The sequence below is a fragment of the Citrus clementina genome, unplaced genomic scaffold (genome assembly GCF_000493195.1).
Source record: "Citrus clementina cultivar Clemenules unplaced genomic scaffold, Citrus_clementina_v1.0 scaffold_7, whole genome shotgun sequence".
Lineage (NCBI taxonomy): Eukaryota > Viridiplantae > Streptophyta > Magnoliopsida > Sapindales > Rutaceae > Citrus > Citrus x clementina.
In genome coordinates, this window is record NW_006262075.1 from 19,766,474 (window position 1) to 19,838,562 (window position 72,089).

General features: G+C 35.2%; 3 protein-coding genes, 1 long non-coding RNA gene and 1 other non-coding gene across 5 annotated transcripts in view; 1 reads left to right on the forward strand and 4 right to left on the reverse strand.

The window, feature by feature from the left end:
* LOC112097025 (chaperonin CPN60-1, mitochondrial-like) overlaps positions 1-283 on the reverse strand; it is a 2,978-nt gene extending 2,695 nt beyond the window's left edge. Inside the window, exons 1-2 of the mRNA XM_024181286.1 lie at positions 221-283; positions 31-114 (exon numbers count right to left, since the gene is read on the reverse strand). Of these exons, the coding sequence (XP_024037054.1) occupies positions 31-114; positions 221-283 (147 nt within the window). The remainder of the gene's footprint in view (positions 1-30; positions 115-220) is intronic.
* Positions 284-13,246: 12,963 nt separating this feature from the next.
* Positions 13,247-13,353, forward strand: LOC112097103. Its single transcript, XR_002904760.1, has one exon. It is a non-coding gene; the product is annotated as a small nucleolar RNA R71 (small nucleolar RNA).
* Positions 13,354-37,716: 24,363 nt separating this feature from the next.
* Positions 37,717-39,885, reverse strand: LOC18036883 (cytochrome P450 82C4). Its single transcript, XM_024181007.1, is given in 3 exon segments — positions 37,717-38,299; positions 38,809-38,846; positions 38,944-39,885. Coding segments are annotated over 3 exon segments (1,563 nt in total).
* An 8,315-nt stretch (positions 39,886-48,200) lies between these two features.
* LOC112096806 lies at positions 48,201-49,824 on the reverse strand. The gene is made up of 3 exons (XR_002904630.1): positions 49,771-49,824; positions 49,267-49,335; positions 48,201-48,386 (listed from the first exon to the last, which is right to left on the reverse strand). It is a non-coding gene; the product is annotated as an uncharacterized LOC112096806 (long non-coding RNA).
* A 12-nt stretch (positions 49,825-49,836) lies between these two features.
* On the reverse strand, positions 49,837-58,727 carry LOC112097026 (chaperonin CPN60-2, mitochondrial-like). The gene is made up of 12 exons (XM_024181287.1): positions 58,572-58,727; positions 58,376-58,471; positions 57,904-58,008; positions 57,717-57,800; positions 57,513-57,602; positions 57,347-57,427; positions 56,701-56,778; positions 56,502-56,597; positions 56,311-56,410; positions 56,102-56,205; positions 55,887-55,992; positions 49,837-50,189 (listed from the first exon to the last, which is right to left on the reverse strand). Exons 1-12 carry the CDS (start codon positions 58,725-58,727, stop codon positions 49,837-49,839), a joined length of 1,449 nt encoding a protein of 482 aa, XP_024037055.1.
* Between the last annotated feature and the right edge of the window lie 13,362 nt (positions 58,728-72,089).

A 72,089-nucleotide genomic window follows, 5' to 3' on the forward strand; every position in this document is an offset into this window, starting at 1 on the left:
TATACGATTTGTATATACAGACCCTCTTACATAGCTAGTTGATGCAATTGCTCGACAAATGTCCTCATTTGAGATTTCACCCTTATATATTAATATGAATGGATTTTTCAACACCTGAAAAAAAAAAATGAAACAATTACTTATTGTCTTAATAACACAATAATCTAATTGATTACTAGTGTATCAAAGTTTAGGGATTTATATATATTGCAATGCTTACACATGTTTCCGTCTTCTTATTGGTGATGAAGTATGGGGATATAAGACCCCAATCTAGCTTCATTCTTTTAACAAACAAAGGGGAAATGATTGAAACCCTCTCTTGTTCAATTTAAAAAGTAATCGACACTACTAGAAAAATGGTCTTTACTAACACTTGTCTTGTGACACTTTATTAAAAAGTATCAGTAATTATATATATATTTGGGTCATTTTTGTGTTTAATAGATAAGTATCACAAATTACTGATTTTATGGTGTCAGTAGATTAAACATAAGACGTTATTGACACTAAAGTATTAGTAATTGAAAAAAAAATCAATTTTTGTTGTCATTACTACTCGAACCCAAGGCATGAAAACCATGACTTTTAATGTCAAGCAACAAACCATCAAGCCAAACAAATTGTTTATTATTTGATTAAAATATTATATTAAATTAATATATAAAAACAACAATATAAAAGCAAAAAGAAACCTTAACATCAACATAAACCTAAAATCTCTAACTTGTAATTTTAGGGTTAGCCGCCTCATCTCTTAACCATCTCTTTCTTCTTCATACATCTAGAAAATCTCTCATTCGACTCTCAAATGCAAGATGCCATATGAAACCCTAACACCATTGCTCAAATTCTAAGACTCATACCATACGAAACCCTAATAAGCTACATCGTGTTATAGAATATCCACTATGTTGCTACGCCAAAAGCTCCGAAAACTCTCTTTAGATCTCCACCTTTTGCTCTAATGACCACCGTGCGCGAGTGTACACATCTCATCGCACTTCAGTTTCTGAATTTCTTGGCAGGTAAACTTTCATCTTATTCCATTAATTCAATCTTCGACTGCCATAAATCTAACAAATTAAAAGGATTACGGTTATATCATTTAAATTCACCGACTTGGCAACTCGTTCTTTCTTTCTAATCTTTTCTCTATTGGAAATTTGTTGCATTGTTCACTCCTCGTTAGAGAGAGAAAGAGGAGAGGGAGGGGTTGTGATTGTGGTTGTAGTTGTGGCTTTGGGAACTGTAAGTTGCGAACTGTTGGGGATCATCTCATCTAATAAGAGAAAGAGGAAAATTTTAAAAAATTTAAAATAATGGATGAGGTGACTACAGTTGGAGATGCAACGTTGTTGAGGAGTGGTCAAGCAACGTCGTTCTTGGATTCTCCTCCATCATTGCTGTGGCTATTCTTCCCTAAAAACCTCCCTCTGATCTTTACTTTTCTCGCCTTTGCTCTTGCTTAGTTCCTCAAGATCTTCATCTCGTCCATTTAATTGTCTCCATTTTTATTGTAATTTTTTCCAGCATTTCTCTTTATTTGATTGGTTACATATTGCAAATTTTGTTGACTTGATATTTTCTCTGCATAAAAAATTAAATTTTTTAATAAAAAATTAGATTGACCTTTTCATTAGGGGTTGGCGCTACAAAATGCCCTCTTTTTCATTGTGATTAATCTCTAATTCAAAGAATTATAGATGTATGATATAATAAATGTTAATTGAATAGAAATTTAGTGTAGGCTAATGTAATTAAGGAGTTGTTCTTTTGAAATAATAATATCTCAGTTATTTTTTTTGAAATAATAATATCTCAATTATTTTTTATGTTTATTCTATATGTTTTTGCTAGATGCTCAGGTATAAAGAAAAGAGATGGGATTCTAAAAGGATGCTTGATTTGGGTGGAATGCCTTGGTCGCATTTTGCTACTGTGTCGGCTCTAACAGTAGCTATTTGTATGGATGTGTGTGTGTGAGTGGGTGAGTGTATATATGATCATCAATTTCAATAAAACATGCATGATATATGATAATTTTTCAGCTTATTGAATAATTACTTCTTATTCTTGACTTCCTTTCTCTATTTTTTTTCCTTTTTCTTTTCAGAAAAATATACACATTATCGTAGATTCCTCTGCCATGTGCAGACTAAGACAGCCCAACACGAGGTTAAAGCATTAACTTGTGATTTTTATTTATGAATATAGTGATATTTTTGGTAAAAAGGTATTAAGATTAATGATATAAGGCCTTTGTTTGTAAAGTCTAGGTTTGTGAAACTCAAAGGGGGTGGAACTATATGAATTAAAGATTGCCTTAGAAAGATAAAGAATATGCAAAGCTTTAAGAGGTACATCTCTTAATTGCCTTGAACTCTATATTTCTTGTGAATATTCTAAATTAGTAGCTGCATCAATATAATACCTAAAATGTTTTATTATTTTAGTAGAGTATTTTGGAATGAGTTGACACTAATTGCATTATGCAAAAAGTGTGTAATTATCAAGAGTTAAATGTTTTACTCTCACACTTAGGCTTGGTGGCTAAAAGACATAATTGCAAGCCTTTTTTTGAAAAAAAAATACTATGTTGTATTAGATATTAAATTTTGTTATGAATTTGTTTTAGCTAGAAAATCATTGTTTTTTATATAATGAGAAATAAACACACTTTCTTGAAATTAGATGTTATATTGAAAACTTGAATGCTATAATTTGCTCTCTCACTCTCTCTTATTCATATATATAAGAAAATGAATTCATCATCACATTTTTTTTTTAAATTTATATCTATAGTTAAATATATTTTACCTTATTTCTAATCAAATGAGCTACAACATTCTTGTTCTCTAATTTTCCTTTAAGATAATTGAGTTTATATGTTCATAGCTTATGAATATTTTTACTTTCAAACAAAATATGTTTATTTCTATCAAGTTTTGTCTCTATATTGCTTGTTAATTTATTTTCCAACTGTTCGAATTTGGCAACCAATTTCTTTGCCTTTTTCTTTTATTTGTTTGCATATATGGTTAACATGTTTAAAGTGTTTCTTCTTCAACCTATATCCCTAACCCATCAAATTCATCGACTGAAGAAGTTGTCATTGAATGAAGAAGTTGTTCGTGATAATGCATGATTGCAGTACTTATGCTCATGGAGTGAAAAAATAATAATCCTTCTAAATTTAGCTTTTAGATTTGGTAAATTTAGCCCTTAAATTCAGCTACGAGTAGAATGAATTTGATTGGATAATTGTTGGTTATTTTTCTTATAAGCAATTACTACCAATGACAATGTGTAAGTATACACAACAAGTAATAAAGTGATAAGTATTCAAGATCGTCTCCACAGGGATTGATGTTACTCAAAGTGTTAAAGCAATCACAATAGTACAAATCAACTTAGAACCAAAGCAAACAAGTGTAAAGTGATTTCTAAAGTAATTGAGGATTGTGAAAGAATTAAATAAAATAATACCTTAACGAAATAAACTAGGTTAAATGTATTTGAGATTCAATTGAGATTATAGTAGTTGAATGATCAAACTCTACTTATGATGTGACTGTTGTTTATCAAATTAGCATCAGTTGTTATAGGAGATGCTGCAGCACTGGGCAGAATAAATCTGCATCCTCAGCTATCGCATATTGGAAGTCTCATATCCATAAATCTATTAACAATGACCAGTTGTTGATATACTTATGGTACGGCAATATAACTTTTAATCTCTCCACCCTACAAGGTGATCACTTATGTCTAGTGTGTCACAAATCTTAACTTCAAGTATTGCCCTTATGGGATTCAAGATAACCTAATCCGGGAAACTCAATGTAAGATCAAGTAGTACTCTAATAATATCCGCTAAGACATGCCCTTTTGCTGCTCTATCTTAATTGAAACTATTAAATAGGTGGTCGACTGAAATAACAGTTATATTTATACAAAACTATTAGAGTAAAATGCTACAGCAGTGCCATAACAACATATAAGAACAGTCAAGAATCCATTGGATTATTTGTCACTCAACTACAGGTAAATTTAGTTCATAATGTAAATGAGACAAATAAACATAAATATATTGATCTCGGAATACATCAAAACAATTAAAGGAAGAAGATAAATATAAGTTTAGCACGATGAAAGACAAATCCAAATAATTCTGCACGATTCTCCAATGTTGCCGAAACAACACCCTTTAATTTTGATCTTCTTCTTCTTTCCTTTGTAATTATTCTACTGATAATTCCTTGCCGCATTTCCATGCGTTGCACGTCCCCCTATTATATTGCAAATTAGGAAACAAAAGCCCACGAACGTGCATGCGTTAAATTAGGAAACATGCGTTGACCCGCGCCTAAGTTTTCTCCCGCATTGCTCCCAGATTACTACAACACGAGTTGCTCTAAGCTCTGCAACATCACTGCGTTATTCCCGGTTGTGCTTTTCTTCTTTTGTGGCCATCTTGTTTCCTCATCTCGCTCATCTAATATCTCAGCATCCCCTCATGAATTAATAGTTTCTGAGAACCTACAGTTATGCACTTGTTTTTAGCACAATTACTTTGATTTAAGCAAAACTTATTAAGACTCAACTAAAATGAATGTTTATGCAAACTGTAACCAAAATGTAATAAAAACACCTTATTTGTTCTGTAAGTGATCTTGATTCAAGTCTTGAATTGATGTAATAACTCTCATTTCTTAGAGTTATCACACCCCCAAACTTAAACCATTACTTGCCCTCAAGTGATGACACATACTAACACTTCCCACAAACAATCATGCACACAACTTTAGCTCTTTTATCAAATTTGTAAGGATTCTTTCACCTTCAGATCACAATCCCAATCATACAAAATGACCATAGTAAATCAGTTCTAGACTTAAACTTCTTTCTGTCCATAGTGTGTGTGTGTGTGTGTGTGCTTCATTTGATTGAATTTTAGATATGTTGTAACATTACCAAGGGACTGCATGAATGTCAGCAGTGATAACACTTCATTCATAGATGGGGTAGCATAAATTTCATATACTCAAACTGTGATGTTTTTAACATTGATAAACTGGGGAGTAATCAACCTCCTCACTGTAACATATGTGAATGTCAATCACTTGTAATGATAACACCCAATTACTCAAACCATGCCCAAATCAAAGTTGTTACAGTAATATTCGCAGTATAATCTTATCTAGAGGTATCTTTTACTCAAAGCTAAACATGAGGCTCATGAACAGACCTGGCTATTCAATGCTTTAGATAGAGGATTTTTTTTTTTTTTGGAGATTTGTTTCCTGCAGCATTGCTTATAACTCTCGCTATTTTTTACCTCAATTCTGCATATAGGGTACATACTCAGATCTGGTTACTCAACAACTTGAGTCATTGGAGAAGAGTTTATTTCGTAGATATCACAGTCAATCAACTTGCTTCTTCTTCCAAACTGAAGATATGTTCTATTCTTTTGGCTTTGCTCTAGTAGTCTCATACAATTCAACCAAAGTCTAAGTGTTGGGACAAAATTTCACTTCTATCTATAACTATCTCTACTTGGCATTCTCATAAATACTGAGTAACACTCAATTTATCTTCATTAAGTTTTCAAATCCATACACAAATATTAGATAACAGAGCTTCACACAACACAAACATAAATACATGCATTCGGAAACACAACCCCCCCAAACTTGAGAGTTGATGTGTCCTCACAAGTATACATAACAAAGGCACACGAACCGATAAGGATATGGAAGAACTTAGAAAATACCACACACATGAACAACAGAAAAAAAATTTTAAGAACAAAACTAGTAAGGAAAAAGTACTCCCCTGTGGTGGTGACTGCAGCACATGACGGGATGCTATCAACGCTTCTTGGATGCACTGCGCAACTTATCCTTTGGTGAAACTTGTGGGGAAGTAGCTGCCAATGTCTTTGTCTTTTTCGTCGCGAGGCTGGTGAGAGGAGTTGTGGCTGAGGTTGCTGTAGCAATACCTTTAGACATACTGCCTTTTCGTTTACTGGATTGTCTCGGACTGGTGCGAATAGGCTGGCTAGGAGTTTGTTGTGGAGGAATTTGAATTGATGCATCAGCTGCTTGGCCCTCAGCTGTAATGGCAGCAATGACCACAAGTAGTTGCTTGGTTTGCTCATGTGTAGGCATAGCTCTGGCTGCTGCAGCAGCCAGGTCGGCATCGACTTGCTCCATTTCATCATCAGAGGCTGGAGGTGTTGCCATTTTTGCTTTACCATTGTCCTTTCTCTTTCCCGCAATGACTGGAATAGACAGCTCCTCTTCAAGGTCTTCCTCCTCATCTTCTTGAATAATGTGTTTTTTCCTGGTTTTGGGCTGGGTTGGGATAGTTGGTTCCTCACGTTCTTTCTCTGAATTATCCTCTGCCTCTGTGGGTGAGTTGTCAGTTTCAGACTTGTCACCGTCTTCCTTAGGTGGGTCAGATGGTTCAGCATCTTCTGATTCTACCTCTGCTTGTGGTTCGACTGCAGCTTTATCTGCTGGTTCATCTGTGGCAGTGGCTTCTTCACTGGCTTCTGCTAGAGCACCTGTGGTGTTGGTGTCAAAATTGTACTGTTGAAACAGTGAATCAGGCAAGTTCCGATGAGTACGTTTCACGTACAGAGCAAATTGTCATAGTTGGTTGTCCAGGTGCTGTAGAAAACTCCAAAACTGATCGTTTTCTCTCTGCTGAGCTTTCACACATTGAGTTATACTTGCGCTGAGTGCCTGGATGGTCTATTCTCAGCCAATAGCTCGTCTTGCTCCTGTTACAACAGCTGGTTCAGTGGTTGTTCCAGCACTCTCACCAACAACTCTCTCAATGGTACGTGCCGTAAAGGCACCATCATTCTTGACATGGTCATCTCTAGCATCAAAACGAACACCGAAAACTACACATATACTGGTGATGAGTGAAATAAATAGCAAGGTAGCAGTCCGGTGAGTCTTGACTGCACAATCCCGAATTTCTTTGGTGATGATGCTACCCATATATATGGGAAGCCCTCAAACAATGACATATAACAAGACCAACCTCTCTTGTGAAACCGTAGTAGTGTGAGTGGTGGGCATAAGCCTAGATTTCAGAAATTTAACCCACACCTTAGCAATAGGTTTCAAATATATCCTATTAACTACACGCCCTTTTTCGTTAGCCCATTATGCCCCTTCTATTGTAAGAGTTTTGAGAATGGTATTTCATTTTTTCGGGGTTAATTTCTCATGCAACTTGGCATATTCACATTTAATTTCAGCAGGTAAATTATAAAAAGCATTTATAACGAGGGAGTCTAATGGAACAAGTGTGTTTCTTACCCAGATGTTGTGCTTATCAGGGCTTACTAAATTGGCGTAAAATTCTTTGACTACTAGTAGCACAGGATCTCGAGGGTGGTTGCAAAACTCTAACCATCCTCCCTTTGCGGCAGCATTATGAATTGTTTGCACAATTCCAGTGAGTTGTTCTGGAAATTGAAACTCTTTTTCTTCTAGAATCTTACACGGCTCTATGAATTCTTCATATTTTTCTTCGGCGTGGTAACTTTGGAAGCGTGACGGATCATTGAGCCAGCTGGCTGGTTTCTTATACCTCGGCATTGCTGTAACAGTCACGAATTTAGGCTAATGATCCTAAGAGTAAAAAGAGAAAATGAGTTTAAGAATTATGAGAGTTGTACTTGCGAAAGAGATGGGGAATAGTGTCGTAGAGCACTAAGCACAGTGACTCCTTTTTATAGTGGACTTTAATTGAAGATAAATACGGTAACCAAAGATAAATGAAGGAATAAAATATTTTGAAATTAATGTGCATATCCCAAAGATATCGGCTAGTAAAATTTAGGCATTAATTTTGGAGATTTATTTACAATTTCTATCCACGTCTATGTCTTCATCTGTCATGATTTATCTCCAACGGTAAGTGAAAGGCTTCACTTTGTAATTTACTGTAATGGTAAAATTTGCTGCTGTAGCACCCATTCGCTTACTTTAGCAACGGTAAATACTTCACACTAAAAGTGTCTGACACATAGCTTACCTCTGCACTTTGCCACCATACAACCTCACTTGTCAATATGGAGTTCAATTTTTTTCACATATACTTCCCACAAACTAAAATTAATTCTAAGATTAAAATTAATTAGATCAAATGGTAGCAAAAGTAAAGAATGAAATAATTTGAAAAGATAAAAGTAAATAGCTAGAATGAAAGAACAAAATTAAATGAAATGGTAATGAGGGAGAGTTTGTCAACAAAACCAAAGGAGATCAAAATTGGTTTTGAAGTGGCTGTCTCCACAATGGCTTGCCTCCCATAGAGCGCTTGATTTAAGGTCCTTCAGCCTGATCTTCTTTCATTGTTCAATAGTTGGGTTCTTTAAGGAGTAACACCGCCTTTGAACAATTTGCTGCTGGATGTATGTAGTGTTTAACCCTGTGTCCATTAACTTTGAATTCTTGACCTGTTTGTTCATCGAGAAGATCAATAGCTCCATGAGGATAAAATTTTAACAGTTTAAACGGGCCAGACCATCGTGACTTGAGCTTTCCCGGAAATAATCTTAGTCTTGTATTGTGAAGCAACACCAATTGTCCAAGGTTGAATTGCCTGTACTGAATATGCTTGTTGTGCTAGTGTTTTGCCCTCTCATTATAGATTCTTGTATTTTCATATGAAAATAGCCGTAATTCATCAAGCTCACAAAGTTGGAGCTTCCTGTGTTTTGTTGCAGTATGCATATCCCAATTTAATTTCTTCAGTGCCCAATGTGCTTTATGCTCTAGCTCTAGTGGCAAATGATAAGCTTTTTCATAAACAATTCGGTAAGGGGACATGTCAACTAGAGTTTTGTATGCTGTTCTATATGCCCAGAGAGAGTCATGTAAGTGTAAAGACCAATCCTTCCTCGTTGGGTTCACCATCTTTTCTAAAATCTTTTTAATTTCTCTGTTAGACACTTCAGCCTGACCATTGGATTATGGTTGATATGATGTGCCTACTTTGTGTTTGACTCCATATTTTATCATTGCTACAGCAAAGATTTTGTTGCAAAAATGTGTACCATCGTCATTAATAATTGCTCTAAGAGTGCCAAATCTGGAAAAAAATATTTTTCTGAAGAAAAGCCACTACTGTTTTAGCATCATTGGTAGGTAATGTTGTATCTTCTACTCACTTGAAGACATAATCCACAGCAACAAAGATATATAAGTTCCCAAAGGATTGTGGGAAGGGTCCCATAAAATCTATTCCCCATATATAAAAAACCTCCACTTCTAGAATGTTGGTCAATGGCATTTCATGTCTTTTAGTTATGTTCCCTGTCCTTTGGCACTTATCACAACATTTAACAAATTCATAAGCATCTTTAAAAATAGTAGGCCAGTAATAACCTGATTGCAGAACTTTAGCAGTTGTTCTATGACCACCAAAATGTCCCTCATATGCTGCAGCATGGCATGACTCTAATATGTGGTGTATTTCTCCTTCGGAAGCACATCTTCGTATTACTTAGTCTGAGCATAACTTGTATAAATGTGGATCATCCCACTGATAACTTCTAACATCGTGAAGAAATTTCTTTTTCTCCTGAAATTTCAGCTCATGTAATAGCATTCCACTTACTAAGTAGTTAGCAAAATCTACATACCATGGGGGTCCTGACTGCTGCAGCATATGTACTTGCTGTATTGCCAATAGCTGTTCATCAGGAAATGTTTAAGTGATGCCCTTCTTTGTCAATGTACTTGTGTCTGCTTCCAACTGTGACAAGTGGTCTGCCACTTGATTCTCAGTCCCATTTCTATCTTTAATTTCCAGACTAAATTCTTGAAGTAATAAGATCCATCTGATTAATCTTGGTTTGGCATCCTTCTTTGAAATTAAATATTTGATGGCTGCATAGTCTATGTAAACAATTACCTTAGTACCCACCAGTAAGCTCTGAATTTGTCAAAAGCAAATACTACTGCTAGCAACTCTTTCTCTGTAGTGGTGTAATTGATCTGAGTTTGAGTGAAAGTTTTGCTTGCGTAGTATATGGAATGAAAAACCTTATCATTTCTTTGCCCTAATACTGCTCGCACATAATGATCACTAGCATCACACATCAGTTCGAATGGTAAAGTCCAATCTAGAGATATAACTATTGGAGTAGTGATCGGAGCTTTCTTTAATTCTCCAAATGCTTAAAGGCAATCTTTGCCAAAGCGAAAAGGGTTGTCATGCTCCAGCAATGAGCATAATGGTTTAGCTACTTTGGAAAACTCCTTAATGAATCTCCTATAGAATCCAGCATGACCCAAAAAACTTCTAATACCATTTACTAAAGTTGGAGGTGGCAGTTCATCTATGACCTCTATCTTGGCTTTGTCCACCTCAATGCCATTCTTGGATACCTTATGTCCCAACATTATTCCTTCTTGCACCATGAAATGACACTTTTTCGAATTGAGTACTAAGTTGGTCATCTCACATCTTTTAAGAACTTCTTCTAAGTTGTGTAAACAATCATTGTATGTTTCTCTAAAAAATGAGAAGTCATCCATGAAAACTTCTAACTTCTACTCTACCATATCAGAAAATATAGACATCATGCATCTCTGAAAGGTTGCTAGAGCATTGCATAACCCAAAAAGCATTCTTCTGAAGGCAAATGTTCCATAAGGACAAGTAAATGTACTCTTCTCCTGATCTTCTGGAGCTATAACAATCTGGTTGTAGCCTGAATACCCATCTAAGAAATAATAGCATTGTTTTCCAGCAAGTCTGTCCAACATCTGATCTATGAATGGAAGTGGAAAATAATCTTTCCTTGTGGCTTTGTTGAGCTTCCTATAATCCATATATACTCTCCATCCAGTCACTGTTCTTGTAGGAATAAGTTCATTCTTCTCATTAGCTATGACTGTTATCCCTCATTTCTTTGGAACACATTAAACTGGGCTCACCCATGAACTGTCTGATATTGGGTATATGATTCCAGCATCCAACCATTTGATGATTTTCTTCTTCACCACTTCTTTCATAATAGGGTTCAACCTTCTCTGGTGCTCCACCGAATTGCTGGAGCAATCTTCTAACAGGATTTTATGCATGTATATTGATGGGCTTATCCCCTTTATATGTGCCATGGTCCATCCAATTGCTCTTCTGTATTTTCCAAGCAAATCTACTAGGTTCTGTTCTTGACCTGCATCCAAAGTAGACGAAATTATTACATGTAGTGTGTTATTTTGACCAAGATAAGGATACTTCAAATGTGAAGGTAACAGTTTTAATTCAAGACTAGGAGGTGATTCAATAGATGGCAAAGTTGTTTTTACTTCCCTGTCTGAAAGATTCAGGTGTTTAATAGACCTGTTGTGCCTATCAGATTGTTGTTTGTCCATCCAATTTGTTTGAACTGTTGCAATATCTTCCTCTTCGACATCCTCAAAGGTGGTGACTTTATCAATTGCATTACTGCAGCATTTGTCCATTCTGTCTGCTACAACAAAATCCACTACACTTAGGAAATTGCAATCTTCTACTTCATCAGGGTTCCTCATAGCCTCTAGTACATTAAATGTAACTTGCTGATCATTCACTCTCATGGTGAGCTCTCCTTTCTGCACATCTATCAAAGTCTTTCCAGTTGCTAGAAAAGGTCTTCCAAGTATAATGGGTACCTCTTTATCAGCTTCAAAGTCCAGTACAATGAAATCCACAGGAAAGATAAATTTGTCAACCTTCACCAGTACATCCTCTATTTTTCCTTCAGGGTATACATGAGATCTGTCAGCTAATTACAGAGTGACTGTTGTTGATCTGTATTCCCCTACTCCCAGCTGCTTAAATACAGATAATGGCATCAAATTAATATTAGCTCCCAAGTCACAAAGTGCTCTGCCAGTATATCTAGTTCCTATAGAGTAGGGTATTGTAAAACTTCCTGGATTTTTCACTTTTGTAGGAATCTTGCTTTGGAGTATATGACTACTTTCCTGTGTTAAAGCAACAATTTCAAACTCTCCCAACCTTCTTTTTCGTGCCAAGATATCTTTTAGAAATTTCACATAATTTGGCATTTGTTCCAAAGCTTCCACAAAAAGTATATTTATGTGTAGTTGCTTCAGCACTTCCAGGAATTTACTAAACTGCTTGTCTTATTTTTGCTTCTGGAACCTTTGTTGGAAAGGTGGTGGATGTCTAAACTGCTAAGTAGCTTCAGGAGTCTCAAAATTTGTTTGTTTGGTTTAGTGCATGTTGTGGCTACTGGTGTTGCAACTTTTTTTTCAGTAAGTCTGGTTGAATTTCTTCTGCAGTTGCTATAGCTTGGCTCATATAACCAGTGTCTTAATGGATGACTTGTTGTAACATGCTTCCATTTTGAGGGGGTTTTTGTGCTGAGTTGAATTTCATCTCATTTTTTGTCACATCAACTGGGGTATCAACATTCTTTCCAGATCTCAAATTAATTACCTTGCAGTGTTCTTTGTTATCTCTTCTAGGGTCTTCTGTGTTGCTAGGTAAGCTTCCTTGAGTTCTGCTGCTCATTGATGTGGCTAGTTGTCCCATTTGGTTTTCCATGTTTCTCAAGGATACAGCTTGACTCTGCACAATTGCTTCATTCTTTGCAATGTACTCCTTAATCAGTGTTTCCAGTGAATTGATTGGGTCTTGACTGATGTGCTTTTGCCCTTGACTTTGCTGATGAAAACCAGGTGGTTGTGTGTTTCTAATTTGTCCATTTAATGCTGGAGCATTTCGATTCTGACTGCTCCATGAGAAATTTGGGTGTTGTTTCCAGCCAGGGTTGTAAGTATTAGAATATGGGTTATTCTGAGGTTGTCGATTGAAATTACCCACATAGTTTACTAAAGCTGGATTTCCAGGACAATTATCAAAGTCATGTTCTTCACCACAGTATACGCAAGAAAGTTCAGCAACTTGCTTTACTGTTGCTGGAACATATGTCATGGCTTTTACCATGTTAGTCAATGAGGTTACTTGTGTTGATAAGGCTGTAATTGCATCTATGTTATGTACCCCTGCTGATCCTCTTGTGGCTGGTTGCCTGGCTGAGGGCCACTGATAATTATTATTGGCAATTCTCTCCAGAATTTCATAAGCTTCAGTTTAAGATTTGGATAACATGGCTCCATTTGCTGAAGCATCCACTATTAACCTTGTACTCAGATTCAACCCATTGTAAAAAATTTCCAATTGAATGCAACAAAGAATACCATGATGAAGACACCTTCTGAGCAATTCTTTGAATCTTTCCCAAGCATCGTACAAACTCTCATCTTCAACTTGATGGAAGGAAGTAATCTCATTCCGCAACTTTACATTTTTTGTAGGTGGAAAATATTTCATTAGAAATTTATCAGCTAATTCATTCCATGTGGTAATGGAATCAGATGGTAACGAATTTAACCATGTTCTTACTCGATCTTTTAAGGAATAAGGAAAGAGCCTCAGTCTTAAAGCATCTTGTGTTGCTCCAGCAATCTTGAAAGCATCACTTACTTCCAAGAATAATTTAAGATAGTGATGAGGATCTTCATTTGGCAATCCATTGAATTGACTAACTGTTTGTAACATTTGAAACATCACTGGCTTTAACTCAAAATTTCCAGCTTCTACTTCAGGTCTGATGATACCAGGGTGAACAACTTGAGAAGTTAACACAATATAATCTCTTATAGCATTGTCTCTGTCGCCAGCCATGTAAATAATATTGTTATTGCCTGGTTGTCTCCGATAAGCATGTTCATTCTGCTCTTCTTGAATGTTGACTGGTTGTAAGGTCCTGTGACGATTCAAATTTCCTGTATCCTGCAAATTATTCATGCTTGAAGTAATTTTTGAATTCCTTTCTTCTCTTCGCAATCTCCTGACAGTCCTTTCAATCTCAGGATCGAATTGGAATACCTCAGATCTGTCTTTGCGCATGCATGTACCGATCTACCAATAAATAGAATAAATTAAATCAAATTTGGCGCTATCAAGATTTACTACACACTTCAAAATATAAACAATCAATCCCCGGCAACAGCGCCAAAAACTTGTTGGTTATTTTTTTATAAGCAATTACTACCAATGTCAATGCGTAAGTATACACAACAAGTAATAAAGTGATAAGTATTCAAGATCGTCTCCATAGGAATTGATGTTACTCAAAGTGTTAAAGCAATCACAATAGTGCAAATCAACTTAGAACCAAAGCAAACAAGTGTAAAGTGATTTCTAAAGTAATTGAGGATTGTGAAAGAATTAAATAAAATAATACCGTAACGAAATAAACTAGGTTAAATGTATCTGAGATTCAATTGAGATTATAATAGTTGAATGATCAAATTATCCTTATGGGGTGACTGTTGTTTATCAAATTAGAATCAGTTGTTATAGTAGATGCTGCAGCACTGGGCAGAATAAATCTGCATCCTCAGCTATCGCATATTGGAAGTCTCATACCCGTAAATCTATTAACAATGACCAGTTGTTGATATACTTATGGTACGACATTATAACTTTTAATCTCTCCACCCTACAAGGTGATCACCTATGTCTAGTGTGTCACAAATCTTAACTTCAAGTATTGCCCTTATGGGATTCAAGATAACCTAATCCAGGAAACTCAACGTAAGATCAAGTAGTACTCTAATAATATCCGCTAAGACATGCCCTTTTGCTGCTCTATCTTAACTGAAACTATTAAATGGGTGGTCAACCGAAATAACAATTATATTTATACAAAACTACTAGAGTAAAATGCTACAGCAGTGCCATAACAACATATAAGAACAGTCAAGAACCCATTGGATTATTTGTCACTCAACTACAAGTAAATTTAGTTCATAATCTGAATGAGACAAATAAACATAAATATATTGGTCTCAGAATACATCAAAATAATTAAAGGAAGAAGATAAATATAAGTTGAGCACGGTGAAAGACAAATCCAAATAATTCTGCACGATTCTCCAATGTTGTCAAAACAACACCCTTTAATTCTGATCTTCTTCTTCTTTCCTTTGTAATTATTCTAATGATAATTCCTTGCCGCCTTTCCATATGTTGTACGCCCCCCTTTTATATTGCAAATTAGGGTAAACAAAAGCCCACGAGTGTGCATGCGTTAAATTAGGAAACATGCGCTGATCTGCGCTTAAGTTTTCTCCTGCATTGCTCCCAGATTGCTACAACACGAGTTGCTCTAACCTCTGCAACAACACTGCGTTATTCCCGATTGTGCTTTTCTTCTTTTGTGGCCATCTTATTTCCTCCTCTCGCTCATCTAATGTCTCAGCATCCCCTCATGAATTAAGAGTTTCTAGGAACTTACAGTTATGCACCTATTTTTAGCACAAATTACTTTGATTTAAGCAAAACTTATTAAGACTCAACTAAAATGAATGTTTATGCAAACTGTAACCAAAATGTAATAAAAACACCTTATTTGTTCTCTAAGTGATCTTGATTCAAGTCTAGAATTGATGTAATAACTCTCATTTCCTAAAGTTATAAATAATCGCAGTTTTAAAGTATTTGAGATTATTCAATTATAAGAATAAGTTGTCTTGTAATAAGATGCCTTGTGTATTGAAGTATTTGGATTGTGTAATATATATTGATAATATTTAAATGTTATGAAAGGTTTTGCAATATAAATTGATTTTTGTTGTTATTTCTCACTGCCTTTTAATTTTATCAACAAATCAATGGGCAACATGTCATTTTATATTATTATTTTTAAATAATAAATAAAATATTGATACCAGTAACAGTAATCACAAACACTAATATAATATTGTAATATTATGATACTATGGTGTCATGATTTTGGTGATACTATAGTAATAGTAATCACTAACACTATACTCGTGACACTACAAATAAGTGTCACTATTTTTCTGACTGCTAGATTACCGACACAATTAGTAAGTGTCACTAAAAATAATTACTGACACTATTCTAATGTCAATAAAGACAATTGTTTTAGTAATGCGAGCCCCCACTATAGTTTTCAAATCAATTGAAACTCCACTAGTGTTACAATAATTGATTTTTTCGTTAAAATTTTAACGGTTTCAATGGGTTTTAAAACTTGAGATGGGTTTCCATTCTTTCAAACAAATAATTCAACAATCAACTTACAAAGACAATGAATAAACACTCATTTCTATATCTTCCTATAGCCTTAGCTACAACCTATCCAATCTTTCTGTCACCGTTTGTTGCTGTTGTTCCAACCTTTATGTAATAAAAGTACCGGCTTATTGTCATATGAAATTATTTCATATGACAACAAACTAAAGTAAGCGAATTAAAACTCATAAAGTAAATTCATGAACCTGAGCAATTTCGTCAGCTGAGCAGACCACTCGTGCTCTCCCATGTAAGGCCATGTTTGGTTGACAAGAGATGAGTTGAATTTAAAATCCTTAATAATTTCTTTTGTTTGGTTGGAATAAACTGACCTGAAATTATTTTCCATAGACATTTAATTTTTTTGTAGTAAGGAATTCAGTTTCTTTTATGAGGTGGTAGGAATTCTAATTCCATAACTTAAAAATATTTAAATTGTCATTTGTAACTCTATTATATTTTGAAATTTTCACTTTTACCCTTACTTAAAATTTAAAAGATGAAACCCTAAATTATTTCCTATCTTACGATTTCTCCCCAACTAGCAGCCCCCTCTTTGATTTTCATCCATTTGCACAACCGATGCCATCGATTCATATCCGTTGCTATTGATTCATCTGAAAATAAGAAGAACAAGATGAAAACAAAGGTAAATGTTGTGATTTCTTAGATTTATTTAGTTGTTGATATGTTGATTTTTTTCATTTGTTAAGTTTATGATTCTGTTTGGTTGTTGAGAAAATTATGGCTGAGTTACTTTTGTTCTGTTTGTTTGTTGAAACTAGACTTGATTAGTTTTCTTAATTAATTAATGATGGCTGAGTTTATTGAACTAGCCTTGATTTGTTTGTTTGTTGAGTTTATGATTCTGTTTGGTTGCTAAGAAAATTATGGCCAAGTTATTTTTTTTTTTTTTTTATTGAACTAGCTTTGATTAATTAATTATGGCTAAATTTATTGGAGTATCCTTGATTTGTTTGTTTGTTGAGTTTATGATAATGGGAATTAGTACTGCTGATGTTCATCTTTGAGTTTGTTGAGTTTGTTAAGTGCATAATTATTTCAATTAGATAACGTTTTAAAGAATTTGATGTGCCTTGCCGTGTAAAAGGTTCCAATTTTCATTGTGCCAATCATAAACAAATCTATGGCTATCGGGTAACAAGTTCTAAGTTTCTTCCACTGCATTCTTTCAAATTTTATCATTTTGCATTTATGAAATTATATAAACTTATCTCTCTGAGCTTCTCATCTTCAATTTTTCTTCTAGTGCATCATTATTATGCTTGATGTGGAAATTATCTCTATAACTTAATCATATTTACTTTTGATTTTAAAATTTATAATGTTGAGTGTGGACCTCCTTCATTGTCAATTACTATTAGCCTGTAACTTAAGCATTTACATTTCTCAAATTATATAAACTTGTCTCTCTGAGCCTCCCATATTGAATTTTTCTTCATTACGAAGCAGATGCCATGTGATCCTTTTGATGAAGTATTTGATGCTGTAAATGAGGTGGAATCACTTGAAGTAGCATGATAACTAATATAGAAACCTCAAAAGGAGTGGAATACATGAAGGACAAATTTAGCACAAAAGATGTATCATTAATGGAGAGCAAGTAGACAGAACACATGGAAACTCCTTAAAAAAAAATTGTTATGTTTTGTTATTACATTTGCTGGATTGTAGATGTAATATTTGTTTTTGACTTCAGAGATTTTGTATTCTAGTACATCTTTCTTAATCGTTAAATGTGATAATGTGATATCGATGTTTTATTTTATTTTATCACTTTGTCCATAGCTCTATTTTTGGTTTGCCTCAATTGAGATTTGGTGTTCTTTACTGTTAATTTTTGAAGTTATATAATGTGCATTATAGCAAGATTACCAATGTTACTTAATTTTTGTTGGTTGATGCTTAAAGTTTCTAGTTTTTATGGTTGAAAAATTATTGCAACTACTTTAGTCTTTAAACTGGAGATAGTGGTGGTGTTTGTGTGATCAGCTTGTAGGACCAAGTGTTTCTGTTTTTTGGTTAGTAAAGTTCATATCTTTATTGGCCTCCACAATTAAAAAGAACAAATAAATTATCTTGTGTGCATGCTAGAGGTGGCAAAAATAATCGCCCGGTCCGGACCCGGACCGTATCCGGGTGTTGTGGGCCGGGTATGAAGCCGGGTCAGTCTTGGGCATCACTTGATAAACCCGGAACCCGGATTTTATTAAAAAAATATTATTATAAAATATATATTATTTTAAATATTTATATTTATTTGACTCATTTATTATACATATATAAAGTTTTAAACACTTAAAGTCTATATTTTCATGTCAAATTTTATTGAAATAAATTTAAAACTTATAAAATTACCAAAAAATAAAAACTATATACACATAGAATATTAAAAATATAAAATTCGGGTACCCGAATTAAAATCTGACCCAGACCCAGACCGGTTGCATCCGGGTAGGGTCCGGTCATTGCAATACCCGAACCTGGCTCGGGGTTTTGCCATCCCTAGTGCATGCTTTGCTTCCTACTCTTTATTGGTTTATTTACTTGCATGTTTATTACTTATGATTTTGTCTTCCGTTAGGCAGTCTTTGGATTTCTAATTAATTTTTATTTTTTTCATTTTCTGCATACAGTTATTTTGATTTTTTTAATTGTCAAAATTTAGAAGCATTTAAGTTTTATAAGGTTATGTTCTACGGCACCTACACTTGATCCTTGCTATTTCATTATAGCTATTAATTATATATATATATAAACTTGACAAAAAAAAATTTCCTTTTCTTTGGGATGGAAGTTTATATTTAATTTCTGTCATTGATAGTTCAGTATTAAGTCAAAGGATAAATTTTTCCAACAAAAAAAAATTATAATTCATTTCCTATGAAATTTTATGTCAAACCAAATAATTAAATTTAATTTCACAATCCTCCTCCTCTCTTTTTTTCTCCCTTCCTTTCTATTTAACTCCTCTCTTTTCCTCTTATTTTTTCAAACTAAACACCACCTAAGTGTTTTTCAACTGTAGTTTTTGCCAAATGAATCCCATTTATTAGATCATTGGCATTTGCACCGGCTAGTAGTGCCTTGACTCCATCATCGTACATTGCACGAGCTATGACAAGCGTATATTTAATGCCTGCAAATAGAAAAATCAAAACCTTCAGATAAGTTATCTGTTGTAATTGGTGTGCTGAAGAATCCAAGCAACCTAAAATTGCAGCCCAAGATCTTTAAATCAAACCAAACAAGATTCTTACGAGAATGGACCAGGATTAAGTCTAATCAACTTTAATCAAACAAAAACAAAGATGAAAATCAAAGCAAGAAGTGAAAGAATCAAGAACAAGATGATTAACGTGGTTCAGCTGATTTGCATCAGCCTACATCCACGGAGAAACAATACAATTAGCTTCTATTGATTATCGAGAAGAATTACAGAGCTTTACAGAGCATATCACATATATCAAGAACAATCTAGATGTGACTTCAACTTCTTTCTATATAGCTCACGGCTTCTCTCTGTTTGTTACACTAGAAACAACTGTTTCAACAGCTCTATAACTGACTTAAAACGAAGCCCATAAGCTCACGTGACGTGCACGTATGATAACATATTTTAATAACCTTGTTTGCACACGTGCAAGGCTTATGACTTGTTAAAATTAACGGCATCTCGTCAAGTCGTTTTAGTGAGTAATTATAAAACCCATCAAAACGCTATACCCCATGTTATTTCGCTTAGACAAAACAAGCCCTAAAACGCAAACACTCAATGTTGTTTTGATTAGCTCTGATTTGCTTCACCAAACACTCAACAATTCTCCACCTTGAACAAATCAACCTGATCATTATTTTTCCTCGACTGGTGTATATCAATAGACACATAGACCAGCCAAGTCCAAGCAAAACTTGAGCCAGATTGCAAATACTTTTAGACTATTATAGTTTGCTGGTTTACCATGCTACCATTTAAATGAGATTTTGTAATCCAGAGTAATAGAAAGATTAAGATTCACCAAGTAACATTCAGTTAGAAGAGTTTCCGCCCACAAACTTTTAGGGAGTTGTGATTGAACCAACACACATCTAACTTTATCCATTAAAGTCCTATTCATTCTCTCTGCTAACCCATTTTGCTAAAGAGTTAGGCTCACTGTTTTATGCCTTGCTATGCCTTCATTTTGCACAATAGCTATTAAATTGTTGATTGCAAAAACTCAAGACCATTATCAGTCCTGAGTTTCTTCACCTTCCTTCCAATTTGATTCTCAACCAAGGACTTCCATTCTCTGAATTTTTCAAACACGTGATCCTTGTACTTCAACATATAAACTTAAACTCTTTTTGAGACGTCATTAATTATTGATAGAAAATAACTATTACCACCTAGTGAAACTATTTAAGCAAGTCCCTTAAAGATTTAAGTGTATATACTCTAATATTCCATTGGTAGTGTCAGAGGAGATCTTAAACCTATTTCTAGTTGACTTTCCGAAAACACAGTCTTCACAAAAATCCAGGTCTGAGATATTTTCATCTCCAAGCACCCATTGTTTCTGCAAGTCCATTAGATCCTTCACACTCATATGCCTAAGTCTCAAGTGCCAGAGTTTAGTTCTATCTTTTCCAAACCCAATAGAGACACTAGACAAACTTGTAATAGCTTCCCCATCTAAGACATATACCTCATTCCTCTTTGTACCTTTCATTACAATTCTAGATCCATTAGTAATCAACAGCCTTCCAAATTCAAGCTTAATACTAAACCCAATATGATCAATAACTTCAAGAGAAATCAAGTTCCTTTTTAGATCAAGAACATACCTAACTTCTATAAGTTCCCAAATGGTCATATCATGTAGTTTAAGACTCACATTTTCCATACCTATGACTCTACATACTGCATTGTTTCCCATCATTACATTCCCTTCATTAATTTCTTAATATTCAGAAAAATAATTCTTATAAGAGCACATATGAAAGGTACATCCAGAATAAAAAATCCATTTACCTCTCTGTATGTCTTCAGTGGCCACATAAACTCATGCTGACTCATATCCCTCTTCTTTACCTGTTGTTGTATCACCATGTTAACCTTTTTTCTTATTCTTCTTCTTAGGGAAATCTTTCTTAAAGTACCCCTCTTTATGACATTGAAAACATCTCAAATTCTGAGGCTTTGTCTTATTCTTTTCTGGTTTCTATTTTTTCTTTCCATCATTCTTGTTAGTTTTGCACTTTTACAATCAAACCTTCACAATTTTCCACGTCCCCTAACTTTTCTGCAACCCCTTTATATTTAAGGCTGCTTTAATTTCATCTAAAGACAATGTTTGTCTCCCATACATGAGGGCATATACAAAATTGGAGTACGATTGTGGCAGTGAACTCACTAGGAGCAAAGCTTTAGCTTCATCATCTAACCCTTCATCTATTGTCTCCAAGGTGTCACAAACTTTATTGAACTCATCAATGTGATCATCAAGAGAGGATCTCTCAACCATTTTTAAGGTAAATATCCTCTTCTTGATAAACAGCCTGTTTGTAAGAGACTTTGTTATGTATAATTTTTTAAGTTTTGCCTATAGCTCAGCAACTGTTTTTTCTTTGGCAACCTCTCTTATAATAGAGTCACCAAAACTCAAGATGATGGTACTTTTGGCTTTCTTGTCGATCTCAGTAGTCTGCTCAGGTGTTTTTTATGATGAAACTTCTTTTCTTTTCTTTTTGGTAACAAGTTTAATTGCATCTCCCAACCCTTCTGTTATCAACAAGGCCTCAATTTTCACCTTCCACATATTAAAGTCTTTCTTCCTATTAAACTTTTCTAGATCAATTTATGTTGTTGCCATACTAGGATCTAATTTTCAAGACAGAGCTCTGATACCAATTGTTGCAATTGGTGTGCTGAAGAACCCAAGCAACCCCAAACTACAACCCAAGTTTTTTGAATTAAACCAAACAAGGTGCTTACGAGAATAGACCATGATTAAGTCTAATCAACTTTAATAAAATAGAGACAAATATGAAAATAAAAGCAAAATGTGAAAGAATCAAGAACAAGATGATTAACATGGTTTAGTTGATTTGCATCAGCCTACATTCATGGAGAAACAATACGATTAGCTTTTATTGATTATAAAAAAGAATTACAGAGCCTTACAAAGCACATGCATAGATAAAAAAGAATCCAAATGTGACTTCAACTTCTCTCTATATAGCTCACAGCCTCCCTCTGTTTGTTACACCAAAACCAGTTGTTTCAACAACTCTATAACTGACTTAAAATAAAGCCCAAAAGCTCACGTGATGTGCATGTATAATAACATATTTTAACAACCTCGTTTGCACACGTGCAAGGCTTATGATTTATTAAAATATAAATGGCGTCTCGTCAAGTTGTTATAGTGAGGAATTATAAAACCCATCGAAACGTTATATGATTAGTATTAAAAATTGTTTAATTATCAAGCGATAATATGTTATTTTATACTTATGTTATAATTTATATTTGTGTTTATGTAATATATTATGAATTATTAATTATGTTTTAAATATATTTAATTTTGTGTATTTTTATGTGTTTATTAGGAAAATTATTAATTTCACGTACTTCGAGGCTCCAAACAGATAAACGGAGGTCAAATTTGGATTCCGGAAGTCCGAAAACCTTAAGATCAGTCAAGATCGGCTTAAAATTGGGCTTGTGTAAAAAAAATTGACTTTTCCTATTGACCGAGCACTGATTGGATGATGAAATGAGCTTACAATAGATATGAGTGCATGAGATAACTGGCAATCTTGACTAAATCTCAACCGTTCATGATTCAATGGCCATGATTGTGCCACGTGGCAATGGTTGGTGAAGCAAGTTGGAGGATCCGAATCTTTGTATTCGGGTCGACCCGATCCACCCATTAACCCGCCAAATCTCAACTGTTCTTTGGGTAAATCGGACGAGTCAAATGATGCCATGTGTGATGTTGACTTTTGAAGTTTGACCAGCCGTTGGATCTTGATCTAAGGGTTGTGAGGAGCACATGCATGAAGCCTATGATGGACCGCAAAGCACTGGATTATGAATTTATTTTTCTATAAATAAAGCCTCATTTTTATGTTTTAATCATCTCTCTACAACTCTCTTCTTCTCAAATTCTCTCCATCTCCTTGTAATCTTGATTTCCAGGTGTGTTTTTAATATTTTGTATAATTATTTTCATTAATAAAATTAGTTTTATTTCCAATTTTAGTTGTTTTTATTTCTTTTAATTATAAGTAATTCAATTTTACTACTTCTTTTTATTTTAATTATGCTTAACTAAATAATATTAGTTAGGGGAAGGTAAAACTCTTAAGAAATAAATATGATTTAATCAAATTCTATGTTTAATTTTATAAATTAAATTATTTTCTATTTAATTTTATACATGTTTTATATTTTGAAAATTTGATTTATTGTAGACAAACAAATGAATTTGGCACAATAAATTCTTAAGATCTTAATATAAGGCATTGTGAAATGGTATTTTGACTTATTGTAGACAAATTAAATTTTGGCACAATAAATACTTAATCCATCATAAAATTAAAGGGAAAATAATAATAATTTGTATAATTAATCTTTTGGGTAATAAATCTAAAATAAATTGGCAAAAAGAATTTATTAAGTTTTATTTATTTCTAAGAGTGGATCCATAACCCTAACTAGTTCAATTCCATAGTTTCATTTAAATTAAGTTGTTTATATTCAAGTTTTAATTTCAATTTTTAAATAAAATAAAATAAACTAATTAAATCTTTTCTCTGTAGATCAACCTCGGACTCACCGAGTTATAATACAACAAGACACTCTTATACTTGGGAGTTAAAATTTACTTTTAAGTTGTGTCATTATACCCCATGTTGTTTCACTTAAACAAAACCAGCCCCAAAACGTAAACACTCAATGTCGTTTTTATCAGCTCTGATTTGCTTCAACAAACACTCAAAATAACCATTGCCTTTTTTATTGGAGATTTTAAATAGCATTGACTAGCCATTTTTTCACCTTGAACTTTGGACCAATCATCTTCAATTACAACACATGTTGGGTGTTCTATTGAACAAGGCATAATATTTTGATCTATGTCATATTCACAATCTTATGTGACCATTAAACGGTGATACTAGACGACGCACACACGCGTGTATAAACACACACATATATATGTATGTATGTGTGTGTGTGTATATATGTATATATAAAATTGAAGAAAGTAATGAAGGAAATCATATGCACTAGAACTGACACGACCTGCCCTGATATAGATGTCGTATTTGAGGCAAATTGTGCGGACTAATAACTAAAACTTGTGGTACAAATTTAATTCATGAAATATGTATATAAATTGGCCTTTCCTATAAACACATAACAACCTCTGTGCCTTTTCTGAAACCATATATGAATTTAAAACTTGCATAGCTTATGTCTTATTGTACATACTGACATTACATGTATATTTACATATAAAACAGAAGCAACATAAACGTGCTCAAAATGCAAGACATGTAGCAATGCGTCTCGTGGCCTAACCTCAATTAACTAGAACTGATCTGCACGAAATCCTGTGGAATCCTGAGTGGAAAGGGGTAAATAGGAAAATAGTGAGCTTGCGGCTCAGTGAGTGGATGTAATTATATATATTAAAATAATAATAATAATAATAATAATAATAATATAGTGTACTAGTGCTTATGCATAATTATGTGGCATAACTCCTCATTGAACATCATACACTAGCAAACATGGAATTCATACATACATACATCACAAAACTTCACCAAATAGCACCCAGGGGAAATAACTCTCAATACTCGCCGGGATCATTATCGCAAAAGTAGAGTGGGGAAAACCTCTCAATACCGAGCGTAATTAAACTATCTCACACGGGTAGAGTAACCTAACTCTCGATACGCATGCGCAGAGTCTACAGGGACGGGTACATATATGGTGACTAGTAATCACATCTCATGACTCAATCAAACATATAATATGCGTACATATAATCATAACATGATAGTAAATCATAATATCAAATATAAATGCTTCATGGAATAAATAATAGTAACAATAGTATCCACTCACAGATCCTATTTCACTCTGGGGTTCGTTGGGGCTCTTGTAGGTTCCTGGATTCTCGAGTTCCTCCTAAAATACATGGTTCGAAAATTAACTGTTAGAACTGATATAAAAACTTATACGTATCATGCAAATAGTAATATAACTGCTCAAATTTCATAAATCTATTACCCACTAATCCAATGGATATAATTCTAACTATCCAATTTTATTTTCTGTAACTTTTCTTTTCAATTTCTCTCTTCCCCACTCTCGGCTTATTTTTTTCCTTCTTCATTTTCTTTTCTTATTTTCTTTTTCTTTTCCTTCTCTTTTCTCTCGGTTTCACTTTTTTTCTTCTCTCGGACTTGCTTTGTTTTTGCTCTTGGTTCTCAAATTTAGTAAATGAAGCAATTCTCAAAATGTTTCATTTTATATAGCCATCGACTGGGCCACCAAATGCAAGCAAGTAGCTCTCACTTTATATAAACATAATCACCACCTCAAGCAAATGGGAGGAACATGCACGTGCCAAGCAAAGAGGTGGAGCAAGCAGCTTGTATTGCATGCAATGGGCAGCTGGCCACTTATTTTCCTAAACACTTTTGGCTTTTTTTTTTTTTCCTCTAAGCGGTGCATGACAGGAACTTTATCCCAAAAGTAATAAATATATACATGAATATATGTGGTATATAAGTTAATAGAATGAGAACCCAACAAAAAAAAAAGAAAAATAAAATATATATATATATATATTCCATTAAATAAGGGCCAAACTTAAATATAGGAAAAATACATACTCCAATACAGTTCATATATGTATTCTGTGAAAATTATATACAATCAAGTTGAAGCTAGAGGGTGATGTAGTGTTACGAAAATAGTAGAGAAAAGCGGTAAAAGCATAAAACAATAGAAGAAAGTGTCTCTCTCATTATATATACACAAAGGTAGCCATTATGTATGATCAAAGCAATGCAACAATAAATATACAAGGAAAACACAAAGGTAGCCATTATGTATGATCAAAGCAATGCAACAATATATATACAAGGAAAATGGATATTGCAGCAAGTCATGATACTTCAAATATGCCTCTTTAATTTAAGATTGGTGACTCACTTTAAAAGGGCTTTCATGGCTACCAAAAGTGATGTCTGTGCTGCAGGAACAGTACTTAATCTTCTAGAACTGGGAACCTGATAGTATATTACAATTCCATTAAAGCTACTGTCATAACTGCCAAAAGAAAAGTATACTAGACTTCTAAGTACACTAGAACATGGGATATTATGCATTTGTATTGTATATAAGTATGTGTGTATTTTAGTATATGAAAAGGACGAGGTTTGCTAATTGAGTTTTGTACTCATTATAATTTATTATAATTTCTTAAGGATTTTGATTGATTCATAATGAATGAGGAGAAGTACTTCAAATGGGGATTGTAGATGGTTTGACAATTTTAAAACCTTCCGCTGTTTGAGGATTGGATTTTTATATATTGTATAGAGATGCTTAAGTTTATTCGTAAGTTGTATCTAAAGACCATCCTCGAATTCCCTCCAGAGTTCGGGGCCAGTCATTACAATCCTATCCTTTTTTCCTTTTCTCTTTGTTAAATATGAATGATGATATAGTTTTTATTAATCAACTTATGTATTCTATTGGTCACACTTTCTTTTTATTAGAATTTTTGAGCCATTCAACTTAGCACTGAGAATTAGATAGAATTTGGATAGATCTGATCTAAACAATTCAGATATTGTCTTATATCTAGTCTGATACAATTTGTTCTATCCGATTGAATTTTCTTCAGATCGGATTGGATTTGGGTTAATTCAAACAATCGGATCGGATTGCACTGCTTATTAAAAAAAACAAAATATAAAATTAACAATAGATTTCATGGATTTTATGTGAGATTTGTCAAAAGGATCCCAAATGCGAACTTAATCTGAATCTGAAAACACAAATTCATCCTATCCAAATCTAATCCAATTTATTTCTAATTGGAACAGATTTGAAGTTCGGATTGAATTCAGCTAGTTTTTTTCCCAATTCCGACAATCTGAAACCCAATCAGATTCATACAAATCCGAAGTTGCCTAGCCCTAATTCAAATATCATGTAATTTGTGCCATTTAATTTACTTCCTCCAGTCACAAGAATGGAAAAGTCTTGAGTGTTAAATTAGATTTTTGTAATTTGAGTGAACCCACCATGGGCTACCGGTGGTGGTCACCAACTAGGGTCGGCGACTTCCCCCAGTCACGGTAACCTCTGCAACAGCCGCCTCCACGTGCAAACCCAAACATTCGACTTCTGTCTCCAAACACCCCCGTGCCGCTGCTGCCATGTTAGCCACCGCTGACGCCCCCCACATGCAGCTACCTCCCCACTTGACCATACCAACAGCATGCAGCCTCCCCCAACGTAACAAAACCCGATTGCTCATGACTCCCAAAACCGTAGATCACGGCTTTCTCGTCTTTTAGGCGCAGCTTGCCGTCGCTGTTTCTTCTGCCATCAGTGATGGCTTTTTATCGCCGCTGACCAATCCCTCCATTAACCCCATGCAGCCCTGACCTCGCTAACCTCACAACAACCGCCAACGTATGGTTTACTCTCTCAACAATTGCAGCCGCCGTCAACCTCATCCAACCCCAACTCCTGTGCTTTGCACTCCCAAACCGTGATCCATCCTCCTGTGGCTCCCACCGGTGCTCTCCCCTCACAGCCGATGTCCTCCCCATTTGAAGTGTAACGTTTTCCTGAAAAGTTGGTTGCATGCTCTTGAAAATCAGAACTGTCTTGTAAAGTGTAATGTTTTCCTGCAATTATTCTCATGATACTATCAAGTCCAGTGCCATCAATCCAGTGCTTCATCTCCACTGAAACCTTATGTGAACTGCTACTTTAACGCTTTGATTGAAGCCTTCACTTCAGACTCTCATAAATGTTTCAGCTTCTGAAGTTGATTGTTTGATGAAAGCTCAATCGCGGCCATCTTACGAGACTCTCGCCAGTAGTTGCCGTATGGGCTGGCAGCAATGGCCAAAAAATTGTACCCTAAGAGATCCATCGCCATTGATCTGGGGCGACTTGCAAAGGCTTTGTCGTTGGTGGTGAAACATTCTTTAGCAATTTCCCAATTGCTGACCACTAAAGCTCGATTCAAGCCCATTTTCATAGTGAATATTGGACCATATTTATCAGCCACGTCGCCCAAAAGTCTATGAGTTGGCTCTTGCCCTCCGAAGAGATGAAAATGGCCAATCAAAGGCCATGCTCCCCCAGCTACTGGTGCTTGATGAGGAGCTTGTTATGACTTGTTTTTGACTTAGTCCAAGCGATCCCTTTTATTTATCTTTTATATCTCTTAACGTTCAAGTTTGTTTAGCATTTTGTTTTTTGTTCCTTTTTTCATGGCTTGTAAATTGGTGGCACAGCTGTTATATAAAGCTTGCTTGGCAGTGAATAAAGCAGTGAATAACAATAAAAAAATTTGGCAGCATATTGTTGTCTTGGGAGGTTTTGACCCCTCGAAGAGTCAATTCATTTTTTTTTCTTGATTCATCCTTTAATTATTTTTTAAGTTTGAAACCAAGGAGTTGTAACATCTTTGGTATCAGAGCCGGCTATGATGGAGGATCGAGTGAAGAAAATAGAAGAAACCTTGGGTTCTTCGTCACTTGGACAGCAGGAGTTATCAACACAGCAGTTTGAGTTTGCTACTCAAATGCAAGTCTTGACTCAACTCTCTGAACAAATGGAGAGGATAAGTTAGAAAGTTTCCAATAAATATCCAGAAATTGGTGAAACTTCCAGAGACCGCTATCAAGATCGAAGGAGTCATGCCACTCCTCCAAGAGCTGGAGGTTCTTCCAATACTTTCATTCCCAAAACCATGAAGCTGGATTTTCCAAAATATGACGGCACTAATGATCCAACGCCATGGCTATGTAAAGCGGAGAGGTATTTTGTGCTTCATGAAATTTTAGAATCTAACAAAGTTTCTTTAGCCTCTTTTTACTTAGATGGAGATGCAGAGCTATGGTATCAAATGCTAGAACAAGAACTTCTTTATGTTTCATGGGAGGACGTCAGGCATGGGATTGTAGCTAGATTTGGACCCAATCAGTTTGAAGATCAGTTCAGCGAATTGATCAAGTTACGGCAACAGGGGTCGGTGTTGGAATATCAAGGAAGGTTTGAGAGGTAATTGGCAAGGGTGGGAGTTCTACAGCAAGATCGTAAAGTGAGTTGTTTCTTAACCGGATTAAAAGACAGCATTCGCACTGATGTTTAACCACACCGTCCCACAACACTTACCATGGCTATTGGGTTAGCCAAGCCATACGAGGCTCGTGAATTGGCTCAACGGAAGACGACAGCAACTCAGCAAAGAACATTAAACCAGCAGCCAAAAGTTGGGATTCAAAATAACAATCCTCCTAGTGCACCAATGGTAAGAAAAATGACGCCTGCAGAGCTTTCGGAGAGGAGAAAAAAGGGACTATGCTTTCATTGTAATGACAAGTACAATCTTGGCCATAAATGTGCAAAGTTTTTTCATATTGAAGCTTGTTGGGAAGATCGTGATGAAGATGGTGATGTCCAGATGGAGATAGATGATGCATGTGAAAATGCTACACCAAAAATATCACTACATGCCATGGCAGGAGATCAAGCACCAGAAACAATGCGAGTATGGGGAAGCATCAAGGGAAAATCAATTGTAATTCTTATTGCCTCCGGCAGCACTCACAACTTCATTAATGCTGAAGCTGCACAACGAGTAAATCTCAGCCCAAATGCCAACAGTAAGCTGAAAGTTATGGTCGCCTCCGGTGAGCAATTGGTGAGTTCTGGAAAATGCACTCAAGTAAATTTTAAATTACAAAAAATACCCTCATGGTACTTAGGACCCAATGATTGAGAATGTTGGGACTTATTCAATGGGATTTTGAAACGCTTCAGATGCACTTCGACTTGAATGGCAGAGGAGTAATTTTGTATGGTATCACAAATAAAAAGGTGCTTGATATAGCTCCAATTATTAAGCCTCAAAAAAGGCAAACTGAAGTTATATTGCAAAGCATGGAGGGAAGGGAGCAGTGTGTCACAAAAGATTTGATTCCCCCACAAATCCAAGAACTCTTAAATTCCTACCAAGATGTCCTGCAAGAACTAAGAGGCTTACCTCCCAAACGTAAACATGATCATCATATTCCAATCCTTCCAGGATGTGGCCCTATAGCGGTACGACCACATCGCTATCCTCATTTCCAAAAAAAAATGACATTGAGCATATTGTAAAGGAGCTATTAGAAGCCGGAGTGATCCGCTCAAGTACCAGTCCATACACATCTCCAGTGCTGTTAGTTAAAAAGCATGATGGAACATGGTGTATGTACATTGACTATTGGGCATTAAACCCCATCACAATGAAGGATAAATTTCCAATTCCGATGATTGATAAACTCCTCGATGAGCCGGCTGGAGCTTGCTATTTTTCTAAGTTAGACTTGCGTTCAGGATATCATGATGTTTGAATGCATGAGGCCGATATTGCGAAGACAACTTTTCGAACTCATCAAGAGCATTATGAATTTCTAGTGATGCCGTTCGGCCTTATCAATGCTCCATCAACTTTTCAGGCCTTGATGAATGAGGCATTTAAGGCTTATTTGCACAAATTTGTATTGGTGTTTTTTGATGATATTTTTGTTTACAGTAGGAATTGGGATAACCACTTGGAGCATCTACGGGCTGTCTTTAACCTCCTACAAATTAATCAAATACGCATTAAGCTGGAGAAGTGTGAGTTTGGAAAGAAAGAAGTTCATTATCTTGGGCATATTATTTCCCAACGTGGAGTAGCCGTGGATCCATAAAAAATTGAAGTAATGTTTTCTTGGCCGAAGCCAAATTCTATCAAGCAATTGAGGGGATTCCTTGGTCTTACTGGCTATTACCGTAAGTTCATCCAAGATTATGGGAAGATTGTAGCTCCACTCACCAACATGCTTAAAAAGGACTCATTTTTTGTTGACAACAGCAGCGGAGGCCGCTTTTAAGAAGCTAAAAATAGCAATGACGCAGGCACCAATATTATCTCTTCCTGATTTTTTGTTCGCCCATTTAGTGAACTCAAGAGTAAAAGTGAGAGAAATATTACAAAGCCTGAAATTATTGCAAGAACAGTTGATTCTAGTGTAAGACAAATGGCCCTTTCTAATTGCTTTTCGCTGGCTCTGAGACTCTGATCTGAATGAAGAGGTTACTTCAGATCAATGTCAGATATATAGATAAAATTTAAGAGTATATAGCGTAAGGTCTGCAGTAAAAGTTTCGTCTAGTCAATGATTACAAGATAATTACAAAATTGGTAATGTGCCCTTAAATTGCCTTAAACGCTTTTACTAAAATACTTATAAAGTAATTGTACTATTAAGGACAAGCTTATAAATCAAACAAAATATATTTTACTTTTCCCAATTTCATTAATTTGAGTCTCTGAATTCTTACATTTACAAACAATTCCCATACCTAGGGAGAGACTCGTCTAAGATATAACAAAATTCAAACACTTTTACTTTTCCACTCAGTTTGTTGCTTTGTGAAACCAAGGGAAGCTTCTAAAGTCATAGAAAATGCCGGTTTACTACTTTGACCCATGGCTAACATAAAAAACTTCGATGACCAAGTCATTTTATTTCTCATTTTCCTATCCAATTTCATGACTCAGGAACCAAAGTCTTGCATTTTTGTTTTTTTCTGTTAGGTTATAAATGTGACTACAAATGTCAGAGAACAAATCTCACTAAACCAAGAATCCTCACTCTCAGTATTAGTCACTCAACTTAGTCGAAAAAGATCTATAGTGATCAACCTTGGTTCTGTTATTTATACAACTCTTGGTCATAACTAATTAACCACAAGCTGGCCCACATAAGCTGACTCACTGCCACCTCATCATTAACAGAATGTAACTAACTCTCGGCTTCACAAATCTCCACCTTAGTCATCAAAACAGCTCCACCTCTCTCAGCAACTACTAGCCTGGTTTTACAAGCTACCAACACCAATCAAGTTCAGAGAGTTTCTAAACTTAATTGCAAGTACTGCTTTGGTTAGAATATCTGCAGGATTAGTTTGAGTAGGAACCTTTAACAACATTTACAACACCATTTGCAATTTCATCCCTGACAAAATGTAACATAACATCAATATGTTTTGTTCTTTCATGATACTTATTATTCTTACTGAGCTGAATTGCACTAGAGTTGTCGCAGCCAATGCAAACTGAATCCTGCTTTAATCCAAACTCAGAAACTAACCCACTTAGCCACTTTGCTTCTTTGACTGCTTCTGTCAATGCAATGTACTCAGCCTCAGTTGTCGATAAAGCAACCACTGATTAAAGAGATGCTTTCCAGCTCACTGCACTTCCATTTAGAATGAAAACATATCCTGTAATGGACATTCTTTTGTCCAGATCAGCACTAAAAGCTGAGTCCACAGAGCCTGATATTTGACATGAGTTATTATCAGAACCTCCATACAAAATTCCATGATTTGCAGTACCACTCATATACCTCAACAACCATTTGACAGTACTCCAATGTTCCTTCCCTGGGTTCCCCATAAACTTGCTAACAACTCCTACACTATGAGCTACATCAGATCTAGTACAAACTATAGAGTACATTATGCTACCAACTGCACTTGAGTAAGGCACTGACTTCATATGCTCAAGATCATGATCCTCTTCTGGTTCCTAAAGTTTTGACAATTTGAAGTGTACTGACAAAGGTACTGACACAGGCTTTGCACCACTCATCTCAAATCTGCTAAGGACCCTTTTAGCATACACAGCTTGAGTAAGAAACAAGGTTCCTTTACTTCTATTCCTCACTATTTGCATTCCCAGAATTCTTGTAGCAGTCCCTAGATCTTTCATTTCAAATGCAGTGTTCAACTCCGTTTTAAGCCTTTCAATCTCCTCTCTTCTTTTGCATGCAATAAGCATGTCATCAACATAAAGAATGAGGTAAATTCTATCTTCAGAGGATAAAGTTTTAAAATACACACAGCTATCATATTGACTTCTACAATAGCCATGGCTGATCATGAATTCATCAAACCTCAGATACCACTGTCTTGGAGACTGTTTCAGCCCATATAAACTCCTCTTCAGCAAACATACCATATCTTCAGTCCCTTTTTCAATGAGCCCCTTAGGCTAATCCATAAGGATTTCTTCTTCAAGATTCCCATGTAAGAAGGCTGTCTTCACATCCATTTGATCCAATTCTAGGTCATTGAATGCTGTTATTGCCAGTAGAATTCTTATGGAACTATTTTTGACAACATGAGAGAATATCTCATTGAAATCTACTCCATGCTTTTGTGTGAACCCCTTTACTACAAGCATTGCCTTGTACCTGGGAGGCTCACCATCCACAGTCCATTCTTTAATTTTATAGATCCATTTGCAACCTACCAGCCTTTTGTCTTGAGGTTTCTTGACCAAAATCTATGTTCTATTCTTCTTTAGAGAGATGATTTCTTCATTCATGGCATCCAGCCATTTCTCTCTATTTTTACTGCCCATAGCTTGTTTGTAGCTAACAGGCTCTTCACCAATGACTTCTTCAGCTATTGCCAGGGCATAAGAAATCATATCAGTTATGCCATATCTTTTGGGTAGGTTAATGACTCTCTTTTCCCTGTCTCTTATTAACCGATAGTCATATATTTGAGAGGTGATGTGCGTTTTCTGATAAGGCTTGGGATCCCTTTCTGTAGTTTTCTTTTCTTCACTTGACTCCACCTCAAAATTGTGTTCCTTAACCCCATTTGTATCAAGTGTAGTGAGCTCTATTTCTACCTTCTGATGCAGCATAAGCTCTTTATCAAACACAACATCTCGGCTGATTGTAGTTCTTGAATGTTTTCCATCTATACACCAGATCTTATACCCTTTGACGCCCTCTGGATAGCCTATGAAATAACCCTTGACAGCTTTTGGCTCTAATTTTCCCTAGTTTAGGCGAGCATATTCAAGACAGCCAAATACCCTGAGGTTGCTGAGATCTGGAGGCTTTCCTAACCAAACTTCTTGGGGAGTCTTGAAATGCAAAGCTGTTGAAGGGCTCATGTTGACTAAGTAGGCTGTAGTGGTAACAGCTTCTGCCCATAAGTGTTTTGAAAGATTTTCATTAAACAGCATGCACCTTACCTTTTCAACTAAGGTCCTATTCATTCTTTCGGCTAGTCCATTCTGTTGAGGTGTGTGCCTTACAGTTTTGTGCCTTGCTATTCCCTTCTTGATGCAGAGTTTATCAAAATCATTGCAACAATACTCAAGCCCATTATCAATTCTGAGCCTCTTGACCCTCCTCTCTGTTTGATTTTCTATTAAAGTCAGCCAAGCTTTAAATTTCTCAAAAGCTTCACTCTTGTGCTTCAGTACATATACCCAGACTTTCCTTAAAAAATCATCAATGAAAGTGATGAAGTATCTAGCTCCTCCATGAGAGAGAACTTGAGAGGGCCCTCATAGGTCTGAATGAATATAGTCTAGTGTATTTTCTGTCTCTTGCTTTCCTGGAATAAACTTCAGCCTGGTTGCTTTACCAAATACACACTTTTCATAGAATTCAAGTACTGAAATTTGGTCAACTCCTAGTAGTCCTTGTTTACTCAACTCCTAGTAGTCCTTGTTTACTCAACTCCTTCAATCTTTTCTCACTCAAGTGTGCTAATCTCATGTGCCAAAGCCTGGTTTTATCACTACTTACATTTGTATTAATACCAGGTAACACAACTGATCCTTTAAGCACATACAATCCATTTCTCCTACTGCCTTTCATTATGATTGTACTATCTTTAAGGATTTAAAGTTCACCATTTTCTGCTTTTATGCAGCAGCCTAATTAGTCTATCATCCCTAAAGATATGAGGTTTCTTTTAAGCTTTGGAACATATCTCACTTGTTCCAAGCTTCTTATTGAACCATCATACATTTTAATCATAACAGACCTTATTCCAGCAACTTTACAGGCTAGATTATTCCCAAGCAAAACTTTACTACCATCAATACTTTCAAAAGTCACAAAAAAATTTTTATGTGGACACATATAGAAAGAACAACCTGAGTCAAGTATCCACTCACCAAAAGATTTCTTATCTGCTGCAATAAGGACATCTGCATCTTCTGATTCTCCTTCATCTACAGATACTACATCAGCCTTTCCACTTGATTCTTTTTGTAACTTTTCTAGCTTTTTTTTTCTCAAAACAGTCTTTTATATAATGTCCTTCCTTCTGACAGAAGTAACATTTCCTTTTCTTCTTCTTCTTGTCAAACTTTTCTTTCTGGTTTTTGTTCTTCTTATGTTTGTACATCTTTTTATCTGTCTTTACTTTGGCAACTAATCCATTTCCTGCAATATGTTCCTTGCCATCTGTTCTCTTTTTCAAGTCTTTTGATTCAAGAGCATTCTTGACATCTTTCAAGGTGAGAGTCTGTCTTCCATAAAGCAAAGTGTCCACGAAATGTTCATAGGAGTCTGGTAATGAGCTTAACAGAATGAGAGCCACATCTTCATCCTCAAGTATGATGCTAACATTTTCAAGATCGAGTATCAGTTTGTTGAACTCATCAAGATGATCTTTCATTACTGTCGCCTCCTTCATTAAGAATGTGTAGAGCTTCCTTTTCATGTATAATCTTTTAGCCAGAGATTTCTTTAAGAAAAGTTCTTCCAACTTTGCCCACAAGCCAGAGGCAGTCTTCTCATTGGCTACTTCTCTCAGCACGTCATCAGATAGATGGAGTATAATCGTGCTGTGAGCTTTGTTGTTTATGGTCCTCAAGTCTCCACCTGACCCTAACGAACCTTCCCCCTTCTCTTTCTTAGACCTTGATTCTTCCTCATCATCGAGGGCACTATCTAAGCCCTGTTGAATCAAGATGGCTCTCATTTTCAGACTCCATAAGTAGAAATCGTTATCACCATTATATTTTTCAAGATCAAACCTTGTGGCTGCCATTCTTGAAAGAAAGAAATAAGAACAGAGAGCTTATCAGCTCTGATACCAATTTGTTAAGTAAAAGATGAATAATGACACTCGATTAATCACCAAGATTTGGTCAAAACAAACACAAGAACATAAATGAACCAAAATAACCGAAGACAAACTATGAAGAAGATTTTAACGTGGTTCAGTACCAAGGTACCTACATCCACGGCTGAAGAACCCTAAAGGGCGTGAAACTTTATTGCTTAAGACTGATTACAATGTGACTACAAATATTAGAGAACAAATCTCACTAAACCAAGAATCCTCACTCTCAGTATTAGTCACTCAACTTAGTCGAAAAAGATCTACAGTGATCAGCCTTGGTTCTGTTATTTATACAGCTCTTGGTCATAACTAATTAACCACAAGCTGGGCCACATAAGTTGACTCACTGCCACCTCATCAGTAACAGAATGTAACTAACTCTCGGCTTCACACTGAACTAATTGAAATCATTAGGAGGTAAAAATTTTATTACTGCTTTAACTTATTATAAAAAAAATTATAATTTGATCTAATTGAAAGAAACATATATCAATATATTATAACATCGTCACTAGTATTAGAAAATGGAACATCGTCAAACCATATCAATATATAGTTTGGTCTAATTGCAAAATGGAACATAATAACAATTAACAACATTTTCAACTATAATTTTCATGACTTTTAACTTCACGGTCATATTTACTTTTTTTCTTTTGATTATATTAAATAATTCAAATATATGACATTCTCTATCAATAAAATAAAAAATAATTTCATAAATAATTATTTATAGTTTAATTTTGATAATTTGTATTATAAGCTTATTTGTTAAATATACGTATTTCTCTAAGAGTTTTCATATTACATCTCTTGATATATGTGTTCTTTTACTTTTTTATATGCACCGTATTCAACAAATATTTATCATAAATTTATAAATTGGCCCAAGTTCATTAAAAGTCCTAGGTCCGCCCCTAGTGCTTTCATTGAGAGTTAGAAATCTCATCTCTCAAGAACTCTACAAATTCCCCTACTGTTGTTATAAAAGATTCTGTTAACTCCAATTGATTTTGAACTCGCCAATCCTACTATTTATGTTATAACTGATATGCATGCTAAAAGAATTGTACATAATTTATAAATGGACAACAACCTACATTAAATAAAAAGAACTAAACCTTAAAAGTGATACACGGAAACACATCTAGTCACTTCTTATTGATGGCACAACTTACATTCTCTGGAAAAAATGAAAAACGAAAACTGAACCCTAAAAGTGATAGACATGAACACATCTAACCACTTCTTATTGATAGTACAACAGCTTACATTGTAGTATTACAAAAGCATATTTAATCATATAAAGAAGCAGAAAGGCGAGGAGTAAGAAGCACTTTAAGTGGAGTAGCTCTAGTGATGGTTAAGGATTTTGCCTCTTCCATGTCAACTGGTTCATCTAATGGGGTTGCTAAATCAAACCCGTGCAGTAAAGAAGCAAGGATTAGTGGCATAACTTGAAAGGCAAATGAAATTCCAGGACATATTCTTCTACCACTGCCGAATGGTATCAATTCAAAGTTTTGTCCCCTTAAGTCAATATCCTTGTGTGTTGTAAGAAATCTTTCTGGCAGAAATTTGCAGGGCTCCTTCCAAACTTTTGGGTCGTGATGAACCTTCCAAGCGTTAACAAAAAGTTGTGTGCCTGCAGGGACATGGTAACCACTGATGGTGCAGTCTTCCATCGACTGGTGAGGTAGTAAAAGTGGCGCAGCCGGATATAAACGCATTGTTTCCTTGAGGATGGCCTGATAAATACTGATAAGTTTGTTTGGAGTAGATCCTCTTGTGGCCTAGCAGCAACGTAGGCAACATGATTATGGCGCCTTCTTCAGAGCATCTCGATTGTTAAGAAGTAAAGAGATCGCCCATGTTAATGTTGTCAAAGGCTGGTGGCCACAAAGCCAATTCAAGTTGGCTTTGACAAGCCGGCCAAAGAAAATGGTGCTGCCGGCCAAAGAAAATGGTGCCATCCAAATGGAGAAAAAGAAGAAGTTGGCAACAACATTTGAAATATATACATATATATTGATTTAATAGCCATTTTTTGGCTATAAAAGGAAGAGCTCCCTAATTCATTTTTAATTCCAATCTTGAGATCCAAGTTTTGTAGAGAGAATTGAGAGTTTAAGAGCTTGCATTTATAAGCTCTAATTTTAGTGATTTGAGAGTTTGGGTGTATTGAGGTTTTGGGTAGTGAGCTAAAATACTACAATACTTGTAACTTCTTTTCACTAGTATAATATTTCTTTCTGTCTTCGCCCGTGGACGTAGGCTAAAAGCCGAACCACGTAATTTCTGGTATTCTCTTTTGTGCTTGTTCTTTATTTTTCTATCAATTTTACTTTAGCTGCGTGTCTGCTTCACCCACCAATTTCCTAACAAATGTTACCGATGTGGTGTCCGCAGCACCTAAGATTACCGTCTGCAAAAGGAGTAATTAAGGTTGTATATAAAATAGTTCCGTGACATACTAAAAATAACATTAATTGTGCATATAAGCTTTTCATGATCATGCATACCAGGCATAAGGCTTTAATGACGGTGTCCGCATCGCTATCAGGAAGCTGCTTTGCATTATCATACAGCAAGGACAGCATCACATAAATGAAATCTTCATCCCCCTCAACTTCGCTAGAACCTCTTTTTATCTTATGCTCATCCAACCATTGTTGCAAAATAATGTCAAATTCTTTAGCTGTCTTCTTCATCAATTTCTCGTTTCCGCCAATATCCAACCATCTCAAAAAGGGTAAAGCATCAGACACCACAAACTTACCAAACAAGGTAAAAAAACTGGCTGCATGCTCATGCAAATCGGTACCCTCTTGTGAAGTATAACGTTTTCCTTCAATTATTCTAATAATGATGTCAAATGTTGTGCCCTCGAGCCAATGCTTCATCTCCACTGAAACTTTACCGGTAGCACTATTTTGGCAATCCTTGAATAGCCCTTTGATTGAAGCCGTCACTTCAGATTCACGTACATGTTTGAGCTTCTCAAGGCGATGGTTTGATAAAAGCTCAACTGTAGCTATCTTCCGTGTTTCACGCCAGTAGCTGCCATATGGGCTTGAAGGAGTGGCCAAAAAATTATACCCTAAAATCTCCATGGCCATTCTTCTAGGCCGACTTGCCAAGGCTTTGTCGTTGGTTGTAAAACATTCTTTAGTAATTTCCGAATTACTGACGACTAAAGCTCGATTCACGCCCATTTTCATAGTAAATATTGGACCGTATTTATTAGCCATGTTACCCAAAATTCTATGAGTTGGCTCTGGCCCTCCAAAGAGATGTAAATGGCCAATCATCGGCCATGCTCCCCCAGCTTCTGGTGCTTGACTGTGAGCATTTTTATTTTTTGTTTGCCCATATCGTGAAATCAATAGAAAAAGTGAGAGAAATATTAGAAAGGCAGCAATTGCTGAAAGAACAGTTGATTCTAGTGTAAGAAAAATGGCCATTGCTAATTGCTTGTTGCTGGCTCTGAGACTCTGAATGAAGAGGTTAGTTCAGATCGATGTCTATATATAGATGACATTTATGAGCATGTAACCTAAGCTCTGCATTAAAAATTATATACTGTGGCTCAACGAAACATCCATGCAAATCCTATGATCTGTTTTAAATCTAGTCAATGATTATAAGATAATCACAAATTGATAAATGTGGTGCCATTTGCACCCTTAAAATACTTAGAAACTGATGAGAGTGGGGTTATTTAAATACCTTCTTATTTTAATAATTATTTTTTAAAGTACTTATAAAGTAATTTGCTATAAAGGAAAAGCTTATAAATCGAGCAATTTTTTTCATTCATCAATATTAGTCTTGAATTCTTATCTTACAATTGATTTCCTTACCTAGCGAGAGATTCATGTAAGATCTAAGGAAACAAAATCCAAATACTTTTTCCTTTCGAGTCTTCTTCTTTGTCAAATTCATGGATTCTAAAATTAAAGAAAATGCTGGTATATATACTACTTTGACCTATGGCAAACATAAAATTTCATCGATGACCTTCTATTCATTTCTCTGAGTCAGCAGAATCATAATCCTGCATTTTTTTTATTTGTTAATTAGTTTATAAATATGAAAAATGAAGGATTATTATTATAGATTCTTTTACTTTGTAGCTATCAAACTTAAAGCTATTGTTAACCATACAAATCATGGTGGTAGAATAATAATATTGAGAAAAACAAATTGATTCAAATAGCATTCAATATTCATATGGGATGGGAAAAAAACATTGATTTAGGTTTATTTAGGAGCAACTCGATGATTTTCTATGTTGGATTTTACTAACTTAATTTCCCTATTGAGTAAAACTTTCATATTTTTTAGAATGAAATATATTTAAAAGGCTTTTAGTTGGATATGAATCCATATGTAGACCTTCAATATTTCCATACATACCTACAGCGGCAATGTTAGCAACCTTTTTTCAAGTGGATTGACTTTATTTTTCTAATTCAATGCTTTTTCAACGTACGAGAGAACTTTATTATCAAGAAATTATTGGTGCCCCTAATAAGGACGGGATAATGAGCTCTCAAAATATTTTATCTATACAAATGAAATTATTGAAATAAAGTACCTAACAGAAAATAAAATTGCAGTGTAGCAAAAATTAAGATAATATAATAATATTATTTAATTATTAAATTACTCTTTCCCCTTGAAATTTGTAATTACTTTTTAATTTAAAATTTAAAAAATTATTGACAGGAGACATGAAAAGACGAGAGGTTGAAGTTAAAAGTGAGATAAATTCTAACAACAAGTTTATAATAGCTGAAGAAGCAGCGTAACTAATTAATAAAAATTCTTAAATAGGATTCAATAAGTTCAATTATGTAATTAAATTTAAAAAAAAAAATTGAGAGGGCTAGGCTGGGCTATGAGATTCGCCTTCGCGTACTTCGCTCATATCTGCCTTGTGTCTGCTCATTTAAATGCAGACCAATCTAAATATATTAGCCAGTCATATTTGGTGCCCTTACTTTATCTGAGTAGTCCCCTGTTTTTAATCTTCACATATGACATAAACATCTAGTCTATAGAGGGTTCTACCTGCATCCCTATCCTCGGTAGAGAAATCAAATCACGGATCTTTGGGAACGTCTGCACTTGTACAAATCTTTGAACCGGAGCCCTCCCGTTTTAATTTATTTGTATTTGTCAACAATTTACAGTTTTACATTGATGATGTTCTTTCTAGTTTGATACATACCGAAATGATATATCAATTATACTGTCATCAGTAATAAATAAGATTCTAGGTTTACATTGCAAAGAAGTTCTCAGGAGCAATATCAACTACCTAGACCGACCTGTTATAATATTTCCATAAACACCTAGGGAAGATACTGTACTGAATAATACATAATCAAGCTTTAACTTTGCTTTGAATCTTCTAAATGAAAACACATGGGCACGTACACCAGAAGAACTAGTACACAATTAATTAAATGCTCAAACAAACATAAATTAAAAATGAGACATTTGGTAACAATGTCTATTTGCTTGCACAACGGGATTGTACAAAAATGTCCATGATTTGGTAAATGGTAAATACAAATTCTTTTGTGGATACATCTTAGTGTCACTAGTAATTGAAAATGGTAGAGATTGAAAAAAAAAATAATGAAAACGATAATTCTAAAAATAGATAGATTTAATTACGGAGTGGGGCTAATGAGATAAATAGAAAGGGTCAAATATCACTACACAAATATATGTCACATGCATAAATTCGATCCACATAGATTGAATCATGTAGATTATGGATCTTCCTATGTATGTTTTTTAATATACACAAATTGAGCCGTTGTTGGGTGTTGACATGCTTGACAGTTAATTAGTTATAGGCGATAACTTGCTAGATTCATCAAAATATCCGCTTCAAATTAATTAAAAGTCTCAACCCTAGACAAAGTCAATGTGGCATCGTCAAGATCATCTAATTAATGTTAGCGTCTTTCTTAATCCAACTAAAATTTTATCTACAAATTAAGAACAGATCGATGGTTCAAAAATTGTACTTAATTTCAGCTTTAAACTGGTCAACCCATGTGAATGCAATATGGCTTTTGGCACCATCAAAGCTCATGTCACATATACCTACTATTTTTTTAACAATTTAAAAGCAAATTCGGGGAAAAAAAATCATGGGTCACAAAGTTCAAGTCAATTTATTTGGTTACAATTATTGATTCATTATTCCTTTTCGATTTATTCAGGATAAGTTAATTAATTAATTAATTCATAAGAGATGGAATTTGAACCCATCAAAATACTCTTTATACTTATTTTAAATAAATTTTCTTTTATTACTAAAATATCCATTACAAAAATTATCACAGAGAACAAATTATTACCTACTTTTATCTCTTTGTACCCACCAATCCATGAAACCAAAATTCGTTTTCAATGTCTGAACTTGACTTTATTTTGTAGTACAAGGAAAGCGAGAGAGAAACATTCATTAAGGATGAGTAACAATTAACTCACTTTCCATTCCACCCAAACAAATCAAGGTCAAGGGCATGGCTCTTCAAAATGAAAGGATATGGGGGTGGGGGGGGAGGATGACTCGCAAAATCGTCATCTTTTTCTTTCTTTCTTTCTTTTTAATTCAGAATTCGAATTGTTTAAAATACCTGAGGTGGCTAACATGTTAGAACAGTTCAAGTCAAATATGAATTATTCAATTAATTGTAAACATGCATTAATATTAGAGGTAGCCATACAAAGTAGCAGGGTGAATGATTTGACTGTAAAAATTGAATTGTAACGTTACGTAAAATTAAGTTGAATGCTTCAATTCAACTAGAGTTAACGAGTGGTTGAATTGATTTATTCAATTCAAAGTAGAGTTATTTTTTGGCATATTAAAGGGGCTTTGGTTTGGTTGTATGGTCTATACATGTATAAATTAAGGTGGCCATTCAAATTAAGGTGGGGTGAATTATTTTTAGAGCTCTCCCATACCTGGTTGTTGACATGGCATTAACTTATTTGCTGATATTTTTAATCTTTTTGAAATATAATTAATTATGATAATTTATTAATCAATTACTTAAAATACTCAAATAAATATTTAACCCTAAATTTGTCTTTTCGTGATCCCACTGTTGGATCCAATGCAAGAGTGCCAAAAATTGTTCCAATGGCATAGATGAATTTAGGGTTGGCAAAATCCATATATGAATGTAGGTGCATTCGGATTTGCATTTGCATTTACATTTCTATAGCCGGATCCACAAAAAAAATATGCAGATCTAGATGCAGGTAATCTCCGCAATTGATGAGAGCAGATATTCTAGATATCTAGATCCGCAAAAATCAAAAATCAATAACTTAATACATAATTTAAAAATTCAATAATTTACCTAATAATATCAAATAAAATTCAATCATAATTCAACATGAATAACATACAACAACATCATAAATCCACAAATAAAATTTAATTTTTAAAATATCTTTTTAATTCAATTTTTAATTTAAAATAAAATGTAATAATTTACCTAATAGTATCAAATAAAAATTCAATCATAATTTAACAATTAATAATCCAACATGAATAACATACAACAGCATCATAAATCCATAAAAAAATAATTTTTAATTTTTAATATATATTTTTAATTTAATTTTTTAATTTAAAATAAAATTTAACTGGATCTATGCGGATCTAAACTTTTTACATCCGGATTCCAGATCTTCCAAATTTCTCCGGATCTAGATTTTCCAGATTTTTGCAGATATCGGGCAGATCTAGATTTTATTGACATCCTTAAATGAATTTACTTGGCAATTAACATGAAAATCCCTATTGTTTCTCAAAAAATCAACAATAATGACAATAATATTAATCAACTTTAATCCAACCCCATCTCTCTCTCTCTCTCTCTCGTTCACTATAACCAATAACACTAATAAATCTCTCTTTTTTATTTTTTGAAGGGAACTCTCTATCTCTCTATACTTGTATTTATTTTTTTATTTTCTCATCTCATATCAAGATTCAAAGGCCATGGAGATCCAAGAAAAGTCTCTTGAGTTCAAGTTTGTCCTAATTTTTATCTCTTGCACTTATCTCAGTCATCAATCTAGCACAAGCTTCCTCACCATTTTAGCCTATCTTTGGCCTTTGTTTCTCTCAACCACACTCTTTCTTGTAACAATAATTGTCTTTAGCAAAACCTCAGTCCCTTGTTGGATTGCATTGTTGGATTCTTAATCCAACATTGGGCTTATATGTGAATAATTATGTGTTGGGAACTGTCATAAAAGGTTAAGTCCAATTAAAAGTGATCTATTAAGGTTTTCGGTAATATGAGCTTTAATGTATCTAATAGGGTATAGGCTTTTATATAATATGTAGAGACTTAAAAGTAATTTCTATTTCTATGATAGACTGAAATAGAAATACCTAAAGATAACAGTGAAAGTTGCCAATATAGGTGGTCATGGTTCACAAGTCACACTTATCTTTTTATTATTTCTGACATCTCATCATCAAAGAGAGAATACAGAGAAAATTAAAGGATTCTCTAAGAGAACGTATTGATCTGGAAGGCCAACCACATAACATTAGAGAACAATTAAACACTATAGATTTAGGTACGCTTCCACAAATTTTGTATTTGATTTTTGGTGATACAACATGAATATTCTTGGATTATAATTGATGTTTCCACCAAAGGATTTCTTCTTCTAACAAGTGATATCAGAGCATCTTCATGTTGAATCATTTAGAATAATTTATAATGTTTTCTAGATTAGGATTATTAAAGAAATTCGGATATTAAGGAATTTGGAATTTGAGAAGCCTTTTTTTTCTTAATTTGGAAATTTGGGTTAAATTAAAAAGAAGTTGACCGTCAACCAAACTTTGACCCGAATTTTTTATTTTTTATTTTTAGTAATTTTTTGTGCAATTTTAAATTCAAATATTGGTATGTTTGTATATATTTTGAGATGAATTAATTGAAGCAACATGTCGCCAAAGTGACCTCTCTTATGGAAATTAATTTATTTTGGAATATAAACAATTATGTGTATGTAATTTCTATAAATATCGATCGGCCCAAAAGAAGGTCTATATTTAATAGAATTACATGTGCACCTATGGTATTAAACACATGATGATTATTCGGTTTTTACATGTGAATAATAAATCAGCCCAAAGGAAGATTTATTGTTTGACATGTTCTTATTATCAGTGTTTGATTACTACACGAAGATATCACTTAAAAGTTAATATTTGTCCAAAGATGAAATATTAATGGAGTGTCCGGTATCTTGAGATGAGGTTTACCTTTATTTGAATTTATTTTTGTTTTAAGACTAATATGAGTTTGTTTTGTTTGTTTATTGTTCTCTATTCAGTTATGTCTGCTACTAATATTACTGCCAACATCAATTCTATTTCTACACTAAATGGCTCTAACTTCAAGTCATGACAAGAGAACTTCTTGATAATTCTCGTAGTCATGGATCTCGATCTTATATTAAGGGTTGATTCTTCCTCACCTCTTACGGATGAAGTACTCCTGATGATAAAAGAGAACATGGGTATCATAATCATGAAGAAGACCATTCTAAAAGCATTTAAAGGCTCAATGTTTGAAAAGGCAACTACGGCCAAAGAGTTCCTTGTACAAATTGAACAAAATTTTTTCAAGAATAAAAAAATTGAAATTGGTACGCTCTTGACAAGCCTAATTTCAATGAGGTATACAAGTAAAGGAAATATTAGAGAGAACATTATGGAGATGTCTCATTTTACTTCTAAACTGAAAACACTTAATCTTGCTAGTGCATTTGATTTTAATATCTTTACCAACATAGTTTAATTAGTTTAAGGTAAACTATAACTGTCAGAAAGAGTCTTGGTCTCTAAATGAGCTCATATCACACTGTGTTCAAGAAGACGATAAGTTGAAGAAGGATAAAGCAGAAATTGCTCACCTAACCTCCACTTTTAAAGGCAAGTACAAGGGCAAGAAAAGGAAAAAGGATAAGGAAGCTACAAATACAACTCTTAAAAAAAATAACAAAAGAAATTGGGTGATCCAAAAGGTACTGGTAATTTCTTTTGTAGAGTTAACAGGCATAAGAAGAAGTATTACTCTAACTTCGATACCTAGATACACATGGTGGACAGATTCTGGTGCAATCACTCACATCAGTGTGTCTATGTAGGGTTGCTTGAGTTGCCAAAAACCAAGTGATGATGAAGATACATCTATGTGGGCGATGGCAATAAGGTTGAAGTTGAAGCGATTGGAAAATTTAAATTATTATTAAATATTAGATTTTATTTGGATCTTGATGAAACATTTATTATTGTCTTTTAAAAAGAATTTGATTTTTATTTTTGCTTTGGACAAATTTGGTTTTTCTTATTCATTTAGGAATTGAAAAATATAGTTTGTTTCATGATTCAAAACTGGTTTATTCTATTTCTTTGTCAAGTGGTGATAATCTTTATATGTTTGATACAATTACTTCATTTAATAAATCCCTATAATTAAGTGCACGAGATTTAAAGAGGAAATAAACCAATGAGAATTCAGCTACGGTATAGCACAATAGATTGGGTCATATCTCCAGATAGAGAATAGAGAAACTTGTGTCAGACGAAATTCTTGACCCCTGAATTTCATGAGCCTGTTCCCTCCTCGTATTCACTTGCATTAGAAGCAACTCCTCCATCGAAGTTGATAACCTAAACAAAAATGTAGAAGTAAGCGTATCCTAAAGCTCTTCTTTCTCCCCCAAGCCCTCCTGCAAAAAAGTATTTATGTATCTATTATCTTATTCCTTAAAAGCAGCAGCCTACCAATCATTTAAGAAACCCATCCAGACGACTCCCGATCATGTGACCTAATTCATTAGAATGGTCCCAGGCTGGCCTTTTGCGTCACAAATTTTGATATTTCTTTTAACTATATTAAAGGGAAACAAAGTAATAAAAAGGATATTTAAAGTCAACAGGACTTTGGATGTTTTAGAACTCATACATATGGACATTTGTGGGCCATTCCTTGTGGCTACTTGGAATGGTTAATAATATTTTATGACGTTTGTAAATGATTTTTCTAAATATGGCTACATATATCTCTTCCATCAAAAGTCACAATCCTTAGATATGTTTAAAAATTTTAAGGTTGAAAATGAGAAATAACTACACAAAAGAATTAAAAACGTCATATCTAACCGTGGTAGTGAATACTATAGTATATATAACGGTTCAGATGAACAATGTCCAAGACTATTTGTTAAATTTCTAGAGGAATGTGGTATCATCCCACTGTATACTATGTTGGGTTTGCCCACTATGAACGGTGTTGCTGAAAGACAAAATAGGACATTTAAGGACATGGTGAAGGGTATGATTTGTCATTCTACCTTACCAGAATCATTCTGGTAAGAAGCACTTAAAACTGCAGCATATATCCTTAATAGGGTTCCAACTAAAGCGATTGCTAAAACCCCTTACAAGCTTCGGACATGCAAGAATTCTAGTCTAAAACACTTGCATGTTTGGGGATATACAACTGAGGCAAGGCCTTTGAAACGACCCGCCCCGCAACCTCCCCCAGGGCGAGTCTATCTAAACTCGTAAAATCGAATTAATAACAAATCTATAAAAATTTTGGCAGAGTCTCCCTTATAAATAAAACATATCCAACCCTGCAAATGACAAAATAACACTCCCGAAATAATTTAATAACCAAACATCCTCCATAACAAACTTCTCAAACCAACTTCTCGAATATCACCAAAATCATCCGAATATTAAAATACAACGATTATCCTTAATAACATAAAATAATAACACAAATTTCGAATATAATAATAAAATCCACGACTTCTAGCACCATCACGTGACCACAATATCAAACTAACGTTCACTACTGGGTTGACTGATGTACCTGTAAATCTCCTGTGGGGGGAAAAAATATAATAAAAGAGGGGTGAGTATAAAACTCAGTGAGCTCAGTGAGTGGATAGTAGGTGCTGATACTTTAATAAATTATTCAAAATCATTTAATCTTTCTCAAATCTTTTCTTAAATCAATTTCAATTTCGTAAATCAATTCTCAAATCAATTTCTCAAAATATCATAAACTCATTTAATTCAAATTGAATAACTGCAATAATAAATCTGCATAAAATCGATGGAATCACCATACTCATATTAAATACTGAATACTAAAAACTGTCATCAAACAAGTACCCAGGGGATAATCTGATCATATCCGGGCTACAACGGCCAGGCAATGACGCACTATCTGGGTAACGTCATGCCCCGGAGCCACAACGGATAGATGGGGACGTTCTCATCTCATATCTCATATCTCTTATCTCATATATCTGTACTGTGCATGCATAAGCCCCCAAAAGGCAAAAGCGCCCGAACACACGGCCCAAAGCCTTTATGTGTGTCCCGACGGGCCCCAAAGGCCTCTATCTCATCTTATCTGTATCTCTTTTTATCTGTATCTCTGTATCTGGAGGGAAAGGTACTGTCTAATGATTTCAAAACTAATAGTAAACATATGATCCCATCTGAAATCTCATTTTCTTTCTATTCAACATATCTCAAATCTGCTCAATTCTAATATCATGCTTTTACTCAAAAACGATAAGAAAATCATAAATCGAACTCATTCTCAATCATAATAAATATCAACACATAAATAAAAGTCAATTCGCTGGAAAATCATTAAATCAACGCATTAAACATTTATTTCTCAAACATACTGTACTATATAAGAAAATCAGCATATACTATGAAAATAGAATTTGTATATTCCACTCACAGTGATGATGTCTAGACTCAGTATCAACAACGTCCGCGGGTAGATTCTCGTTCGCGGATGCGGATCCTCCTAATCACAGAAAACACCATAATTATTCTCCGTAAAAACCAATTAATATAATAAATCTCGAAACAAATATCTATTAACGATAAACTAGTCCCGCATGTATAAAATTACCAAAATGCCCCTATAGGCCAAAATTGCCAAAATACCCCCAACATCAATATTTTACCAACTTATCCTCAAACTTCATGATTTTACCAAATTATCCTCATATTCGTTAATACCCATATTGTCCTCAATTCAGATTACATAAATTAATCACATTGTCCGAAATTACGAAATTACCCTCGGTTCGTAAAATTACCGAAATGTCCTTAACGAGTTAAATCACCGAATTACCCTTAAAATCACAAATTACTTCACTGCCTTCAACCAACATTACCAAAATGTCCATTATTTAAATAAAATTACACAATCACCCCCAAAAGTCCATGAATTTACCGAATTGCCCCTCGCCGGTCAACGGTGACCGGACTTCAGTCAACGACGATGGGGAACTTAAGTCTGCTAGTTCCGGCCTCGGTGAATCCAACGGTGGTGGCAGTGAGTCGCCACGCGCGCTACCGGCGGCGGATCGAAGTTCCAAAGTTCCGCAAATTTTCGGAGATCATTCGGCGAGTTCCGGGCGTCCCCGGCGGTCGTGGCTGGTCGGGAAATGTTGCTGGGGATGTGAGGAACCAGTTCCAAGTGGTGGCGCGTCACAACTCCGGCGGGATCAACGGCAACGAAAACGGGTCGAAGCCCCGACTTTTCGAGCTCGATCACCGGCGTTCTGGCCAGTTTCCGGCGACGATAACGGCAGGGATACGACGGTCTGCTTCCAAGCTTCAGATCAGTACCAAGCACGGCCGGTAAAGTGGCTGGAGTTGGGAGAAATCGTCGGGTCAATCCGCGGGTTACTGGGTCGGGTTCTCGGGTCTACGGGTCTGACTTCTCTCTCTATCTTTCTCTCTCTTCTCGGGTTCTTTCTCTCTAAAATGGAAAACCCGTTTCCCTCTTTCCAGTTATACAATTCTACCCCTCTTTTTCTTTTTTCTTTTTTTTTAAGCTTAATACAAATTAAGCGAATTTCAGACCCGTTACGAAAATAAAATCCGACCATCGGCGCGTATAATCGAGCTCAATTTATCCCAATTAAACTATAGTGACGAAATTAAAAATTAATAGAGAAGAGGAAAATAAAAATCGGCACTTTATTAAGAAAGTCCAAGTGCGTATATTACAGCCTTATAGGCTTAATGAGAATAAATAAAACCCAAAGACGGTGAGTTGCTATGTTATTGGAAACTTTGAAAGATCCAAGGGTATAATTTCATGATCCCATAACTAAGCCAATTTTTGAGTCAGGAAATATTCGGTTTTTTAATGATGTTGAGTTTGTGAGAAACGATACATTTAGGGACTTTGTCTTTGAAGATGAATATGTTAATATTCCCATAGGTGTTATTGGCATTGATCAGGGTCTCATTCCTGACTTTATTCAATACACAACAGATCAAGACAATGTTAGAGAATCCCCTATACAAGAAGGAAGAACAAACTCTACCATCTCAAGAACTTATGCCATTAAATATAACCACTAAAGAAATGAGAAGTCTACTACTAGATGACTACATTGTATTTCTCCAAGAACATGAGGTAGACATTGACATGATGGAAGATGATCCAATTAATTTCTGTCAAGTTATGGAAAGTTCTAACTCTAAAAAATGGATAGATATCATGTATGAGGAGACAAAGTCCATGAAAGACAATGATTTATGGAATCTTGTCTTATTGCCAGAAGGTACAAAACCTATTAATTGCAAATAGATATCTAAAAGTAAGAGAGATTCGAAAGGCAATGTGGAGAGGTATAAAGCGCATTTTGTTACAAAGGGCTTTACATAGAAAGAATGCATCGACTATAAAGAAATTTTATCTCCGGTTTCTTTGAGAGACTCTTTCAAGATCATAATGGCATCAGTGGCACATTTCAATCTTGATTTACATCATATAGATGTGAAGACAACATTTCTCAATAGTTCAAGCATAAAACTTTATGTCAGGAGACTCAAAGAATATGGTTTGCAAACTTAAGAAATCTATCTTTAGGCTCAAACAAGCATCTCAACAATAGTATTTCAAATTTGATCAAGTGATCATCTTATTTGATTTCGAGATGAATTTGATCGACGATTGTATATACTATAAGTTCTCTGACAGCAAGTGTATTTTTCTAGTTGTATAAATTGATGACATTTTACTTGCCTACAGCAATACAAGCTTATTGCACGATATCAAGAGATTTCTAACTAAGAATTTTGAGATGAAAGATCTTAGTAATGTCTTTTTTGTATTAGACATACAAATACATAGAGATCACTCTCGAGGTATTCTTGGATTATCAGAAAAAGCTATATCGAAATAGTTCTCAAGAGATATGGCATGCAAGATTGCAAACTAGATGATACTTTTATTGTTAAGAGAGATGGATTTAGTCTCAAACAGTGCCCTAAGAATGATTTTGGGAAAAAGAAAATGCAGAGGATTCCTCATGTGTCAATAGTATGAAGTCTAATATATGCTCATGTTTATATGCAACTGGATATTGCATACATTACTGGGATGTTAAGCAGGTATTTAAGTAATCTAGGAGTAGACTATTGGAAAGCAGCCAAAAACAAAAGACTACATGTTCACATATCAGAGGTCAGATCAATTTCAGATCATTAGGTATACTAACTCTGATTTTATTGGATGTCAAGATAGTATAAAATCCACTTCATATTACATCTATTTGCTAACTGGGCTTGTTGTCTCTTAGAAAAGTACTAAACAATCTCTTATAGCCTCTTTTACAATGGCAGCAGAGTTCATAGTATGTTATTAGGCATCCAATCATGGAATATGACTGCGGAATTTTATTACGAATTGCGTATAATAGATGGTATTGATAGACCATTTAAGTTATTTTGTGACAATAAGTCAGCAATACTGCATTCTAATAACAACGGGAGCTCAACGAAATTGAAGTATAAAGACATCAAGTTCCTAGTTATTAAAGAAAGAGTTCAAAGTGAATAGTTGTCTATAGAGTACATTGGCACAAATTCCATCAATGTCGATCTGCCATCAAGATGTTTCATGAGCACATTGCTAGTATGGGTGTAATGTCATTAAAGGATATTTATTTTTAGTGAAAGTTTGTGATTTTAAATGCTCTTATATTATAGACATTTTTAGTTATTTCGATTTATGAAAATTTAAAGTTATATTTTTTTGCAGAAATAAAGTTTTGGTTTATTCACATTCTGATTTTTTGTATGGTTGATCTCACTAAGGTTTAAGATAGACCAATTGGAAATAGGCATGTTAAGATCACATTGCCTGAAATTCATGCTACACATCTATATCAGGATCCATGTCATTCAGTTGTATTAACATAGTGACCATTGATGGGTCAAATTACAATAGTTGTAACAAAGAACGGTTTGATCCTATGTCGATATAATGATGGATCAGATTAGTTAAATATACATTTCAGTAATAACAGCAAGGTTGAGCTTATACGGTTATTTTTGCAATGCATAATTATAAGGTTATACATATAGCGCAAGTGGGAGATTGTTGGATCCATAATCTAACGTTGGGCTTATATGTGAATAATTATGTGTTGCAGATTGTTATATAAGGTTAAGCCCAATTAAAAGTGATCCATTAAAGTTTTCAATAATATAGGCTTGAATGTATCTAATAGAGTATGTGCATTTAATGTGTAGAGACTTAAAGGTAATTTCTATTTCTATAATGAGCTAAAATAAGAATACCTAAAGATAACATAAAAAGTTGTTTATATACGTAATCATGGTCTCCAGGTCACACGTATCTTTCTATTTTTTTTTTTTTTGACATTCCATAATCAGAAAGAGGTACTGAGAAAATTAGAGGATTTTATAAGAGAACATGTTGATCTAGAAGGCCAACCACATAACTCTGAAGAGCAATTAAACACTATGGATTTAGGTACACTTCCACATATTTTGTTATTAATTATTGATGATGCAACATGAATGTTCCTGAATTAGAGCTGATGGTTTTCACTAATGGATTTCTTGTTCTAACATCCTTGCTGCAATTCTTCTTTTTCTTCTTCTAGTTAAGGCCTTCTTGATTATGTTGGCCACCTACTTTAGAAAATAATTTTTTATTTTGGACTTATATGTGAAAATTTGAAACCCATAGTTTTTATTACTTTTAGAAAATAGTAGGGACTATTGTGTAATTGAGTCAAAATTGGGGTTCGGTATAACAATCAAGATAATTTATTTTTATGCACTATAATTATTACTCTAACCACGCATATGATTCTTTAGTATATTTCTTTTGTGCCCAATTTTATTATCAATTATATTGAGATAAAAAAAATATGAAATATAAAATTAACAAAGTACAAATATCATTATTTTTAGTTATCAATTATTGTATATTTACAATTTTAAAAAAATGTAAATGTTTACAAGTGATTTGTAAATTTCATTTAACATCATGTTAATTTTAGACATTTAAACTCTTAGAGCAGTTTAATAGTAAAAATTACCAAACACATATATAATTGCTTTAAAAACACACACATTTAAAAAATAAAATTTACCAAACATTTAACTTATTCTCTTCATAACTGAATATTTCCTTAGTATAATTAAAAATAATTATTTTAAAAACTACAATATTACCAAACTAGCCCATAGAGAGACCCAACAGAGGAAACATTGTTGATATTTGTTTCTTGTATTTGTGCTGGGCACATCTTAACTTAATTGTTATGCTATAGTAACTAATTAGGTTCTTCATCTTTTTATAGTAATTCTACATAGAGGCAGCTAGCAGTTTGGTATGGCGAAAAGATTTCACCTAAACACAATACAAATAAGCCGAGTGGTATTCACTTAATATTTATTAGGACACATACAATAAGGTGCATGTGTGGCGGCTATATAGTCTGACCATAGCATAAGTATACATCAGATATGTTGTATATATTAACATGCACTCTTAGAGCATCACCAAAAGTCTATTCAAATACGATTTTATTACTTATTTGAAAAGCCACATCAATATTTAAAGCTCCAAAAGACACTCCAATTAAAATTCTTCAGATAAGAATTGATTCTCTCTCTTTAAATTTGGAGAGTTAATTTCTCTCTCTTCAATTTATATTTTATTACTTTTTATTGAAGAAAGAGAGAGAAGTGCTTTAATTGCTATTAACTTTTCCTTTAAAAAAATAATTATTTGATTAAAATAATGTTAACTTATTTTTATTTGAAGAGTCTGTTGGAGAATATCATATTTTTTCACCCTTCTATTTGCCACATAGGTAAGCAAAAAGGTATTTGAAGAATAAAATTTATAGAGGTTTTTGGAGATGCTCTTAGTGAATTATATAAATTCTAAACATGACCTAATGGATGTAAGAATTTAAACTCAAAACCACTTAAAAATCACCTTGTAGTTTACTTTTCCATAATTTCATTATTCTTGTTACAACTGTTATTTGACTAGTAAAAATATAGTGTTATGTACTTTATTTCGTTAAATTTATAATATTAGGAGAATTTAGTTAGGAAGCATTTAACTTTATTGTAATTCTTTATTTTAGTTGGATTTATCTTAATTAGTTTATTGCTTTAATTGGGACAGCTCCCTTGGACTCCCTTACGGGAACATGGGCAAACAGCTATCTTTTCATCTCCATAAGTTGCTTATTGAATTATATTTATCATATCTACCCTTTTCCCTTAGTTAAATATCAATGATGATATAGCTTTTGTAATTAAATTTAATCTGTATGATGTTATACATGCATATATGATAAAAGATTAAGAAGAGTTGAGTACAACACTGAATCTAAATCTTTAAATATCACCTAATTATGATTTTTAATTTTGTTTTTCAATAGTCGCAGAAAAAGAGAACTTCATTTGTTAGAATAATTTTTTACTCAGGAATCAAGCTAGATCAGGAATATATATGCTTTTGCTTTTTCGCAAATAAGAAAATGATTTTTCCTATTTATTGATAAATGATTTATTTCAAGAAAAAGGAAAAAAAATTCAACCTGAACAACTCACAAAAATATCTAAATAAAAACATACAAATGTAAAACTAAACTTCCAATTAACTTTAATTTGACTAGCTATGTGGAAATCGTAATCCATAAATTATATAATCCATATTATAATCCGTTGAGCTTCTAAGGTTATGGCCAACGCCAATGATCTGTAGCAAAGTGACTGCGCAAAAGCAATTAAAATATTTTAGGCATAGATATTAGAATCAGCAATAACAAAGAATTCTACTTATTAAGATGATTAAAATGCTAAACTTACTTTATTAGTCCCGATATCTCGGTCATTATTAATTTAAGTGAATCGACATTCCCTGCCTTGACCATATCTATATATTCACCTGGTGCAACAGAAACAAATGAATCTCTTTATCAAATTATCAATGAAAACAGTATATAAATTCACTAAATTATTTATTTATTTTTCTTTATTATTTGAGAAACATACCTTTAGCGGGATCGTATCCGAGGTCAAAATTGCCATGTTCTAATAGCTTATCAACAACACCTAAACCGTCGAATCCTGGTGTGGAAGCAATTGAGTATACAGGCATCTGCAAATGCAAGCCAATTATTAGTACGTTTAGCTCAACAACAGTTTTGATGCTTGCTAATTTCAAACGATTTTTTTTCCAAAAAAAAGAAAAAGCTAAAATCTAGTACCCTAAGAACATGTTGTAAAAGCTCAACACCACGCTTTTGATCAGAGTTTGCAACTTGCACTTTGTCCAATTCCTTTGAGGCATGTAGAAGTGCCACCCCTCCACCTTCAATTTTATCATATTACTAACATTATGATTCATCAATTAATCCAACAAGATAAGAGCCAAAAAAAATAGTGTAAAGATATAAAAAAAGGCTCTAAAAATTACCAGGTACAGTTCCACCCTCCGTTGCAGCCTTGGCAGCTTCTAGGGCATTTTGAACGCTTTTATAGTTTTTATCCACCCCGGCTTTACTAGCTCCACCAACCTTTAAAGAAAAAAAATGAATAAAAACTCATCCAAAAATCTTTTTAATAAGCTGTTGAGCATCCAAAATAAATGTATAATTCCAACCAAACCTTAAAAACAGCTAGATTACGAGAAAGCTTTGCAAGTCTCTCTCTTGCAAACTTAACTTCACAATCCTCTTTGCTCTCATTAATTTTAGATTTGAACTGTAGCAACGATCATAAGACCATGTTAAATTGTTAATAAACATAATGGAGAACCTAATACATTGTTGAATAACATGTATAAAGAAAAGAAACCACAACTAACCTCTTCACATCTCTCTTTGATCTTTGCCTGGCTGCCAAACCCACCAAGGATAGCTGTTTCATTATGTGATGCTCTAACCTGTAACGATGGAAATGACTAAGTTCTAACCAGTAACGATGGAAATGACTAAGTACATATTTTCAACAAAAGCTACCCATGACATAGTATATAATACAAAGCTTTTGTTTGGCATTGTGGAACAGTGGTTTTAAAATCGAACAGAAAAAAAGCTCAGATTTTTCAAATTTATTGGAGTTGGGTAAACATAAGTTTTCAAATTTCATAAAATTATATTTTACAGTTTGTTGAATAATTCACATATCTAATTTAGTGTAAATTACTTGATAATATTTCCTAACCGTACGTCTTTAAATGATAGGTGTATAAATTTACCAAATATTTAACAATTTTGCTCAAGTTTGGACAACAACACTAAACAGAGCCGATTATAGACAAAACACAACAATGCACACATTCACACACACACACATATAAATCTTACATCTTTGCAAGAGCCAAGCATTTGTGGTACAATATTCATATGGTCGTAAGTTAAAACCTAAAATGAAATGTCAGAAACAAACTGATTTCTCTACTGTATTATAAAAGAAAATGGGATAACAAATCACACCGAACGAACATGTACCTTGCCTCCTGTGAGAATGGCAATGTCTTGCATGATTGCCGTTGTAGTTTCTTGGCTTGTGGGTGGTTTGATAATGCAAACCTTCATTCAGTTCAAAAACCAACCATCACTCTATGTATATATGAACAATAATTATCATCAGTGAAATACTTAAAGTTTTGATTACCTTGCTTCCAACATAATTCCAATCTAGCATAAGAGATCCCGCCTCTGCTTCATCAACATTCCTGGCAATAATTACTAAAGGTCGTCTACTCTAAAAAAATAAAATGGAAAAAGAAGAAAAGCAAAAGCAAACAATCAATTGACTAAATTGTTAATAAATAAAAAATTAAACTTTTATTCGATTTGTGTATACAAATCCTCTTACAAAACTAGTTGAAGCAATTGCTCGACAAATGTCCTCATTTGAGATTTCACCCTCATAGATTAATATGAATGGATTTTTTAACACCTGATAAAAAATGAAACAACTACTTATGTCTTAATAACACAATAATCTAACTGATTTACTAATGTATCAAAGTTTAGGGATTTATATATATTGAAATGCTTACACATGTTTCCATCTTCTTATTCGTGATGAAGTATGGGGATATATGACCCCAATCTAGCTTCATTCCTTTAACAAACTCTAATTCATTATTCGATTTTCTCCCCTCCTACAACCCAAAAAAAAAGTCAAGTGTCTACATTTTTTAATCCCACAAACAAAGGGAAAATGTTGAAACCCTCTCTTGTTTATTTTTAAAAAGTAATCGAAGCCCCCCGTAGTTTTCAAATCAATTGAAACTCCACTAATATTAAAATTTATAACGACAAAATCCCATTTCTAAGTCTTTCAAAAATTAAATTTAGACCGACAATTTTTGTTGAAAAACATAGTTTTATCAGATTTTGAAAGTCAAAATTGAATAACTGAAGTTACAAAAATTGATTTTTCCCCTAAAATTTTAAGGGTTTCAATGGGTTTTAAAACTTGAGAGGGGTTTCCATTCTTTCAAACAAATAATTCATCAATCAGCTTACAGAGACGATAAATAAACGCTCATTTCCAAATCTTCCCATAGCCTTAGCTACAACCTGTCCAATCTTTCTGTCACCGTTTGCTGCTGTTGTTCCAACCTTTATGTAATAAAAAGACCAGCTTATTGTAATATCAAATAATTTCATATGATAACAAACTAAACTAAGTGAAATAGAACTCCAAAGTAAATTAATGAACCTGAACAATTTCTTCAGCTGAGCGGAGCACTCGTGCTCTCCACTGTAAGTGTTTTTCAACTGCATTTTTTGCCAAATGAATCCCATTTATTAGATCATTGGCATTTGCACCGGCTAGCAGTGCCTTGAATCCGTTCCCGTACATGGCACGGGCCATGACAGGCGTATATTTAATGCCTGCAAATAGAAAATCAAAACCTTCAGATGAGTAACCACGCCCTTCTCTATAGGAGATTCTAAACAGTATTGACTAGCCATTTTTCTTACCTTGAACTTTGGACTAGTCATCTTCAATTACAGCACATGTTGGGTTTTCTATTGAACAAGGCAGAATACTTTGATCTATATCATAGTCATAATCCTATGGGACCATTAAACAACGATATTCGCCCACACGCCCACACAAACACACACACACACACACGCATATATATGGAATTGAAGGAACTAATAAAGGAAAGCATAAGCGCTGAAACTTCATCCCAAAAGTTAAAAAATATATACATGAATATATGCGGTACATAAATTATAAAATGAGAACCAAACAAAACGACAAGAAAAATAAAGTATATATATCCCGTTAAAAAAGGACCGAACTAAAATATAGGAAAAGTACTACTCCAATGCAGATGGTATATGTATTCTGTGAAAATTATATATAATCAAGTCAAGCTAGAAGGTGATGCAATATTATGAAAATGGTAGAGAAAGGTAGCCAATATTTATGATCAAAGCAATGCAACAACATGCATGCAAAAAGGATATTGCAACAAGTCATGATACTTCAAATATGCCTCTTCAATTTAAGATTGAGTGACTCACTTTAAAAGGGCTTTCATGGCTACCAAAAGTGATGTCCGTGGCTGCAGAACAGTACTCAATCTTCTAGGGCTAGCAACCTGATAGTATATTACAACTCCATTAAATAATTAGCCATAGATTAAAAATCAAACGAACTTAAAACAGAAACGTTATCAGAAGAAAATAAGACATCTCACTGGCTGAATGCTGCTCCTAGCCAACCTAGAATTGACACAAACATGCATCAAGAATCTCAGAAGTTAATGAAAGATGTAGGATCCTTGGAACTTATCTCACGGTAAAATGTTCAGAATGCACATACCTGACTCTGGGGGCAAGGATAGAGGCTAACCCGAACATGACTCTCCGGTTTAATTTATCTTATTGAAAGGGAAAGTGAAGTACCGGAGAGGGTTTTGTAGACTAAGAGAGCCTTATTGTCTCTTTTTTTTTTTTTTTATTGATATGAAGAAGAAGTAATGGTTTTTAATTTCTTGTAGATGAAGTTAAGTGATGTTTCTTGTTGACGAAGTTAATCATGATTTTTATTCTTTTTAATTATTTAATTTCTTTGAAACACTAATATTTAGTCACATAGTTCAATAGAAGGACTGAATTGATTTGGGTATTAGAGAATTTTGAGGCGTTATTTTACTTAATGAATATGTTTATCGAATAAATGCTACTGCAGCCCAAATAGGTATTTGCTCTGCGTTGCGTGTGATCAGGATTTGTGAGATTGTTGAGTCCTTTCATAACTTCGTTCCTATTTATAGAAGAGCATTAACGTTGTAAAAAATACATACTTATACATGTATATATAATAAGCTAAAGAAAAAATTAATTAGAATCATTTCATAAATTTAGAGAAACGCTTGTCTTTTTAAAGGAAGGAATTGGGCAAAGTCTAAAGCATATGTATAACTCCGTAAAATAGAACAAGATGTTCCGGTTTGCCTTTAGCCTTGCCTTCGAAGTCGTCGGGCATAGACTTGCTTTTGCTTCCCGAAAAAATTACATCTTTTTATATATTGAATTTTTATTTTTTAAGAATTTGTGAGTATCCACTTTATTTGCTTAATTTTTATAACTAATTGTTTATATCAAGGTTAGGTTCCCTGAAAACAGTTTTCAGGTGGGATTTAATTTTCTTCTTTCTATTATATAATCCCTCTTCAAATATGTTATTTTTTTCTTTAATCGGGTTCGAAGTAGATTATGTTGGAGTGCCAAAGATATCAAATTTCTGAACCCATATTGGATGAAAAATTATTAATTTAAAGCATTTTTTACATGATAGTCTCCCTTTAAATTGATTTTAATTTTATTTACAGCATTACCTTTAATTAGTTATGAAATTATTTTCTAAATAAACCAATACCACAATATCGAACAAAACCCCTTCAGATTGATCTATCCGTTCACGGACTACAATTATAAAATGGTATGGGTCAAAGCCGTGTGTGATAAATCAAAAGAGGCTACAGCAGAGATTTTCAAGGACGTAAGGAAAGAGAGAAAAATGGCAAGTGGGCCGGTGTCCGAAAGTATAAGTAGCAGAACGAGAATGATCAGTAAATCCAAACAAATTGCTCAGGTTCACATTCTGATACTAGTGCTTAACTAGTTAAGTGGAAGTCGGATACTGGATGGTGAATGGTAAAGTAATGTAATTTGACGTGTTATTGAGGTAAATATCTTCTTGTTTTCTATTAAGGCTGCAACAACTTGGGCAAATGGGGACAAAAAGATTGGTAGGTCATAGCCAAGGCTATGGAGGAAATTGGAAATAAAGAAGGTCATATTTTCATCTTTGTAAGTTGCTCTTTGAATTCATATTTGAAATGCTTGGGACTCAACTGAGTAATTATTAATATTTTTTTATTGTGATTATTATTTATTTTCTTAATTGGTCTTTAATTTCATTATTAGTGTTATGGTTATTTGTTACAACCTATATTATCAGTGTGGACTTACTTGATATTAGGATTGCATTAGTATTTGAACTTACTTGATTTTGGGCTTAGGATTATTATTGGGCAAGGTTCTAATTAGTTTAAGTTAAGCCCAATGTGCTAAACCAAGTCCACTAGCAAAAACCGTATCAATAAATAGAAAAATTAAAGAGAAAATTAATGGGAGCTCCTTCTTCCTCCTCGATAGGTTAAGAGAGACCCAAGGGAGTAGGGAGAGCAACCAAAGTTTTTCTTGGTTTTTATCATTTGAGTAGCAAATTTGTTGGATAATTGTGGAGGTGCTTAAGGTATGAATTTTTATGACATTTGGGTACTTTGTTTCTTATATAAACTTAGAAATTATTATGTTTGATCTCTAAGATATATTTAAGATATACTCAATATTTATATTACTGTATGATTTTTGCAGGCATTATATATTGTGAAATTATTGATTAAGTAATAATCATGTGAGTTAATAAAGTGTGCAAAATTTTTATGGCTGTCACTCGCTTTTAAAATTATTGAAAACTATGCATTTCGAGTTATGAAGATTCTTATAACTAGACATCTTGAGGGTCCCATAGAATTTTGTTTCATTCAAAAAAGACTTATAATCTATTTTTTAATAAATTTTTGAATTAGACACTGAAATTCAAGATAATTGATGTTTCTGTAGTGTTATCAATATGCCGGGGGGGGGGGGGGTAAAGCTTTTCAAACATTTATGAAACTTTCCAATTTGCTATTTTATTAATTTAGTCTATTAGATCCAAAAATTAGGATCCTAATTCCTTGTATCTTAAATTGTTTTGAATTGCTAAGTGAAGCATCCTCAACGATGGATTTTGGATTTCAAGATTTAATAGTCTTGAAATAAAATTGATTTAAAATATATTTTAAACGAATTTACCTTTGAAATTTTTATTACATGTATATTGTATAAACCCTACAAAATCTTGTAATATTTGAGTTAATATTTTATTTAATACAAATTGGAGATTGAGGGCTGGTTAGTAACTTTTTGCTACTATAGAAAAGGGATATCAAGATGAATATGGTTATTGAAATAGTTCCTTGAGGAGAACAGAACCTATAATTTTATATGTATTCGATGATGTTGATGGGATTTTGATTTTGATGTCAGGTTACGGTGCTTAATTTAGGAGGTTAAAGTTATTATCGTAACTACCGAAAGGAAATATGGGATATCATGCATTTGCATTGTATATAAGTATGTGTGTATTTTAATTACTATATGAAAAATTAGTTTTTTAATTGAGTTTTGTACTCATTATAGTTTATTGTAATTCCCAAAAATTTGACTAATTCATAATGAGTGAGGACAAGGACTTCAAGTGGGGATTGTAGATGGTTCGGCAATTTTAAAGCCTTCCGCTGCTTCAGGATTGGATTTTTATGTATTGTATAGAGATGATTATGGTCATTCTTAACTTGTATCTAAAGACTATTCTCGGATTCCCTTCGAAGTTTGGGAAGGTCAATACAATCCTATCCTTTTTTTCTTTGTTAAATATTAATGATGATATAGCTTTTATTAATCAACTCATGTATTCTATTGGGCCACATAATTTGTTTTTATTAATTTATATTTTCATTCAACCAATGAATTAATGCCACGTCAGTTTGTACAAAATAAGTTTGTACAAGAGTTTGTGGCTGTATCATTATTCTTTATTAATCAACTCATGTATTCTATTGGCCACACTTTCTTTTTATTAGAATTTTTGAACCATTCAATTTAGGGTTGGGAATTGGATAGAATTTAGATAGGTCTAATCTAGACGATTCAGATATTGCCTAATATCTAATCCAATACAATTTGTTCTATCCGATCAAATTTTCTCGGGATCGGATTGGATCTATGTTAATCCAAACAATTCAATCGGATTGCAATATTAAAAAAAAAACTAAACTTAAAATCAACTATAGATTTCATGAATTTTATGTGAGAATTGCCAAAAGGACCCCAAATCTGAACTTAATATGAATCCAAAATACTATATGAATCCAAACTCATCTAAACTGATCCGAACAAGAATTCATCTGGTCCGAATCTAATCCAATTTATTTCAAATCAGATCAGATTTGAAGTTCGGATTGGATTTAGCTAGTTTTGTTTTTTCCCCAATTCAAACAATCCGAAACACAATTAGATTCATACAAATCCAAAATTGCCCAGTCCTAATTCAAATATCATGTAATGTGTGCCATTTAATTTACTCCCTTCAGAGTCACAAGAACGTAAAAGTTTGAGTGTTAAACTAGTTTTCTAGTCATGAATGAAGCTTAGATCAGGGATACATATACTCTTGCTTTCTACCAACCAAAAGAAAAAGTGTAAGCGTTTCAATCAATAATCAATATATCTCTTTGTATTTGCATTGAAAATTAACTTTAAAAAAGGCTCTTTATGTTAATGAACTACTTTTTTTCATTTTCTCGGTCTTTTTATAACCCAAGCTTTTATATCTTTGAAAAGAAATGCTTGAGGGAAATACTCCGACGAGACCAGACGTGATGAACAAATGTTTGGTGGCAGAAGTCTGCGAGCAGGTGTGTCCTGTAAGAGCCAGGTAGCAGGGAAACAAGGGCAGGAATATCCTGCTCATCCACGAGCACGTCATCCGCGAAGCCAATTTCCTGTAAGAAGCATAAAGCCATTCATGTTGTATTCTTGCTAAGGGTTGATTCGAGGAGACCCGGTCAACGACAGTTGGCGAGGCATGCTCTCCAGCCCGAGAATCTAGGCACGAAGGCCACGCAACCACCCACGACTACGGAAATGGGGAATCTACGTTCGAGAGGTGGGAGGATAACAGACGTAGACTGCGGAAAACTGGGATTCAGAGGAAGCCTATAAAAAGGTAGCCAACGAAGGTAAAAGGGTTAGCAATTTTGAGATTAGAATGGAGATAAAGAAATTCTAAAGAAGAGAAAACTACCTAAAAGCCATAAGATCTGTGGCAAGCGTTCCCTGAACCTTCATATCTGACTTGAGCGTCGGAGGGTTTGCGCCGGAAAAACAACCGGCGTACTCTGACTTGTCTGTGTGCGCAGGAACCTCTGGAGAAGAAGCTTTACGAGGAGAGATCCTGGTCGTGGTGAAGTTGATCGAGCAGAGACCCTGGTCGTAGAACGAGGAGAACCAGAATCTCGCATCAACATTTTGGCGTCGTCTGTGGGAAGCTGATCAAAAAGCTTCTGTTGATAGCAAGAAGATGAGTGAAGCAAGTGAAAAGCAATGGAGACAAGAGGAAGTAGTGCACAAGGGGGTGATATGAGGCTTAACGATTCCGTGACTCTGAGAGAGATAGCCAGTGAAGCACGGGAAAAAGCCATGTTCGACCGGATGGAACGGATGGAAAAGCATATGGAGACCCTGACAACCATCCTGCATGAGTTGCGAAGTAAACGAAGGGTAACCCAGGAGGAAAGGATGAGAGTTGGGGGAGTGGCTCCAAGTCCCGATAGTACGAGGAGAAGTCAAACCACCGGGAGATTTGGTGGTGAGAGAGGTAACATACCCCTGCGGGGAGAATTCCATAGAGAGGAAGATCAGTCCCCGGCAAGACAGATTTTTGATGAGGACGATGGGGTGGCGAATGCAGAGGAAACAGTGCTAAGGCAACATTTGCATGATGTAGAGCAAGAGCGGGATCAAGTTGCAGCGCGTGACCCTGGTCGTGCAGTGCAGCTAGAGGAGGAGGTGCGCAGACTAGCGCAGATAATTGACGACATGCAAGGAAGGAGCAGAGCTCCTGGTTGGAGGATAATGCTGGACGGAGAATCACCGCTCGCAGCAGAGATTATAAGGGCAGTTATTCCGAAAGATTTCCGCCTCCCAGACCTTAGATATTCATGAAGAACTGATCCGTTGGTACACATAGAGCGCTTCAACGACATAACTGGGGTACAAGGATTATCTCAATCCCAAAGGTGCAGGGTGTTCCCACTATCTCTTGAGGGACGTGCACGAGAGTGGTATAGGAAATTTCCTCGGGGCAGCATTAAAACCTTCGAGCAGATGTGCCAGGAATTTACAGAGCAGTTTAGTAGGGCAATGGCACCAAAGGATGACATGATGGAGCTGAAAAGCATGAAGCAGGGAGAGCAAGAAACCCTTCGGGAATTCATCAAGAGGTTTCATCGGGCTGTCCTCGACTTGGGAGCATTCAACCACCCTCAGGCGTTAAGGGGATTGAAAGAAGGGGTGAAGATAGGAAGGTTGTGGTACAACTTGAGAAGCCCGGTTATTCAGACGTATGCGGCCGCATACGAGCAGGCTAAGAGAGACATTGAGATTGAAGAGGAGAAGGCCGCACGGATTAAAACAGACCAGTTAGAGGGGTTGGGGAGGAAAGAGAAGAAAGCATTACCAGGGAATGGGCCGATTAGGAGGAGGGATCACCAGACCTCGGGTAGTGGAGCAGGAGGTCGGGTAACTGCTCACCAGCCTCATCAGAGGCCACCACAGTATCAGCGCAGCAGGGTGCAACCTCCTCGTTCCCCAGCTAGGGAGCCTTGGAGAAGACATGATTCGGCATATAGTGGTCTTCATCAACATCCCCACGGTAGCAGAGGGAGCAGACCAGAAGTACTGCCAACGCCACCAACTCAGAACGGAGCAAATAGAGAAAGAGCAGTGCACCTGATCGACCAAAATCAGGATCATGGGCGGTATACTTCCTTGAAGATGTCCCAAGATGAGGTGTATGAAGCCATAAAGGATCGAGGGCTGCTGTACCTCCCTGCCCCAATAACAAAGCCATCCAGCAGGAGGGATAGGGGACGCTATTGTAAGTTCCATGGCACTCCTGGCCACACCACAGCAGATTGCAGGGATCTCAAGACCCAGGTTGAAGATTTGGTGAGAAATCGATATCTGGACGAGTTTATAGATGGGACATTCCCAATGGTAGCATCAACAAGTGAAGGGGAGCAGAGTGATAGGAATTTGAGGCGCGAGCAGCCCATAGTAAGGGTGATAGCCGGGGGCCCAACATTGGCTGGAGATTCCAACAGGTCGAGGAAGAATTATGCTAGATACGCCATGACCAGCAAAGAGGTATTCTTCAACACCCCAGCAGCCAAACGTGCAAGAGTTAGGCAAGTGCCAATCATGTGGACAGATGAGGATGAGGAAGGGATTTTATACCCTCATGAGGATGCTTTGGTCATCAAGGCCACTGTTGCTAGCAAGAAGTTTGACATGATATTGGTTGACACAAGGAGCTTAGTTGACGTATTATTTAAGTCAACCCTGGAGGAGATGGGAATAGCAGACCAGAAGCTGGAATATACCAACACCTCCCTGAAAGGGTTTGGGGGAGGAAAACTGATCCCTCTGGGCATGGTCGAGCTGCCGATCGCAATTGGGAGCTCCCCGACGGAAAGGACAATGATGCTGGACTTTGTGGTGGTAGACGAAGAAGGTCCTTACCAGATGATCCTAGGCTGGCCATTTCTAAGGATGAGCAAAGCAGTGCTGTCCAACCACTATCTGGCTCTGAAGTACCGGGTGAATGAGATAGTTGGAGTGGTACGAGGAGACCAGAGAATCGCACGAAGCTGTTACTCCTCGGCAGCAAGGGAATCGATGCAGATAACATCCCTTGATACCCGAGTGGAAAGCCAGGAATGAGCAGCTAGTTGGACCCCGGAGTTTACAAGCTGGTTCGCGCGGATGGCCACGAGGTGAAACGCCCATGGAGCGCGGCACACCCCAGGAAATATTTTTAGTAAGACTTGTTCATATTTTAAAGTTATTTCTACTCGTGCCTGTTATTTTTTATTTTTTATTTCTTATTTCAAAGCAATCTCATGTAAGCCGAATTCAATAATAAATGAATCAATGAGGAGTTTCAGCCAATCGTACTGTTCAAGAAATTATCCAAGGCATGCAAAGGCTCGACAAAGTCTCAAAGCCTGTTTATGGCGAGACCAGAAGCCAAGCGTGCCAGGATCGGCTCGGCCACGAGAAGGCGAGCAGAATCCCAAGCTTTGAAGAAATTACCTAAGGCATGCAAAGGCTCGACAAAGTCTCAAAGCCTGTTTATGGCGAGACCAGAAGCCAAGCGTGCCAGGATCTGCTCGACCGCGAGAAGGCTAGCAGAATCTCAAGCTTTGAAGAAATTACCTAAGGCATGCAAAGGCTCGACAAGTCTCAAAGCCTGTTTATGGCGAGACCAGAAGCCAAGCGTGCCAGGATCGGCTCGACCGCGCAAAGGCGAGCAGAATCCCCAAGCATCGAAGAAGTCACTAAGGCTTACAAAGGCTCACCAAGTCTCAAAGCCTGTTTATGGCGAGACAGAAGCCAAGCATGCCAGGATCTGCTCGACCGTGCGAAGGCGAGCAGAATCCCCAAGCATCGGAGAAGTCACTAAGGCATGCAAAGGCTCACCAAGCCTCAAAGCCAGTTTACGGCGAGACAGAAGCCAAGCATGCCAGGATCTGCTCGACCGCGCGAAGACGAGCAGAATCCCAAGCATTGAAGAATTTTCAAAGGCATGTGGCAAAACCATGTGCCAAGCCAGAACCTGCTCGACCAGACAAAGACGAGCAGATTCTCAAACGAAAAATAACTCATGATTACAACACAAGAAAGTAATCAAAGACATCTTTATTAATTTGTTAATAATTAACAGAGGAGATAATCTTCACAAACATTGTTCATTACAATACAATAAATATATCAAGAAGATGGTGGATCAGTAAGCCGAGCAGCATCGGTTGGCTGGACCTCCTCAGGTGCAGGGGGGGTATCACCAGTTGCGTCCGGGGGGGGTGCTCGCCTCGCCAACATCAGCAGGTACTGCACGAGGAGGAGAGTTTTCCTCCTCAATCACGATCGGCTCTACCCCTTCAGCGTCTTCCTTGGCCGCCTCCTCATCCATATGTTGAGCAACACCAGCTGCAAGGTTATCCATCTTCAGATCAGGGTGTTGCTTTCCGAGGACGGCCATGATGCAACGATAGGAATGCCGAAGTCCCTGGTCGTACTGATTGTCAGCCTCCTTCTCTAAATTCTCGACCCGAACCCGGTGGGAATCACGGAGAGATTCGAGCTGAGCCTCATACATAGCCTTCTGCTTTTGAAGATCCTCCTTGACCTTGGTCAGCTCCTCCTCGAGGTCTTTTCTAGTCCCACGCGACCAAGAACCGCTAAGTTTCTACTGCTGGTCCATTACATTACCCAACACTAGAAACTGGGGGACCGGTGTTTGAGGGAAATACTCCGACGAGACCAGACATGATGAGCAGATGTTTGGTGGCAGAAGTCTGCGAGTAGGTGTGTCCTGTAAGAGCCAGGTAGCAGGGAAACAAGGGCAGGAATATCCTGCTCATCCACGAGCACGTCATCCGCGAGGCCAATTTCCTGTAAGAAGTATAAAGCCATTCCTGCTGTATTCTTGCTAAGGGTTGATTCGAGGAGACCCGGTCAACGACAGTTGGCGAGGCATGCTCTCCAGCCCGAGAATCTAGGCACGAAGGCCACGCAACCACCCACGATTACGGAAATGGGGAATCCACGTTCGAGAGGTGGGAGGATAACGGACGTAGACTGCAGAAAACTGGGATTCAGAGGAAGCCTATAAAAAGGTAGCCAACGAAGGTAAAAGAGTTAGCAATTTTGAGATTAGAAGGAAGATAAAGAAATTCTAAAGAAGAGAAAACTACCCAAAAGCCATAAGATCTGTGGCAAGCGTTCCCCGAACCTTCATATCTGACTTGAGCGTCGGAAGGTTTGCGCCGGAAAAACAACCGGTGTACTCTGACTTGTCTGTGTGCGCAGGAACCTCTAGAGAAGAAGCTTTACAAGGAGAGATCCTGGTCGTGGTGAAGTTGATCGAGCAGAGACCCTGGTCGTAGAACGAGGAGAACCAGAATCTCGCATCAACAAGAAACTTTTAGATATGGATGTAGTCATGGATATTTTAAGGACGGCTATGAAGAAGGTAAGAAGACATGGGAAAAGTCTGTTAATAGTAGTTTTGTAGTTATGTTAATTATTAGATCAACATTTTGTTTTTCCTCAGATTCTTCGTCCTGTACTAAGCATTGATGAAGATTTTGAAAATGCTGTCCTGGATACTCTTATAAGAATAAGCTTATTACTGGAGCCAAGGTAATCTAGTAAGGAATTAGGTTTCGGTGAATAAATTTTTCTTTAGTTCTTAAGATTTGGATCAATTACTTAGATATTATATTTTTTAAAATTACTCAAAACCTTCTTGTCATTAATTATTTCTATACATAGTTGTTGGATATAGAACATTATTATTATTTTATTACTTGAAGTTTGATCAACTCTAATATGCGACACGTGAAAAGTAGAGAATAATTAAATAGATTTAAATGAAAATAGATATACAACATGAACGTTCTAGCTAGATAATTTATAGAATTACAAAGAATAGCTAGATAATTGACACGAAGACTAAAGACTAAAGAGTGCATCTTCTGAGTTTATTGAACATTAACTTGGTAGTTTCTAACCAATTCATCGAAGATTTGTCCCATCAAAGGTCCTGGTTATGGAGAAGCGAATGCTATTATGAAGGAGCTACCTAATGTCTTGAGTGTAAGTGTTCATTTGGTAACAATAAATTCCCTAACTCACTTTACATTATGATGTGAAAGCACATTCCGTGGCCTTCCTTTTCTTAGATCGTCAGAGATGGATTGTACAGGGTGGACAGGCTGCCGTGACATGGTGGGACATACCCAAGTATGAATTTGTGGTCTAAAAACCATGTATTGTTAGCAGTTTAATTTTGTTCTCACATAAAATATTAAACCTTTTCTTTTGCATATGTTATAGTATCACAGAATGACACTATTTTCCTTGACAATCCTTACACCAAAAAAGAGATTGAAGAAGAAATATATCGAGAGGTTTGTATCCTGGCATGATTTTTCAACAAGTTAATAGCCCTTTGAGGTTTTGATTGTGTTTATTAGCTATTGGTTAGATTTCCCTTTAGCACTTAGGATTTAGTCATTTAGTAGTCTCTTAAAACAAAACATTCCCGTTTCTTACTTTTCAAAGGTAAAGTATTATTTTTGTCTGACGTAACTTAAAATTCAAAGAAATATTATGCGATGCAGCCAGGTAAAAAAATGATTTATCCTCAATCATTCAATGAAAGAGGGAATTGTACCTGGTAATAAGCCTTGTATTCGAGAATTTTGTTTGATTTGATCATCTTGTTCGATTGATGAATCACACGTTATGCATATTTGTGTTTGTATTTTCAGGAGGTAGTAACGCATTTCTAAATGGCTAACAGGAGCTGTACAAATAGCAAACAACAACCTCTTCTCAATAGATTGCTATTCAGATCATCCAAAATGCTCTTGAAGTCGTTTTTTGTTGTTGCCTTTTGATTGAATTTTTTATTCCGCTTTATTCAAAGAAATAATTTCTATAACCCACTCGTTCGGGTTCCTATAAAACCTTGGAGTTCGCTACATGTCGTATACTTGTTCCATCTGCTAATTTGAGTCTGAATCCACAGAAACCACTACACACAATTACTTCTACAGTCGAAGTTGAGGAGCAAACTACTGGATCAGGACAATCCTGATCTCAGATACGATGCTGCTATAAATTTTCTTCTTTTCCCCTTCCCCTTTCATTTCATAAATTTAAAAAAAAATGAAATTTCCATTGTCGTTCTTTTTGTGAATTTCAGTTGATGGAAACGTTTGTACACTAGGTGAATTTATAGAGGCGATTAAATATGAAAACGTGGATCCATCGAAACTCATAAGAAAAGCATTTGAAGAGGCAACAAGGTTATTGGTTGGACCTCTTAAAACCTTCTAACTAATCGGATTCCTTTTTTTTCCCCTGTTTTTTAACATTTTTTTTCTACCATGATTGCTAAGTAGCAACTAAATCAAAATCTCATCTAATCGAAAGTTAAACCTCAGAACTCTTGTAAAAGTCTCTTGTAAATTTTTCATTAACCGTTCATCAATCATTTTATCGTGTTTTAAGCAGTTCCATATACAACACTAAAAATTTTTAGGAGCCTATGTGAATTCTTCAATTAAGCGAGCATTTATTATTTCTTCATGCAGCATGTTTTTAAAGAAGTAAAGGCAGGCTAAAGGCGAGAAGTAAAGAAAAAGTTCCTCTGCTCAGATAGGTGGATTTTTGTTGTCGGAGCAATACAAGGAAAAGCAATGTCAGCCGCCAAAGGAAAATGAGATTCTTACAACAGTTAGTACCACAGTTAGCACAAAACGGTGCACTTTGTGCTAACTATAAAAGAGGTGACTGTGGCTTGCACACGCACACAGCTCCCACACTCTGCCTAATTCTTGACCTCTCTTCCCCACAGCAATCGAGCAAAACCCACACGACAGTCACACCAAAACGCAGCCGTTTCTCACGCATCCTCATTATGCTCTGTGCTCTCTTCGTCAACTTTCTCCCTCTCTCTCACTGTGAGTGTCTCCACACTTGGTTGTTGGATCTGTCTTTGTCTCTACCCGTCGATTGCATCCATCACGGCTTCATCCCGTTGATTGCAGTTGCAGCTTGACCAAAAGGAAAATGAATATTTGGTCCAGTCCCACATGAGCTGAAGAAGAAATCTCAGTTTGGTGTCCTTGCTTTTGCTGAGCATTCTGCCTGATTTTCATGATGGATTTTGATCTCTAAGTTTTTGGTTCTTATTATTGTGTTGATTGATACACACAAAATTTCACAATATTTACTACTAAATCAT

What these genes read in the sequence shown, in the direction of transcription:
- LOC112097026 (XM_024181287.1), bottom strand. Translation starts at nt 58,727, where the DNA reads ATGGCCCGTGCCATGTACGGGAACGGATTCAAGGCACTGCTAGCCGGT. An exon ending in TCAAAGAGAGATGTGAAGAG is followed by an intron (nt 56,598 to 56,700) that starts GTTAGTTGTGGT and finishes TCGTTGCTACAG; the next exon opens with TTCAAATCTAAAATTAATGA. An exon ending in TTTTACAACATGTTCTTAGG is followed by an intron (nt 55,993 to 56,101) that starts GTACTAGATTTT and finishes TTGCATTTGCAG; the next exon opens with ATGCCTGTATACTCAATTGC.